General features: G+C 31.8%; 2 protein-coding genes and 1 long non-coding RNA gene across 4 annotated transcripts in view; 1 reads left to right on the forward strand and 2 right to left on the reverse strand.

The window, feature by feature from the left end:
• Positions 1 to 14919: 14919 nt before the first annotated feature.
• On the reverse strand, positions 14920 to 23245 carry LOC143072632 (uncharacterized). Its single transcript, XR_012977264.1, has 3 exons — positions 23086 to 23245; positions 19003 to 19054; positions 14920 to 17457 (listed from the first exon to the last, which is right to left on the reverse strand). It is a non-coding gene; the product is annotated as an uncharacterized LOC143072632 (long non-coding RNA).
• A 3562-nt stretch (positions 23246 to 26807) lies between these two features.
• On the forward strand, positions 26808 to 39022 carry LOC143072638 (mRNA export factor-like). 2 transcript variants are annotated; one of them, XM_076247683.1, is made up of 11 exons: positions 26808 to 26927; positions 30942 to 31034; positions 31589 to 31687; positions 32716 to 32808; positions 33406 to 33492; positions 34841 to 34927; positions 35487 to 35558; positions 36780 to 36887; positions 37359 to 37538; positions 37911 to 38105; positions 38795 to 39022. In XM_076247683.1, the coding sequence occupies exons 2-11, from the start codon at positions 30966 to 30968 to the stop codon at positions 38882 to 38884; spliced, it is 1080 nt and encodes a 359-aa protein (XP_076103798.1). In that variant the 5' UTR covers positions 26808 to 26927; positions 30942 to 30965; the 3' UTR covers positions 38885 to 39022. The 2 variants fall into 2 exon arrangements, with proteins under 2 accessions (XP_076103798.1, XP_076103806.1); XM_076247691.1 differs by lacking the exon at positions 26808 to 26927 and adding an exon at positions 26939 to 27045.
• Positions 39023 to 61623: 22601 nt separating this feature from the next.
• The window catches only part of LOC143072570 (E3 ubiquitin-protein ligase TRIM45-like), a 2205-nt gene continuing 1453 nt past the window's right edge, over positions 61624 to 62375 (reverse strand). Inside the window, exon 1 of the mRNA XM_076247580.1 lies at positions 61624 to 62375. This exon is cut by the window's right edge and continues 1453 nt beyond it. Coding sequence (XP_076103695.1) covers positions 61923 to 62375 — 453 coding nt within the window. The 3' untranslated portion in view covers positions 61624 to 61922.

Below are 62375 nucleotides of genomic sequence, written 5' to 3' on the forward strand. Positions count from 1 at the left end.
AAACTGCAAAATTTCCTTAAAATTACCAATTAAGTGGCAGCAACCCAACAATGGTTTGTTTGATTCGTCTGAAAATTTCAGGGCTGATAGATCTTGACCTAATGAACATTTTATCCCATGTCAGATTTGCTCTAAATGCTTTCGTTTTTGAGATATAAGCCAAAAACTGCATTTGACCCCTATGTTCTATTTAAAGTAAGGGCGGCCATGTTTTTTGACGGATCAAAAATCGAAGCACACACTTTGTGCAGGATAATCTAAGGAACTATCACGCTAAGTTTCATCCAAATCCATTCAGTTGTTTCAGAGGAGAAGATTTTTTAAAGTTAGCAAATATGATGAACAAATTGTGAAAAATTGTCATTAAAGGACATTTACCCCTTAAGGGGTCAATTGACAATTTTGGTCATATTAACCTATTTGTAGATCTTACTTTGCTTATCATTTTTGCTGTTTACAGTTTATCTTCATCTATAATAATATTCAAGATAATGACCAAAAACTGCAAAATTTCCTTAAAATTACCAATTAAGTGGCAGCAACCCAACAATGGTTTGTTTGATTCATCTGAAAATTTCTGGGCTGATAGATCTTGACCTAGTGAACATTTTTACCCCTGTCAGATTTGCTCTAAATGCTTCCGTTTTTGAGATATAAGCCAAAGACTGCATTTGACCCCTATGTTCTATTTTAAGTAACGGCGGCCATGTTTTTTGACGGATCAAAAATCGAAGCACACACTTTGTGCAGGATAATCTAAGGAACAATCATTTTAAGTTTCATTCAAATCCATTCAGTAGTTTCAGAGGAGAAGATGTTTGAAAAATTGTTAACGACGACAGACGACGACGACGACGTCGACGACGGACGCCAAGTGATGAGAAAAGCTCACATGGCCTTTTAGGCCAGGTGAGCTAAAAAAACAGATTGTATGTGCCGAAAGCAATTAACATTTACAGTTACGATATAAAGAAAGACAACTTTTTTTTCGTAAAATAAATGACGACCTTTATAGTGGAAGAGAAAGTCGACTTAATATATTACAATTTTTTTTTCTTTGCAGCAAAAGCGACTCTTCTCAGTTCAGCAACTAGCTTGTCGTACCGATTGTGGTGCTAATATTCCATTTTTCTATACAGGATATAGATGAAAATCTAGCAATAGATAAGTATTGTCTTTTTGTTATTTTCTATAAACTGTGAGAATAAATATTGCTCGATTATTGTCTTTTCTGTTCACCTGGTATCAGTGCAAAAAATATATAATAAGTATTGAAATGGCAGCTGGTGATATGACTTTATGGCACTATACGATATTATGTTCAAGTATTCTCCTGTAGATATGTGGATGATCTATCAGCTTGTGAATTAAGAGACGAACAACTCTTTAAGCTTTGGACAACATGTATGTTATTTCTGGCGAACGGACAGTCACTGACCAGGAGATCATTAAATTTAAAATAATTAAAATCTCATGTTAACACTACATTTCACTTTATTATTTCACAACAAAGGTATGTACACGAAAATATGTAGAAGCATATGATACGTTAAACCAAACTTTTTTTGTAAATCTAAAAAGTAAAATAAATAATTAAATAAAAATTAACATTACAGGTTTACATTTTGGCAAATTTGACCTGTTTATCTGTTTAAAAATAATGCTTTCCTCGAATTATTAAAAAAAGTTTGTAGTTTTTGGATATTGAAAAAATCTTCAACAGATATTTTCTCAAAATTTTTTTTCTTGTAAAATATATTGCCTTAATTTTAATTTCAAGAAATGAATACTATCTCAAGTTAATAAAGTTCTTTTTTTCTAATTTACAAGATCTAATAAAAAATCTACTAACACTAAATACGGTAACCAAGGATTTTCTGGATTGCATTTAGTCTGACTGTTGAGATTTTTAAATAATAACGCCTTAAATCATTTTCGACCTAGTATGAGTACTGAAAAACTCCAAAACACTGCAAAATATAACAAATGATAAAAATAAACTTATAACAAAACTGGAAAAACAACCTGTTACAACACAACAGTAAGACTATATTTGTGAAGGCAAATGACTGTAATTTCAGACATGTATACATCTTTCAAATTACACTTACAAACAAAAAGTATATAATGATACTGGTATTTGTGTACTAATTTCTTCAAAAATCAGAAATCGGATGACCTACTCTTTTTTTACGTTCCAAAATATGATGTTACCACTGGGGTATACATCAATAAATAAAAATTAAAAAAAAATTAAATATCCAAAAATTAAACTCTTGTATAACTATACATATATACGGATGTACCCCTAATAGGGAATACAAAGTATGTTTTCATTATTGCCAAAAATGTCCAAAAATGTTTGGGATATATGTTTCAAAAATTTCCATAATTTACATTGAATTGCTTAAACTATCAGCATTTAATGATAAACAGATATTGATAAATATGTATGTCATATTAAACAAGAATAAGAAACTAAAATACACTATAAAAGTTTCTGTCTTTAGAAGTCAATCATTGAGAGTATAAAAAAATCAAATTATTAAGCCACAACCATGATAATGCCTTTTCACTAACAAGAAATGTACACAGGCCTTAGCCCTTTATATACCCCTGTATTGGCGAGTGATCCGGTGAAAGCACCAGATTATCATCAATTCCATAAAAAATTATCTGAGATATAGTTTACATCATACCAAATCACAACAAAATATGAAAACGCGCGCTGTTCTTTTCACGTGCACCCATTCAGGCCATGACGAGAACAAAATTTGACAAAGTGCCAAGATTTACATATAAATGATTACATTTGAAATGACATGAATTTAACGATTTCAAAGAACAATGTGTTCATAAGCCACTATAATATCGAACAGTTTCCCTTTTCCTTGAAGGGATTATCTCCGGGTCTAGGAAATCCTTTAATTAGAACGTCTGTTTCTGAGTGCTGTTCACAGTATTTCATAATTTCTTCAATACATTCGGATACTCGTACCCTCTGAATGGCTGCTTCTTGCCTCAACTGTTCTACTAACTTCCGTTGTTGCTGGAGACCTTCTTGAAACTTGTTCATTTTGGTTGTCCTAAAACGATAAATTGAACGTTTATTTTCGGTGACCTTATATAAAAATCAAAGCCTTAAAGGCTGTAAAAGCAATTGCTGTCATGTTAATGTTTGGGGACTTTTATTTTTCATCCACATATATATAATAATTAAACCTGACATGAGTGTTGTCTAGTTAGAAGTAAGAAGGTTTTAACTTTATATAAATAAAAGACTTTAGCAGAAAGTCATTTTTAATATGTTTTATATTTCACAAGGAGACAACACGTTTACCAGGCTAAAGTTGGGGTCAAATATACATGTGCTGAAACATATAACTCAAAAAGAAATCATCATGGATTATCCCCTGGCAGTGTTTGTAACTGGGCAATAATTTCCTTTATTGATTTAATTTTAACAATTTTCATTATTAATTTATATTTAACCATTAACACAAATGATTAAGTTAAAACATTTCAACTTTCCAGACGCAAATGTTAAAAAACGGGAAAGAAATAAAATATCTTACAAGACATAAACATGTAAAGAATAAATATATATTTCAGCTTAATAAAAATATTTTCATAATGGTACTTTGTCATCATTTTTAAAACTAAGTTCCAAACATTATTGCTCAGTTGATATACATGTATGTCCTTCTGATGCGGTACGAGCACAGGCACTTGTTTCTATCCAAAATAGTTTTATATGGATAGCCGACCTTCCTATGGATAGAAACAAGTGCATGTGGGTACGAGATAATTATAATTCCCATGCAATCCCGAAAAGGGGGGGGGGGGGGTTCATCACAGACAAACATGACATTAAATCGTTATCACTGATGTATTGTTTAGGGCCAGTTGAAGGACGCCTCCGGGTGCGGGAATTTTTCGCTGCATTGAAGACCTGTTGGTGACCTTCTGCTGTTGTATGTTTTTCTATGGTCGGGTTGTTGTCTCTTTGACACATTCCCCATTTCCATTCTCAATTTTATTATACGAACAAGAACAAACAGCTCTACGTTGCTTTGACATTTATCAATTTTCAGGAAACATTGCGAAAAATGATCTTCAATATTTCGAAAACATGCGAAATAAAATTGCTAACACGGTGGACCGTCGAGTGTCAACAAACGTAGTAGACTTGTTCACTGAAAAGACGAGGATAATGGTTTCATCTGACATTTATTATGCATTCCCAGTTTTGATAATGTTATTTAAAAAGACGTACTTTTTTTCAATCTATGTAACTAGAAAATTCCAAATTGAAATATCTCTTCATCTGGACCGACTTGGCATCTACTACGCTTGGACGGGTCCATTTCATTAGTAAGGTGATCGATAAATATTACGGAGTTTGACAGAAAAGGAAAACGAACTTATTGTTATGTGTTTTCAACAAGGGTTTCGTTCCGCTAAATTATTTGCGCAAACAAAGTTTGTCTATTTTTAGATTACAGGTAATCATTTGACACTACGCATTAACCTGTGTAGTGATATTGATTTTACGATAAATGTATGAATGAACAAGAGCACCTGACCTCTTAAAGAAACACAAATTAAACATATAAAACCGTATTTAATAGGAGATAATTCAGTTAAATTTTCAATACTAAATCAACAACTGAAATTAATCCATATTTTGTTGAAACATCGTACGAACGGCGGAAAACGGAATCGCAGTTATAAAAATGTACTTTTTTTCACTCGGACTTCTATGTTATTTGATAGTCAAACGGTTGACCCTTTAAATACAAAAATACATCTACAAGAACATATTCTGAAACTTCTTAAATCCACTAACGTTTTTTTTAAAGTTTCAAGCTATGTATTGCATTAGAAAACATACATAGGTGTTAAAGAATGACAGACCAGGAGCCTGTTTAACAAAATACTATGGCTTGATATGGGCGGAGTCTCTGATCTGGGTCACAAAGATGGCCATACGCGATAGCATAAAAGCAATTGCTTTAAAAAAACCCATTAAAATTGGATACATTATACATGCATGCATGCAAAGAAACATAAACTATCATGCGTGGAATAAAACCCCTGAAAACATACTCGTAAAGATCATAATCTTTAGTTAATAAAGCTGTAATCGTACACCGACTCAGCTTTTTTACAACATAATCAACATTTGAGAATGAAGTTTGAGCTGAATCAAACAAATGCATGCCCTACCTTACCTAATGTATTTATTCAGAGTGGACCTGTTTCCGTGTGTAGTTATGACATATAACACTTTAGTTTGTTTCATAGTAAGTTGAACCATGGTTCGGTTTCTAAACTCATACGTGTAAGCCGAAAACTAACTGAACGACATTGCCGAAAAAGAAAAAGAACAAAAGAAGAACAGTATACAAAACACGGCACAGAAAACAAAAATTACTGAACAACACAAACCACACAAAACAAAACCGGGGTATCTGATGTGATCCGGATTTGTAGTAGGAGTTCAATTCATAAAAAATACTCAAATGATTATCTTTTATTAATCAAAAGACGAATTTGATCCAGTCATATGCTTCAATATATGAAAAGAATTAATGCCGTATGCATGCAACCCATTACTTCGCGTCTTCATCTTCAAGATATGCAAGTTTCATTCTAATCAAGCAAAAAAATGTCAGACACACAGAGTATGGTCCTTCGGTGCATCAAAAAGGAAATAAGGGCAATTCGCATTAGGCACCGATAACAAAGCGAGAAAAAAAATGACACCTATAGAGGTCAGTATATTCCCTGAGAAAGTACAATGGATAATTGATGGGTTTACATTGGTAACCACAACGATTAAAGTAATTTCGATACTACAAATGGTATATTTCATACTATGATGCTTGAAATTCGATGCACGGGTTGGACTAAGAAAACTACATTCAAAATTGATACATATAGATATAGCATTTAGCGTATCCGCGCTAACAAGTTTCTATCAAAAAATTTGTGTTTACGTTTCAGTGGTGTCTCTTCTTGAAGTGAATGTGAATAAATAATTTGCCCAGGGAACTATTTCTTGATTTGATCGGAAACTTAGAGAAGCAGAGAATGTGTCCTTTTTTATATTGATATATATGTATACTTATATAGAACTTGTTAAGATATTCAAAGCCCATAAGACATGCATGGTAAATTCAAAGAAATCAATTTGTTGTTTCCAATTTTACGCCTATTTTTTATTTAAATAATATTGAATAAATGATTGCTTCGACTTACCTCTACAGAAACTCAGGAGAAATGTTTGAAGAAAGTAGACGTTTGGTGTGGAAATATAATTACTTTTTATCCATACTTATTAATCCATAATTGGACGGACATAGTGGTTACTATATATATATATATGACCCCGTTATTGCTGACGGTGCAATAAAATGAACAAGCAATTATCAATTGAAGTCGGACAACATATATAAACCCACAGTGCAATATATCAAATCTCTGAACTTTCTCTACAAACCTTATATATAGAGAGAGAACAATAAGCAAACATGACCCTCAATAAAACTATAGATATAATTAGGTTATCCAGAAGGATAGCGATTTCTGCTCCTCTGACACTCGTCGTCCAGTTGCTCACGGTAAAAGTCCGATAGAAAGGAAACAGACAAGGACTCAGATAAAAACTTAATGCTGTCAGAGAAAACCATCTTATTCACTGCGTGACTTCATTAGCATTAGATGACAACACCAGTTCTAAAATCCCGACTTAAATAGACGTAATATTAATTCAGTCACGGAATCCTGGAATCGACTACTGGTCATGAAACAAGCGTAGCCTCATAATATTTTAATGCGCTCAAAATGGCCTGAAGGTGCAGCCTTCTATATAGAAAGTAAACAAATACAAACATACAGAATTTGAAGCTATATTCAAAACGTTAAAGGATTCCAAGTATCTATATTTACTTATTTATTGTTAGTTAGCACCTTCTATCTTGTTCTCGAAAAGATAGTAAAACAAGAATGTGTCCATAGTACACGGATGCCCCACTCGCACTTTCATTTTCCATGTTCAGTGGACCGTGAAATTGGGGTCAAAACTTTAATTTGGAATTAAAATTAGAAAGATCATATCATAGGGAACATGTGTACTAAGTTTCAAGTTGATGTGACTTCAACTTCATCAAAAACTACCTTGACCAAAAACGTTAACCTGAAGCGGGACGAACGAAAAGTAAAAGTGGCACCACCACAATTTAAACTTCATCTGTGGTTTGTGGTAATAAGCATTGTGAATAAGTTTTATAATAGTATGTTGAGGTAAACTAAAGTTAGAGAACGGAAACAAAAATTTAGCTGTTTTTCCATTTGTAAAGGGACATAAATCTAGAACTTTTAAAGTGGCACCACCACAATTCAAACTTGATTTATGGTTTGTGGTAATAAGCATTGTGAATAAGTTTCATAACATATTGATCGAGGCAAACTAAACGAAACCAATTTTGGGACTTGCGTCCGGACGTACAGGGTTAAGACTTAGTGCACCTCCGCCACGGCGGGGGCATAAAAACACAATTTAAGTGAAATAACTCGTGTAATGAATCATCTAACAAAAATTAAGTTTGATGTAAAGAAGAAATAAGGAGATATTTACATTTGAGCATTTATTGCATCAGATGTTATCAATCTTCTATTTTTTTAAGTAGGACAATACATTCATTTTACTCGTATGTCCAATTTCCAGCCATGACCATGTTTGTTGACTGACTAGGGAAACCTCAAGTTTATACAAAGTTGTAGTTACGACCTAACATAAGAACCATTCATCAATAGTATGGTTTTAAATTTGATAAATAGTTTCACAGGAGATCTTTGAACAGATATATCATGTTAAGGAGGGGTATTTGCGAAAAATACCAGTCGAGAGAATGTTAAATTTCACGAGCCGTAAGGCGAGGGAAATTCATTCTCAAGACTGGTATTTTCCGCAAATACCCCTCAATAACATGATATATCTGTTTAATTACACCGAATGTTAATGTACTAAAACGCATTGATGATCGTGACGTTACAAGCGTCCAGTCGGATAGAGTATTTTTGGGAAAAACCACGGCAGAGAGGGTAAAAAAGGCATATCCTTTTAGCAAATACCCCGGCGGCGTTAAAAATGAACGATATTCATTTGATAACAGTAAATTGGTGAAAAATACACTGGCTATTAACCAATCAAAACCCCGGATTCTTACATAAGGTGTAATTATGAAATAAATGTCCCGATGGCCGCAGAATTCATAACACATCTTCTTATTTCTATATTTAGACTTACTTCCGATCCTATACATGCTGTCGATACTTATAGTTTGTCATTCCACAATGCCTGTTATTTTCATACTGTTTTTAGATAAACTCAGTGGACATGTGTACTGGGTGATATTTTATTCTGAGAAACATTAATCTATTAGATTGTAATTGACTTTGAACTTCCTTTTAGTAATTGCATATATGTCTTTGGTAACTGCGTGTACTTTTAGATCTATACTTTGTGTCTTCAGTTAATTCGTTAGATGTTTTGTGTCGATCAGATGAGTCGATCTTTTTTTTTAAATTAATTTTCAAATTTTATTCTTATGTTTTTTTTGTTGTTACGCCACTGTTCCAACGGTAAGGACAGGGATGAGCGCTCGCAAACATTTTAACCGTGTCACATTCTGTTTGTGTCTAATCCAGGTAAATATCATAAAATTAAGTGGTTGTTGTTTGTTGAAGTTCCTCTAATTTCATTGATGGACACCCTATATTTTGAGTGCATTTGTTTCTAACCCGAAATTTTGTCATCGACTATTTTGCGCGTACATCGTTTATGTGAACGATGTCAACGTTGACCAAAAACTGTAAGAAACAAATGGATTAAACGACTACGCGCGTAATCGTTTACATCGTTTAGGTTAGAAACAAATGCGCTCTTTATCTTTTATATTGTTGCCGTACGAGAACATGTCATAGCACTTAAAATTATCTAATATACGAATGAAAATTGACCAATTATGAAATTAAGATTATATACCTCAAATTTTGATATCTAGATTCAGATATATACTTAAGTCTTATGTACAAGGGGAATTAACTGTTATTGGTCTAATATTATTATCCAGCATTTATATCCTTTCCTGTATCAACGTTCGATAATCTCGTTAAAAAACTTCATATTTGAGTAACAGATATTTTGCAGATATTATTTTATTCTTTTAGGTTGAATATTGTCCAAATTATTGCTTATTTCCCACTTTTGATGACTTTACATGTAGACCACCTTTGAGCAAAATACGCAAAAGTCTTCTTTTTTCGAACAAAATCCTATTGATTATCAGTTGAAGAGTTGTTCGTAAAGTTTAAGGCTGTGTTTGGCAGAATTTGGGAAATATAATTTGCACATAAAACCTGCTTAAACGACGGTTCGTTAATGACCTTTTACTTGGAAAAATGCACCTTATATTACAAACAGGCATCTGATCAGGCAGGCGTATTATCTATCAGTTTCCCCTAGCGGTAGGTGATCGCTCTACATGTGTGTATAGCTCCAAGGTTCTGCGGGAAGACAGTGGCGGATCCAGAACTTTTCCTAAGGGGAGGGCCACTGACTGACCTAAGGGGGGCCCGCTCCAGTCATGCTTCAATGATTCCCTATATAATCAACCAAATTTTTCCCGAAAAAAGGGGGGGGCCCGGGCCCCCCTGCCCCCCCCCCCCTGGATCCGCCTGTGGAAGACATGTTAATTTAGTCTCAGCAAACATAAGTCTTTGTTTGCTCTGTATCTAAAATCAAAAGCACATACTTGTAACTCCAGAAAAGTTTGTAACTTATGAACCCGGCATTACTAATTGTCGGACCAATGGGTTGTCGAAAAAATGGGCTGTCGGTATTATGGCGTGTAACAACTGAATACAAGGTACGAAATGAACCTAGTTCGCGAATTTCGTTACTTTTCTATTCCCCGGTCATCTATGAGTATCCCAATAGAGAACAGACATCAGTCAGTCAAAAATAGTGTATAGTCGCTTGCCTATTGATCAAGATCGTATATGTTGAATTCCTGATGATGAAACGCGGAAGATAAGATGACAACCAATATGTCAGATAGATATATAACATAACCAATCTCCTTTATACAAAATGCAATACTGGTTTACTGGCGATCTGCAATATCTCGTATATATATATTCTCAAATATAGTATATCAGAAACTTCAGTGTCCTAAACCATGTAAACATATAGTGCCATAGGGGAAACAACACCAATATTTTATTTAAGACCGAGTAGAAAGACTTAATAATATAGTGTCACTAGTATACTAGTATATAAGTGACAATCTGATTTTTAATCAGCAATAAATTTGCAATTGCATGCTTTCATATATCCTATGGCCCATTTCAATTAAATAAAAAAATCCTGATGACTTTTAGATATTCAGAGGGGGTTCTTTAAACAATAGTTTTTTACAATCAAGGTGAAATGTACATACAAGTGTATGTAAGGTTGTCAATATTAGATTATTAAATTTAGCAATCTGCTAAAAACATTTTATCAGTTAGTTTGAGAAGAAATCTAACTGCAATTTGGTAAACTGTTTTGCCATTGTTATTGTGATACCACAAAGGTTACTGGATAAGCACAGTAACATGGGTTAGGTTAGCACCTTTTTATTTACAGTAATCATATACATGGATAGAAATGGGAAATTAAATAACCTTTTCCTAATATTAAATAAATTTAAGGATTCAGCTTCTACTACTTAGATTTACTGATAGTCCCTAAAGCTTACTTCCAAATACTAGTATTCAGCAGTCACTGACATGATTTATTTGAAACCATTTTCACAGCTATCAACTATTTTATTTCAAATGCATTTTCTCTGTCATATAATTAACCCTGTCTTATCACGTAAAATATCATAGGCTTGTTCATCTTAGTTGATGTTCTTGTCAAAGAAATTTGTGACGTCTAAATTGAAAATGATGTCCTCCTGTTTTAGAAATAGCAATGAACAGCATACTAGTATGTTACTTACCCAAGATGAAATGGAACACTTATCAATACAAATTCTTTTAGAATAATAAACTGTTATCACAGAGATATGTCTCGCCTTTTTGTAATTTTGATTATGCAAATGTTGAAACCAAAACAGCAATACTTTAACATCTTACACAAGTTATGAAAATATTCAAAGTCAATGAACCATGACTGAGTTACATGGCTAAACAATCTCCATGTAAATGAGATGTGCCAATGCTTATACAACTGCATACCAAATACCATCATGACCATTGACTTATCATAAGTTGTTCCCAAATCTAAATACAAACATTAACTAGTAAACTACAGAAAATTTTCAAAGTCAATAAGAGGGGGTGGGGCTATATAACCTCCATGAAAACGATACTTGCATTACTTGCAAATGCCAATAAATTTGCATACCAAATATCATTGACTTAACATTAGCAGTTCATCTTTAACTGATCTAATCACAAACTAATACATGTAAACTAAGATAAGTTTCAAAGTCATTAGACTGTGACTGATGGGTGAAGCCAAATATTCTCCATGAAATGTGCCAATGCTTATACAACTGAATACCAATTAACATTGGCCTACCACTAATGGTTCCCCTTGAATTGACTTAATCACAATATACATGATAACTCAGAAAAAATTTCAAAGTCAATAGACCATGACTAAGGGGGCGGAGCCAAATTATCTCCATGGAAATGAGGTATGCCGATGCTTACACAACTGCATACCAAATATCAGTGACCTAACACTTGTGGTTTCCCATAAACTGACCTAATCACAAATTAAGACATGTAAAATAAGCAAAAGTTTTGAAGTCAATAGACCATGACTGAGGGAGCAGGGCCATATAATCTCCATGGAAATAAGATGTGCCAATGCTTATACAACTGCATACCAAATATGATTGACCTACCACTTGTGGATCACCATAAACTAGACCTAATCACAAACTAATACATTGTTGCTGTCGCCCCCGGAAACAGCACACCTTTGTCTCGCTTTTTGACTCCGTCAAGGCGAGACAAAAATGGCTACACTTGAATCCTGTGTCTTGTCAAAAAGCAGAAAACAGAAACAACAGGTATGAAGTGTTTTATCTACAAAGCATTGGTCATTATACTTGACATGCTTGAAGGATTGACATTTTTGACGTTATACACTCTAAAACCTGAAAAGAAAAGGACTTAAATTTATACATCCATCATTATCAAAAATCACGAAACTGACAAGAAAAAATCTCCACCTTAACTAAGACTTATATCCCTCATTGGTAGGAAAGTTGGCAACAACCATATCAAGTATCATTAACTAATATTCAGGAGTTTAAAATAAAAAATTCTTATTCTGACACAAATTAAACCAGGTGCTCCGCAGGGCGCAGCTTTATACGACCGCAGAGGTCGAACCCTGAACAGTTGGGGCAAGTATGGACAAAACATTCAAGCGTGATACAGCTCTGAATTTGGATTGTGATCAAATTTTTGACATTACATGTTTTTTTTTACACAAAACAAATGTCAAGATTTTACAAATCAATTAAAGATTTCTTCTTCAAACTTTTTAAATCTATAATTAAATAGTTGACACAGCATAGGTTTCTGACACAGAATGAATGTGGTCTAATGAACTTAAAGTTTTTTTTTGCCTTTGAGCAATTCACTATGCTGTTGAATATTAATCCTCTCAAAAAAATGTTTGAAGAAATTTTCTTTTTATTTATGAAATCTGAAATGAGAAAAATTTAACCCCCCCCTTTTTTTTTCACATCCCCATTTCCCCTTTTTCCAAAACTGATATCAATTCAAATTTCTAATGGAGTTTGCAACAATAACTACTCTTTTAAATACATCATAAAATATTAAAATGTAAAATAAAGTGCTTGTTATCACTGAATGGTAAAGATTGGTTGGTAGTAAAAGTGAATATACATTGTTTATTGTATAAAACAATAAAAAAAACTTCATCAACAACATTTTATATTGGCAAATTTCCAATGAAGTTATTTACATAAAGTTATTGGCAAATAAAAATAGAAAATGACATCATAGTCATGTCTGGCAAATGTCCAACATACATTATCTAAAAACATTTTAGATAAGATAAGGAAAAAAAGCTTCATCAGCAACATTTTATATTGGCAAATTTCCAATGAAGTTATTTACATAAAGTTATTGGCAAATAAAAATAGAAAATGACATCATAGTCATGTCTGGCATATTTCCAACATATATTATCAACTACTATTCTATACAAAGAAAGATAACTCCAATTGAAAATTAATTGCTATTGCACAATATTGTGCAATTAGATATTTCTTGCTATTGTGCAATACTGTGCAATTGAAAATTTCTTGCTATTGCACAATACTTGATATGGAATCCAGATTTGGACCAACTTGAAAACTGGGCCCATAATCAAAAATCAAAGTACATATTTAGATAAAGCATATCAAATAAGCCCAAGAATTTAATTTTTGTTAAAATCAAACTTAGTTTAATTTTGGACCCTTTGGACCTTAATGTAGACCAATTTGAAAACTGGACCAAAAATTAAGAATCTACATACAGTTAGATTTGGCATATCAAAGAACCCATTTATTCAATTTTTGATGAAATCAAACAAAGTTTAATTTTGGACCCCCATTTGGACCAACTTGAAAACTAGGCCAATAATTAAAAATCTAAGTACATTTTTAGATTCAGTATATCAAAGAACCCCAAGGATTCAATTTTTGTTAAAATCAAACTAAGTTTAATTTTGGACCCTTTGGACCTTAATGTAGACCAATTTGAAAACGGGACCAAAAATTAAGAATCTACATACATAGTTAGATTCGGCATATCAAAGAACCCCAATTATTCAATTTTTGATGAAATCACACAAAGTTCAATTTTGGACCCTTTGGGCCCCTTATTCCTAAACTGTTAGGACCAAAACTCCCAAAATCAAACCCAACCTTCCTTTTATGGTCATAAACCTTGTGTTTAAATTTCATAGATTTCTATTCACTTAAACTAAAGTTATAGTGCGAAAACCAAGAAAATGCTTATTTGGGCCCTTTTTGGCCCCTAATTCCTAAAATGTTGGGACCAAAACTCCCAAAATCAATCCCAACCTTCCTTTTGTGGTCATAAACCTTGTGTTAAAATTTCATTGATTTCTATTCACTTTAACTAAAGTTAGAGTGCGAAAACTAAAAGTATTCGGACGACGACGACGCAGACGACGACGCCAACGTGATAGCAATATACGACCAAAAAATTAAAATTTTTGCGGTCGTGTAAAAATGTTGAGTACTGTTTAGTTCTGTGACTATCAAAAAAATGCTATTCCTATCTTCTTTGTTGTTCAGTAGTTAGCATGCCAAGTGCCTTACCTAATTCTAGATATTCAAAAGTTCTAAGTCAGGAACAACATCTAATATATTAGGAGAAATTGTCAGGTTACTGGATCTTACAGAAATTGTATTCAAACCAGTGCCACAAGATGTCTTGAACCTACTGTGGGTTGTGGTATTTTTCTGTGTGAAAGCTCACTGTGACAACGATTGAGGCATTATTCCTCAGTGTATAGTTTTGTCAAAAGCATGAGAGGAGGTTGTGTCATTTTCTAGGCATAATTTCTTATTCACAGTATTCGGAAATTCCTTTCATATATCAACACACTATGGCCATGGTTGTGCACATCAGATGTTTACTGGGTAACAATCAAACCCTTTAACACAGTGTTCAAAGTATTTGGAAATATCAAGACAGAAATAATTACTGCTATATATACATCCCTTAACTTCATTCCAGGGGAGGGGAGTGTGAAATACCTGATATTCTTATTGTGTTGTAAGCATCAGTTAACTCAACAATCCAGAAAATATACACTCTCTTTATTCAACTCTTATATACAAATATTGTGCATAATTCCCTTATAAATCGTGGAAGACAATTAATAACACTGACATATAAATTTAAGTATCTTAAAGGTGTGAACCTTCAATATGGAGGATAATGAGCAGAATATTGACGATCGGAACATAAATAATAATGCAGGTTAATTACACACATATTACAAGATTACTATTGTGCTATGGAGTCAATATCATTGATTTTATTCTGACAATATATCTGAAAACAACAATCATATGGTATCTTAGTCTTCCAACTCATAACACAGCCAGGTATAAAAAATATTGTTATTTAACAGCACCAATATTTTATTCAAGATAGAAAGACATTAATATTACATTGTCAATAGTATACTTAGCTTGACAATCTGATTTTGGATCAGCAATAAATTTTAATTGCTTGGTTTCAAATATCCCTATGGGCCATTTCAATTTACTACAAAATCTTGATGACTTTCAGATATGAAGTAATATTTATTTAAAATTAAAATTTAAAATGTAATCTCCCCCTCACACCATGATGACATTACATGTTATAAACTAAACATATATTTAACATTGTCAGTTTCAATTTTCTAAACACTTACAACTGACTGAATTGAGATCTTACTGCATCATACATTTGAGTATCTGTTTTGTAACAGAATTAAAACAACCTTAAAACTATCTGCAATCGTTACAAATTAACTTTGAAATAACTCAGATTCTACTGGTTTGAATTTACTTATTTCAAGTTTATATTTTCCCTGAATTTTATCTTTTGTTTTGGTTTTCTTTCAACCTTCCATGGTTTAAATCAGCATTACCCATTTTTTATTGAACAACCGAAGAATATGATCTTTATGCTGATGCAGACAAATATGTAACTGTATTATACAAATAATAGGCTACTACATTTAAAGTTGACTATATAAAATGAACAGAAACATTCTTAAAACAAAAAACAAATATTCTGCAATAAATTAAAATATAACAATTTTTCATGCTAGGAAGATACAAAACAAAATTTGCATGTAAAGACACCTTAATATTTCTTTAGAGATGTAACCATATCCTTCAAAACTAATTTCAAAATAGAATAAGGTTTAAACAATCTGTATATTAAAATCTTAAAGCATGAAATTGATATCTCATTGTTTAACTTTATTTATAAGATACATTTAAGTACTCAAGAACATTTAGTTCTCATTTTTTTCAATTACCTAATTGCAAATTAAATCAATATGTCTGGGTAGTTATGCAGTTGTATGTGATTTCTTTACATGCAAATATACACTGGTATTGTAAATTTCAATTGTAATATACTTGTATCTAAGATGGAATATGTGTTCATTTTCAATTTTAGCAAGATGGCTTTTAATCTTATGGTTTGGAGACTTTTCAACTTTCTTGCAATACAATTGTCATAGATATTTTTCAAACTACATCAAATTATAAATTCTTGTCAAAATCATAAGACTTTTCGTGAAAAGTTTCCACAAATTCTTATTTTTAATTAGTATATATTTTTTGGGGAGGGTATACTTACATTTTTAGGAAAACATCAATTAATAAAACACTTTGACAAAATTGCTCTTCAAGGTATATTCTTCAAATGAAATCATCAATACTGGTGTGGTTGCTTGACAAAATTGTTGAATACTTTGCAGACATCTTATTGATAATGTTTTATTTCAAATCCCAGAAGTATTAAAGAATCATAGAAGTGCATTATGAAATTCTCGATATCATTTCAGGAACACATATTTCATCTTATAGATATTACTGGTGATCATCTGTGGGAAAGATATGTAAAATTAAATCATACAATTACAACAAGCATGAACATGCAGACTAAATCCATGTAGACTCTAACTTTAAATTGAAAAGTTAATGAAACATAACTTTAGAAGTTTAAGACTGAACATGTTGAAACACATGTTTAAAAGTAACTTTTTATGTATTCACTATAGTTTGAATTTTTTGGCCTTGTGACTATAGCTATATATAAGTTTTTAACTGTCAGAAATTACAAAAATTTCACAATTTTTATTTCAATTAACTGTAGTTTTTTTTATTAATCTGAATGCCTTTTTGATATGACAATGATAACTGTATTGACAGTATGGTGAATAAATATAAAAGCTATTTAGTACATTATAAAAAGTAACTGTGAAATATTATAAAGGGCAGGTAAAACCCTATCAGATCTTCCATAACAACAAAATTCATGATGTCTATACCATGTGCACCATTTAAATGTTGATAGATTTGTCAATTCATTAACATTATAATATTGTACACGTTTTCTTGTCCTTGAAAGGATTATCTTTAACAGGATGAATCAATGGGTCATCTGCCATTCTTTGATTACAAAACTGTATCATTTCCGGTAAAGTTTTTGTCATTCTGACTCTATCAATTTTGAGGTGGTATGTCATTTGTTCCCGTTGATTTTTCAGCTTGATAATTTGATCATTCTTTGATTGGAAAGGCATGGTGTTAGGAGTCACAGTACCAAAACCTGTACAGGAGGAAAAACAACATCAAATATCATGCAAACAGAAAAATTACAACACAAAAAAATAGTAAACTTCAGTAAATTTGGTTTTCATCTTTGTCTTTTAAGAAATCAATTTAAATTCACACGAAACCTCCAGTGATCATAAATTAATATTTTCATTTTCATGTATTTCATATCCAACTGTTTACAGAGGTCAGATTTAACTTTATGTTATCAATGAAGCAAAACTGTAACCAAATGCAGAACCCATAAAAAGTTTTTTGGAAGATAATTTTCAACACCAGAATTTACTGAAGTTTTAAAATTGGGAAAAAACAAAATAATTAAAGAAATATATATCTAATAACCAAGAAAATCATTGTTTCATGGCAGCATGCTCGATTCAAATGGAGGAAGTTGCTGGTTTTATCCTCAGAAGGGTAAAATATTGTAATATGGGGCATAAAAAAGAGCTAATTTTGTCTTCCAGAACTTACTCTAGTGCAATCTACATTTAATAATTGAAGCCGTACAAACAGGACTTTATTGCCATAAGCAGCAATTAACATACATGAAGACTATAGATAGTAAGCTTTTGAAACAAGATTCATACTGGCTCTGGGCATGCTTTACTGCATGCAATTGATTGAGGTAATACATATACTGGAGTATACAATGTAACTGATCTGATATTTGCATTCACAGGTGCCAAGAACATTTAAACTAAAATTTTCCTTGTACAATGAGAGTTGCAAAAATTCAAACTATTAGCAAACATGGAGTAATTCTGTACATGCCAGATGTAAAATTCAACTCAAACTTATCAAGCTGTAGACCAAATATTAAATCTTTCCCTATCCATATAGAGCAGCCAAGAAATACAAATATGTGCTTAAGAGTATCATGTAAGGAGTATTATGTATGCCAGTACATGTAAATGGAGTTTTACTGTTTGACCTTTATATCGTGGGGTACAGAAATGATTTAACTTCATATATTTAATTCAAGTTTTGCAGCACATTTAATGAAATCTTTGCAAAACTTATGTCTTTCAACATCAACATTTCTATGTAAGTATATATATATAAGGTAATAGAAATTAAAACCTTTTCATTACAAACCATGCTATTTGTGTTCATCATTCTATCATGCATGCGTCATATTTAATAAATGAAATAACCAAAACTTTCTAAAAACACTATTTCATAGCAATAAAAATTATTTGTTGTATATCATACATTTTGTACACATGCTCTCTTTTATTGAACTTGCTCCTTTTTCACTCTTAACATAATTAATAAACTTTGATCTCCCTTAGCCTGTCATACCTCTTTTATTAAAATATTCTGATCATCATTTCATGCATACATGTCATACCCGTAGTCAGGGGGTTCGAGGGGTTTGAAAACAAATAAGCACTGTTAGTCAACGTTCTGTTCAAATTGTGACTGTTGAAGTTGAGTTAGTGGGTCCAAATAACCCCCCCTTGGAAATTCCTGGCTACGGGCCTGCATGTATTCATGTACAATGTATTGAAAGTACTACACAAAATGGTGAAGAACTTACCGGTACCTAGACTATCTAGATGTTACCACACAGTTTGGACTAGATCCTCTACCTGAAATGTAAATCTAACTAATTAGTGGTTGACTTGAATTGAATAAGTTTTCCTGTAAAGGATGTATTAATATTATGTATATGTTCTCCTTTGGATATAAAGTGTGCATGGTAAAGTGTAAATTGATATGATATTAACTAATTCTTTGGATACAAGAATTTAGGGAGGTTTAAGTGTTGGCTGAACTGGCTAGATGACAGCTTTGTGTCTGTCACTGTTAATGAAGGATCTACTATAGCTAATGTTATCCAAGTATATTAAAGGGACATCCTAGAGGCCTATAATTGTATATGGACAACTTACAATTTAACTTACAATGTATAACAGTAAAAGATATTAACAGTTAACAATGGTTAAAGAACTGGTCTTGTTTAACAAACAACAAAGTTTCTTCTTATAACATTATTTTTTTTTATTAATAACAGTACATGTATTTTAAATCATACATTGGACATGTTGGACATTGAGATCAAAAATTGAACAACATGAACAAGCTTCTTACGTAATAACCATACAATGGTTTACCATAGAACTGGATATATACAACGCCATAGGAAAGAAACAACTCATACAGTCAGCTAGATCCATGCATATGGACCTGACACTAAAATAATTCACAGTAATGGTGGTAAATAGTTGTGAATTGTCTCCCCTTTGTCCCAATTATTGTTGTGGAGTGCATGACTGTTGGGATGATAAACATTCTTAACATTTGCTTTTTCAAAATTGAACCAGATGCTCTGCAGGGCGCAGCTTTATACGACCGCAGAGGTTGAACCCTGAATGGTTGTGGCAAGTATGGTCACAACATTCAAGCTGGATTCAGCTCTAAATTTGGATTGTGATTAAATAGTTGACACAGCATAGGTTTCTGACACATAATGAATGTGGTCTAATGAACTTAAATTTTTTTTTGCCTTTGAGCAATTCACTATGCTGTTGAATATTAATCCTCTCAAAAAAATGTTTGAAGAAATTTTCTTTTTATTTATGAAATCTGAAATGAAAAAAATTGAACCCCCCCATCCCCCCCCCAATTTTTTTTTCACATCCCCCTTTCCCTTATTTCAAAACTGATCTCAATTCAAATTTCTAATGGAGTTTGCAACAATAACTACTCATTTAAATACATATTAAAATGTAAAAAAAGTGCTTGTTATCACTGAATGGTAAAGATTGTTTTAATTTAACAGTTGGTAGTAAAAGTGAATATACATTGTATATTGTATACAGCAATGATTTAAGGTGATTCAACTACTATTCTGGACAAAGAAAGATAACTCCAATTGAAAATATGAAAATTTCTTGCTATTGCACAATATTGTGCAATTAGATATTTCTTGCTATTGTGCAATACTGTGCAATTGAAAATATTTGCTATTGCACAATACTGTGCAATTGAAGATTTCTTGCTATTGCGCAATACTGTGCAATTGAAAATTTCTTGCTATTGCACAATACTGTGCAATTGAAGATTTCTTGCTATTGCTGAATACTGTCCAATTGAAAATTTCTTGCTATTGCACAATACTTAATATAATAATTTTGGATCCTGATTTGGACCAACTTGAAAATTAGGCCCATAATCAAAAATCTAAGAACATGTTTAGATTCAGCATATCAAAGAAGCCCAAGAATTCAATTTTTGTTAAAATCAAACTTAGTTTAATTTTGGACCCTTTGGACTTTAATGTAGACCAATTTGAAAACGGGACCAAAAATTAAGAATCTACATACACAGTTAGATTTGGCATATCAAAGAACCCCAATTATTCAATTTTTGATGCAATCAAACAAAGTTTAATTTTGGACCCCGATTTGGACCAACTTGAAAACTGGGCCAATAATCAAAAATCTAAGTACATTTTTAGATTCAGCATATCAAAGAACCCCAAGGATTCAATTTTTGTTAAAATCAAACTAAGTTTAATTTTGGACCCTTTGGACCTACATGTAAATGTAGACCAATTTTAAAACGGGACCAAAAAATTAAGAATCTACATACACAGTTAGATTGAGCATATCAAGGAACCCCAATTATTCAATTTTTGATGAAATCAAACAAAGTTTAATGTTGGACCCTTTGGGCCCCTTATTCCTAAACTGTTGGGACCAAAACTTTCAAAATCAATCCCAACCTTCCTTTTATGGTCATAAACCTTGTGTTTAAATTTCATAGATTTCTATTTACTTATACTAAAGTTATGGTGCGAAAACCAAGAAAAATGCTTATTTGGGCCCCTTTTTGGCCCCTATTTCCTAAACTGTTTGGACCTCAACTCCCAAAATCAATCCCAATCTTCCTTTTGTGGTCATAAACCTTGTGTTTAAATTTCATTGATTTCTATTTACTTATACTAAAGTTATTGTGCGAAAACCAAGAATAATGCTTATTTGGGCCCTTTTTTGGCCCCTAATTCCTAAACTGTTGAAACCAAAACTCCCAAAATCAATCCCAACCTTCCTTTTGTGGTCATAAACCTTGTGTCAAAATTTCATTGATTTCTATTTACTTAAACTAAAGTTATAGTGCGAAAACCAAGAAAATGCTTATTTGGGCCCTTTTTGGCCCCTAATTCCTAAAATGTTGGGACCAAAACTTCCAAAATCAATCCCAACCTTCCTTTTGTGGTAATAAACCTTGTGTTAAAATTTCATAGATTTCTATTCACATTTACTAAAGTTAGAGTGCGAAAACTAAAAGTATTCGGACGACGACAACAACATCATACCAATATACAACCAAAAAATTTTCAATTTTTGCGGTCGTATAAAAATTTGAGGGAAATTTGTTGTTTTTACCACATTAGATTAGATTAATAAAATTCTTATCTTATCTTATCTTATAGGACTACTCTAGGATATACATTGTCAACATTATTATTCGCTAATGTAAAAGAAACTTGAGAAAACATTACACAAAATGCATTAAACTTTGAAATTGTGATTTCCAAATGGGATCAGATATATCCATGAACAAATGATTTTTCCTAAATACCTTGTTATCACTTTAAGTAGCAATTATATACTCCTGTAGTGTTTTGTATTTATATATTATTTCCATTTCTGGTCATGAGTGCAACAATATTTGTTGGTCTTAACTCTTGTGTCATTTACTTTAGAGGTAGATTGTATTTGAAACATTTACTACTCCCAAGAATATTTCAATTCAAATTTGTGAATTTGGAACTCATTTTACTTTTGATGAAATGGCATGCACATATTTAAGATTCATTTAAGAAAATGGTAAAACTTCTTTCAAAGATCCATAATTGCATTTGGAATTTATTATGTTTTTAAAGCCTTGAAATTGTCAATTTTTCTAAGTTTTAATAGGATTGTGACATTTTAGTCCAGTGGAAGCTATATTTACAGTACATATTGTGGAAGGTAAAAATGTGCATTAAAAAAAAATAACACTAGAAAGTATTCCTTATTTGTTATTTGGAAAGATATGTTTGAGGGATAGTTTCACTTTGGGGAATTATTCCCACTAAGACAGATTGCCACCTTAAAATAGCTAGTGATAAACCCAATTTGCCAAATTTGACAAAAATATAAATATTAACATCATGTGGAACATGTTTACACTATGAAATTAATGTGTGACATTTCCAAATATTATGACAATGTTGTTTATGTCATATATACCTGTCAGACAATGTCAGCTGAGGCTTGACTTAGATCTCAGTTCAAATATCAGATTACATATTTATTCATTATTTAAACTACAATTTTTGATATGTCTACCTCTTAGTCTTATAAGATGATTCAGGTGCATATTTGACTACCAGTCTATATTTAAAGCCCCACCCAGATGTTCATGTAATATCATGTATAAATGGTTGAAGGCATTAGTCTTTCACCTCTATGCAATAAAGTGCATATTTTGAGATTGTTAAAATTGTTGTTAACGCAGAAACTTTTGCTACAAATTCAGCAGTTGAATCATCATTATTTTTGACAGTTGTGTGCATAAATTTGTAAATATTCTATATTGACAACGGATATAAGCATGCTATTATAATCACCTTTACACCCTATTAATACCGAAATCTCTCACTTTTTGAGTCTGCTATACCAGGTAAAACAAACATTAAATCATATATAGCTAGAATGAATTTCGGTCGCCGACAGGTGCTTGCTTTCTTTTCCAAACCAAGTCAAAATGGCGACGTATTGATTTCGATAACCTATAGTCTGTTTCAAATTTAAGACTGGTTCCGATCTTTATTAATTTAATACAGTGCCCAATTTAGAAAGCTATTTTTTGGAGGGGGTCAACAATATTTTCCATTTCAAAATATTGACGAATGGTATCAAGTTCACAATAAAACGTTTGGTAAATGGAGGTCTCACTAATTATCGATAAGAAGAATCAAGAAGCGACATGAAGATAACAGTACATAACATCAAATGAGTAGACGTTATATACTAAGGGGACGACCATTTGATTTTCTTTGGGGGGGGGGGGGGGTGGGCAGGAGGATTTGAAAATAATTAACTCAGCCTTGATAATCACAAAAATAAATGGTTTTTTCTGTGGTAGTTTGAAAATAAATTACCTGACTTGCAATGTTTCGAAAATAAATAACTCAGCAGGTCTTATCGAAAGTATGAGATGAATATGAGTATGAAAGTACCGTCAAACGAAAAAAAAAATACATTGTGTATTCGTTGACTTTGAAAAAGCCTTTGACTTTGTTCAAAGAAACTCACTTTTGTATAAGCTTGTTTTAAATAAGATAACTGGTAAATTTCTCAGAATTGTAGAAAATTTGTATAAAGATGTGAAATCAAGAGTTGTACATAATAATCATGAAGCATCGGACATGTTTGTTAGTGATATTGGAGTTTGCCAAGGGGAAAATCTTTCTCCTATATTATTTTCTTTATACTTAAATGATCTTCATGAATTTTTAGAAAATAGTGATTTAAAAGGTAGACATTCAATTACATCTGATATAGAAGATGAACTGGATATTTATTTTAAGATATTTGTCTTATTGTATGCTGACGACTCGATTTTACTCGCCGAGACAAGCACAGATTTGCAATTACTTCTAAATAGTTTTTCTCAATATTGTGAAAACTGGAAACTTAAAATTGATGTTAACAAGACAACGGTAATGATATTTTCAAAAGGTAGACCACAGAATAATTTGAAATTTTATTTTAATAACGAAGAGATAGAAATTGTTAAGAACTATAAATACCTTGGTGTTATATTCTCTAGAAATGCATCTTTTTTTGCAACTAGAAAATATCTTAGAGATAAAGCTATTAGAGCTGAGTATTGCGTTATTCAGAAGTGTAGATCAAACCATCTATCTATAGAATGCCAGCTCGATATGTTTGACAAAGCTGTTTTACCTATACTAGCTCTTATATGGGGCCGAAATCTGGGGATACGAAAATCTTGACTCAATGTTATATAAGTTGATATATATTAATTATGATAAGTATGGAATTGAAAACAAATGGTTGTTATTTGTCAAAAGTATTTTTGATAATTGTGGTATGTCAAACATTTGGCAAAATCAAGATTGTATCTAAAAAAAAAAAAAATGGATTGTATTAAGTATTGAACAAAAGTTAAAAGACCAGTTTAGACAAGAATGGTTTGCAAATGTAAATCAATCCTCAAAAGGTCTATGTTATAAATTATTCAAAACAGAACTTAAATTTGAAAATTATATTTCAGTTTTATCGTTAAAAATGCACTGAAACTATGTGAATTTAGATGTGGTAATCACCGTTTGGAAGTGGAGACAGGGAGGTGGCAAAATGTTCAAAGACCCGAGAGGCTATGTCACCTTTGTGAATCTGCTGACATCGGCGATGAATTCCATTATGTTATGTCTTGTCCTTTTTCCAAAAAAGAACGATATAAATATTTACCACACTTTTGTTGTACAAATGTTAATATTATTAAATTTAAAAATGTATTCACTACAGTCAATATTGTCTTACTAGAAAAATTGTGTAGATTTATAAACTATATATCAGTGAAAGTCTGTCCTCCTGGTTAAACTACATTTATTTATGTATATTTCACACATGCAAAATATGTTGTATTGTATATATTATCATCTCTGTAACTATGTTATTTAGTTAATGAGAATAAAGATCTATCTATCTATCTAGATGGCATCAGATTCTTCATAAATTCATCTTATTTCCCAAAAAAATCAGGAAACACTTCCCAATTTTTTTAACAATTAAATTATAGTTTATTTAAATAGACTTGAAATGTCTGAAAATTGGTTTCATTTAACTTGAGGTATATTGTCTCAGGAAACCTTACCTCACTTTTATTTTAACAGGGCCGTAATAACATTTAGGAAAATGTCTCATGTAGGAAATTTCAAAACCAAACGGTTGCCTCCATATCAAATTGCGTTCACGTCCAGTGCATTGCAACAAGCAAGTTTTGTTTTCCCTCAGACGTAGCCCTGATTTTTCGGGATCAATGTTTCTTATTTATTTGTCTTTTGTCAATTGATTGCCCATCTATATTCTCACGTTTAGTGTTGCATTCCTTTGTGTAATCTAGTAATTTTGTTATGAACTTGATCATGAGTTTAAAAAAAACAGCAACCACAGACTTAACTATGTGAATTCCATTTTGGCTTTATCATGCACATTGGTCTTTTGATGTTGTTCCTAGAAACTGAAGTCTTACACCGAATTTATTCATTTTGATTTGAGACCAAAATATTGTCAAAAAAATATTAAAACAAAACTTGCATTTTCAAATTATGAAAGGGTCTTCGGAACACCCCGAAAAGCATGATTTTACATCATTTGTTCTTTAGCTTCTTGGGCCTTCAGTGGCTCCAAAACCCTTCAAACAATTTTTGCCTCGCTCAGCTGCAAAGAAACAGGAGTTACATCCAAACTTTAATACTATGAATGCAGTTGGGAATATAAAAGATTCATTTTTGCAGAGGAGGAGGATTCATTCTGATTAAATGGTACATAATGACTTGACTATACATGTATTATTTATAATAAACAAATCATTTAAAAATTGGATGTTTTCGAATATCATCAATATAGTTGTGAAAATGAATAATCAGTCCCTTGCTTTAATGAAAATGAAAAATCTTGCTTCAATAGTGCAGAAATGAATAATCTGTCCTCTTAGTTTACAAAAATAAATAACCGATAAAAAACAAATCCTCCTGCCCCCCCCCCCCCCCAACCCCCTAGAAATGGTCGTCCCCTTTGTGTCAGTGTTCATACCTGTATACAGTCACAAATATAACAGCCCAGTTTTTCCGTAAGAGTAATATATAACTAAGATTTTAACTAGTTTTAAATAAATAGGCCACGTATGCACCAGTTATTAATCATCTTTATTCAGATATAAATAGATTTGGTGAATTTACTGTCTTCTGATTGGTTAAAATACTTAGCTTTATTTTCAATGTTATCAATTTTTATGGCGACACACCCACTCTAACGTTGTGTATTCATACGCAAACATCTGTGTACGTTGTTATTCGTATTAATGTATATCTTTGAGTCTTATTTTTGATAGAAATTTATTTATAATGAATGGCAATAATTTATTTTGAATTTATTGAACCATAAAATTAATTTTTGACTCTTCACATTTAACATAATCCGCTTCGCGGATTATTCAATGTGAAGAGTCAAAAATTAATTTTATGGTTCAATAAATTCAAAACAAATAACAGCCATTCATTAAGGAAAACTAGAAAACTTAAAGAAGAAGCGAGGAGGCGCAGTATGCAATTTGGTCTAGATACAATGCCTAATTGATCGGAATTGGTTTCAGATACCGTATTGTTTCAGCAAGTATAGTACTTCCGGTAAAAAATGACTTCCTGTGAGGAAAAAATTGGTACGAAATTTTGAACAGATCGACCAAAATTCAAAGAAAACATTAGTGTCTTTTCGTTTTGTCATAAAACTCAATTGCATTGCTATGGTGGTCAAGTGATTTCAATGACATACATTCCGTAAACAAACCCTTTTACCTTTATTTCTCAAACTGTGTCTCAACTTTCATTTTCATTGCACCATAACTTCAACTCAAGCACATGTGAAAGTAAACAAAAAATAGTGTTAAATGGAAAATTTTAAAGCCAAGATAATATAATTATATTAGTGAATTTCTTCCTTGATATATTTTTATATCTGGTCATCTTAAAAACAGACAGACTGAATATGAAACGTCTAACAATCGCATAATTTCTAAAAATAACACGATACTGATAGCAAAGTAACTCATATGTAAATGTGAGGCATTTACAAGCACAAACCATTGGCAACAAATACATCTCTATTTTTACTGAGTCAAACTCATAATCATGAAGAGCGTTTCAAAAGTAGTTTGCCTCTTATTGTCACTTTCAGACCCTCCGAAACATTTTCTCTATTCCATGTACTCGTGTAAGCAATCACCTGTCTAGAGCAGTTAGCAGTCTGCTTACTTTCAAAGAAATTGTCATTTCACTTTTAACATAACAACGGTCATTTGAATATTTTTAACTGCTAAAAATAATCATGATTTTGTCTGGGTGCAGATTTTCTTGGTGTTGGTTGTTTTCAGCTGTTTTATGCCGGTACCTCGAATGACCGAATAACACTTGTAATTTTAATATAAGCACATATTGGTGACTTTTAAACATTGATTATTAAATAATAGTATATTATCGATGAATTTTATAACTGATAAATGATTTACAGAAAGAAGATAAGTTTGAAAAAAACTTTTTAAATTTAGCGTGTACATCCCATATGATGACCACGAAAATCACAATGGCCGCCATGTTCGATTTACACGCTAAATTTAAAATGATCTTTATGAACTTATCTGCTTTCTGTAAATCATTTTAAGTTATGAAATAAATCATGTACATCGATAATATATTATTATTTAATAATCAATGTTTAAAAGTTACCAATATGTGCTAATATTAAAAGTTAAAATGTTATTCGGTCATTACAAGTGTTATTCAGATAATAACAGTGTTATTCGGTCATTCGTGTTACCCGTTTTATGCTCTTTGGTCAATTTGTTGTCTCTTTGACACATTTCCCATTTCCATTCTCAATTTTATGTCAATATTGTAGTCATCTTAGCAGCAAGTGGTGTCAAAATTGTAATTTTTTTGGATCCTCATTTCAAGGGTTACCTCTCTTGAGCATGTGGAGCTGTCGCTTTTAATTCTTCTTAAGAGTAACTGCTTAATACAGGTCTGACTATTCAAAAATGCATATATGTCAGTGTTCTTCCCATGCCCATCAACCCCAAGGGACCCATAGTTCCATAACTTTGGAATGTTGTCCTATCAGTCTTCACAAGTTCCTATGTTCCTTTTCAGTGGAGCTATAATTTTTGGCAAAAGAAATTGCTTATCAGTGAAATTGTATCAGACTAGTTGAATCTTATCTGTGTACATGTAGTATAAATTTCCAGATGAAATTTAACCACTACCATGATTGTTTACAGCACACAATCAATTTACATTTTGGAAATTATTTGTATGTACATTGTACATGTAAATGTACCATGTGTACTTGAAAATATTTTGGTACTTTGTGATGTGTTGTACATGTGGATTTTATAGGTTAATTGTGGCCAGTAATACATCAAAATAAAACTAACTCTTAGTTTCCATTGTCCTTTTATGTCTACTGGTCAATTGATAATCAGATGAACATCATAACATTTTGCATGTAGTACCACAAACATAACACAAAACTTTCCTTACAGCTGCAATCTGGTCAGATATATAACATTCATTTTTTATCTCACCTAGCCCTAAGGGCCAAGTGAGCTTTTCTCATCACTTGACGTCATTCGTCCGTCGTCGACCATCGTCGTCGTCCGTCGTCGTTAACTTTTACAAAAGTCTTCTCCTCTGAAACTACTTGGCCACAATCATCATTGGAGTATCTTATTTAAAAAATGTGTCCAGCGACCAGGCCAACCAACCAAGATGGCCACCATGGCTAAAAATAGAACATAGGGGTAAAATGTAGATTTTGGCTTATTACTCTGAAACCAAAGCATTTAGAGCAAATCTGACTGGGATAAAATTGTTTATCAAGTTAAGATTTATCTGCCCTGAAATTTTCAGATGAATCGGACAACGGGTTGTTGGGTTGCTGCCCCTGAATTGGTAATTTAAGGAATTTTTGCCGTTTTTGGTTATTATCTTGAATACTGTTATAGATAGAGATAAACTGTAAACAGCAATAATGTTCAGCAAAGTAAGATCTACAAATAAATCAAATGACCAAAATGGTCACTTGACCCCTTAAGGAGCTATTGCCCTTTTTTCGTAATTTTTTTGTAATCTTTTACAAAAATCTTCTCTGAAACTACTGGGCCAAATCTAACCAAACTTGGCCACAATTATCATTGGATTATCTAGTTTAAAAAATGTGTCTGGTGACCTGGCCAACCAACCAAGATGGCCACCACGGGTAAAAATAGAACATAGGGGGTAAAATGTAGATTTTAGCTTATAACTCTGAAACCAAAGCATTTAGAGCAAGTCTGACAAAGTTAAATTGTTTATCAAGTAAAGATCTATCTGCCCTGAAATTTTCAGATGAATTGGGCTACAGGTTGTTGGGTTGCTGCCCCCCAATTGGTAATTTTTAAAGAAATATTGCCGTTTTTGGTTATTATCTTGAATACTACATGTATGATAGAGATAAACTGTAAACAGCAATAATGTTCAGCAAAGTAAGATCTACAAATAAGTCAACATGACCAAAATGTTGAACCTTAAGGATAAATGGCCCTTTATAGTCACTTTTAACAATTTTCATTAATTTGGTAAATTTTTGTAAATTTTTTCAAAATATTTTCCTCTGTAACTAAAGGTCCAAGTTTATTATAGATAGAGAAAATTGTAAGTAGCAAGAATGTTCAGTAAAATAAGATCTACAAACACATCACCATCATCAAAACACAATTTTGTCATGAATCCATCTGTGTCCTTTGTTTAATACATGTATGCACATAGACCAAGGTGAGCGACACAGGCTCTTTAGGTAGCACAATACAAAGATTTTTATACCTCAAATTCCCCTCTCTTAAACTGCTGTAACTTTCTTAATAATGCATGGATATTTATAAAAGTGGTATGTATGCCCCTAGTTTTTATTTCGAAGATTGTTCACCAAAAATTGAATTTAGATTTATTCAGTTATATTTTCTAGTTTTAACAGAAATTCATATTAACACATACTTAAATGAGTTGTTACAAAATTGTGGTAGCATACATCTTTTTAAGTTTTTAGAGAACTTGTCATTTCACAAATAGTTCCATTTGAGTAATTCTCCCTCATAATACTGATTTTCTAGTGTAAAATTTTATTTGTTTGTATGTGCAATTATGCATTACAGAATACACTATACTTGGAAGAGCACATACTCAAGAAAATGCAGTCTTAAATATACTTGTATCCTTCTTCCATGTCTACCCTACTAAAAAGTACTAATTGTCAGAATTAAGAAATTTTTATATGTATGGTAGCCATATAACATGTATAAAACTTAGATCCGACAGTTCTTTTGTTTATAACATAACAAAAACAACTGTCCACATAAACATGATAAGTTAGACAATACATATAATGACAAGCTATAAAACTCTTCAAAATTTACATTTTATGGGGCAACTACGATTGTAGAAAATTAAAAAAAAACATTTTTATCAGTGTTATTCAGGGAAAATTACCAGGACGCAACTAAAAAAGGAATGTAAATGTACATAATGGTATAAATGGTGGTGAGACAATTTGTTTGGGACAATATTATGCTATAAGCAATTAACTTTCCAATCAAAGGATTTTAACAGACAACTATATAAAAATAAAATTTTAATAATTTTAGTGTAATCAGATAATTTAAAGAAAGATGTTTGGTTCAACCTCAGCATTCAGCACCACAGCAAGTACCAACACTAATGCAATGAAAGATGTGGAGGTATGGTTATACATATATACAAAGGCATCAAATGAAGTTACAAAACACACTTACTAATCATCTTTATCATTCCATTGAATTATGTGCTGGAAAATAGTGGAAAAGAACATACTGTGTTTACACTAATTATGCTTATAATCACTTAAAGGTCTTACCAGAAACATAAAAAACCTCAGAGGGAGTATAGATGTACACAAATACAAAGTTGTTTGTATTCACAGGAATCATCAATGAAAGAATATAGTACACTGTAGTAGGGATGGATTTTGCAAATCAAATATTTTGGAAATCCAAGTTTTTTTGAAACCACGAAATTTGGTAACCTGGGCGTCACAATATGAAGTTTTTGTTGAGTGGGTGCAGCAAACTAGTGAAAACAGGCTTCATATTGTGTAGAACAATACAATATCAATATTCAGACAATCTGACAATGGATACACTTCAAGACCTAACTTCCTAAGCTACATAAATGTTTACATATGATATTGGACTTTGCCTATAAAGTTTTTGTTATTATGGCATTGAACAATTTTCTTTGATTATCTTGTTGACAGGTTCAGAGTCCTCCAGATGACAGTGTGAGCTGTATCAAGTTCTCTCCAACATCAACAGGTACATCCAGTTTTCTCATTGCTGGGAGTTGGGATAATAATGTAAGTTTATTGATTCACATGATTCTATTGCAGGCTCTAAATGATGGACATTATTGTACTTATAATACAGGTTACATATAATCGTATTATTGTGTACATACATGTAGAGGCTTTGTCATACTCATAATCAAAGTTCCTTTGTCAACATGATTTAGTTCTTTATTGTTCCCTGCACAATGCATGACGGGGGACAAAGAAAGGCAAGGCTACCGTCTGTCTGTGTCTATGTCTGTTCTTATCAACACTCATGTATTCTATTTATGCCAGTTTTTACAAAATTTATATCATACGAGGTTTATTATCAGCAATGTCTAGGACGAGTTAAAAAAATCAGTTACGATCAATTATTTTTAAAAGATTTATGCCCCTTTGAAACTTTAATTATTTTTGGAAAATTGAATTGTTAGCATTCTCATGTGTACAATTCTTGTCAGAGTTTTCTAAAACTTTAATCATAGGTTTACCTCAGGGATATCTTTGGAAAGTTTCAAAATCAGTGTCATTCAAAAAAAAATTAAGAGTTATGTCCCTTGGAAATATTAACTATATGGAAAATTATGTACAATTCTTGCTAGATTTTAATGAAATTTATATTAAAGGATTATATCATCAATGAATTTGATTAGTTTCATTATTTTTTAAAGAGTTACACTCCTTGTAAATATTGATAATTCTGAAAATTGCATTATCAGCGCTCTCATAAATATAATTCTTGCTAGAATGTCTTTCGATAATAAGTTCTAATCAAATATTTGTTTGAGGTTGCTCTATTCATATTGTTGTTTAATCTCAATTATGAAAACCCAATCCAGACCCTTTTATATAACCTATATAATGTTCCACTCTAGAAATTTCAAGTGTGAGCCTTATTGATTAATTCAAAGTCCCATTTTATTTGCATTTAGTTTAATAGTCGTATAAGAAAATTTCTAAGTTTGCTATATTTATATTATGTGTGCTCTGTACATGTAGAACCCTTAATTACGTAATGTATCTTACATATAAAGCATCTTCTCATGATACTTCAGGTCAGATGTTGGGAAGTAACACAACAAGGACAGACAATACCTAAAGCTCAACAGACACATACAGGTCCTGTCTTAGACTGTGACTGGAGTGAGGTAAGTAGACAAATGATTTGAGACTCAGGGATCTATGAACTAGAACACCTGTTGTGTGATTAACTTAACACATGAGTTTTTGGATTGCTGAAATAAACTGTAAAGTTTTTTGGCAAAAATCAAACCATGAATTGCTACAAAATTCACATTTTCCATTAAATGCAATCTTTCAATAAATTTAAGTTCTGTGAATCAGGCTTCTTCATTTTATTAGTACAAAATGGCATGTCTATCATCCAGTTTCTTTTAACTGTTTGATATTAGTGCACTTTGAAATATTGATAGACACTTGCCTTGATAAAGAATGCTACACCTTTAAGTAAGGGTGAAAATGGAACAAGTTTCAGTACTTTAACAATTATACACAATCCATCCTATCAGACACCTATTCAGCAATTTAAATTTCTAAATATCACTTCTGAGTACAAACAATGTGTTAATATCTCAATTTTCTTTTCTTTTTTTAATTCTTTGATTGATATGATTTTGCATTTGTGTCATTTTAAAACTATAAACTTTAAAAATCCTATATCATTAAAAGACTTTTAGAATTCATTTTGTTGTAAGTTGTTAACACTTATGTTATATATTTTACAGGATGGAACAAAAGTGTTTACTGCATCTGTTGATAAAACAGTCAAAATGTGGGACTTAAACAGTAACCAGGCTGTACAAGTAGCACAGGTAATTGATTTCTATATATATATCTATCACATTATGTTCATACTGTGTAACCTGCCTAATCTGACAACTGAGTATTCCAACATCATGCTTTAACTGACACATTTTCATGGTCCCAAAATATGCCTTTCTTTGCAGAAAAAACCTGAGAATTCCCAACATCTTGCTCAATCTGATATTTTTTCAGGTCCCCCAGTGTGTTGGATAACACAGATTACACTGTATTATGATATACAAATGTATCATTGCCAAATGCCTGTGTGTCTAGCTCAAAACATCTCACACACACTAACTAAAGTATACCCAACTTTTATGTCCTTTGGGCTCTAGTGGAGAGTTGTTGCATAGTCAATCATACTATATCGTATCTTTGAAATAATGGGATTTACTCAGAATTTCCAAATGAATAAAAATGGCTGTTAGTTTTAATCTTTGAAAAAGTAGCTTTTTTTAAAAAGTGTTGCCGTCATCAACTTTAGTTACCATGATGTTCCAGTGTTGTGTGACTTCAATTATCAAAAACTAGGCAGTTTTTACCTGTCTCAATATAATTCAAGTTTACTTTCACAAATCCTTAGCCAATTATTACACACTATTTTGTTCTTTTAATAACTCAGTATTCATTGAACTCTCACTGATTTGTGGACAAGCACATCACACATTCCTCACACACATTCCACACACACCTGTTTACTTGAGGTAAAATGTAGGCTACTGTAAGTGGTTAGATGATTTAACCAAGTTCATATGACTTAGTTATAGTATAATGTCATAAATATCAAATCAAAAATTTAAAGAGCAAACACAAATGTGACATAGTTATTGTGAGTAATCAGAAACTTATATGTACATATATGTATGCCAGTAGCATGTTTATTTATTGATCATTCTGGGTACACATTATAAATTGCACTGTGTGTCATATGAAATTAAGGAAATGTGGTATGAAGATTACCAATGAGAAAATCTCGACCTGTGTTCAAATGATGAAGATTTCAGCAATTATATCTATGTTACTTTACAGCCTTCAACAATGAGGAGAAAAAACTCAAACTGTATAGTCAGCTATAAAAGGTGCAGACATGAAAAATATGAAACAATTCAAATGAGAAAACAAACTAAATAATACACTAGAATTTATTAAAAAAACAAACAAATATGACAGGCACTATAAACCAGTGGCAATGTAGAACATGTTTGTGAACATTACAGCATCCCATATCCTAGGATGTTTCACGTAGTACTTACAGTATGTCGAGATTTTTAGGGATCAAAGGCACTATTGAAAAAAATACTTATCAACTCACTAGAATTGATTTATACGTGCGAACAATAACAATATTTTTTTCAGCATGATGCACCTATAAAGACAGTCCATTGGATAAAGGCACCAAATTACTCCTGTATAATGACTGGTGGATGGGACAAATTACTTAAAGTAAGAAAATATATTTATGACAATTCAAGACAATACCATAACCACGGACAAATCTGGTTCAGAAACATGCACTGAATACTTTGATACAAAATCTATTAAATAAAGTTCTAATCAATTAGTAAAAGGAATGAAAAATAAGGAAACTTATTCGATGTGCAAATTCTTATCTGATGTACACACTAGAGAAAGATGTATAAATATATGTATGATGGTAATTAGTTAAAGTACCTGAAATGCTATTCATTTTTGGGATGATACATGTAAAAACAGTTTTGAACATATTATCTTGCATTGGGCCAAATTTGTTATACATCTTGCAAGTTAGGAATCTGTCTGTCCATGTGCTTTGTAAGCACCACTTGTAAGGAAAATATGCTTAAAATCAAAGGCATGGAATACCAAAAAAAATACGAACATTAAAGCATAAGCATATGAAGCATAATAACAGATTGTAAAAACACAAACCCAATAGTTGTGAAATTTTCTATTCATCATTCAAATATTAAAGCTCAATTAAATCTTGTGTTTGTATTAACTTTAACATATTTTGTTTGTGTAGTTTTGGGACACAAGATCACCTACACCCATGGACACAATACAGTTACCTGAGAGATGTTACTGCGCTGATGTTGTAAGTTACACGAATTATTTAAGAAATTATATTTGCAATTTACAGAAAGTAAGAAAGTATTGTATCTTATCTAGATTATCAAGAATAAAATGAACACATCTACTATCTGTATTACCTTCAAAAATTCTGTCATGAAGTAGATTACATCAAATTATTTTTATGCTCTGATTTTCCAGTTTAATGTTATCACTTGATCAGCATGAATTCAGGATCATGATAAATGTAAATGGTCTTCAATCCAAGACATATCCTTTTACCAAGAAAACCTAAAGTATAACAAGTTCTGATGTCAAGATTTTTATTGGTTCATAAATGTTATTGTACATTTTTTTTTAATTTGACTCAAAGGGGATGTAGTGAATACATCAATAAAATAGCAAACAAACGAAAAAAACCTGAGATTTCATCCTCCCCAGGCCAAGGGTTTCGATCCACCCCCCTTCTCTCCCTTCTCTCCACCCTCAACAGATTAAGATAGAATTTCAGGGCACAAGGTAATGATATTCATTGGTTGCAGTCGAAACTTTCTGCATCGAATCAAAAAGTTCCTATAAAATGATCACATGTAAAAGTAGAAAAATTATGTAAACTATTGCCACGTGCTTATTGTGCAACAAGTCTTTACATCCCCAAAGTGACAATTTGGATGTTTTTAATCAACTAATAGAAGTTTCTGTGTATGTTTCTTGCACAAATGCATGAATGTCAACGTATATTTTTGTTTCCTGCTTCACCAAGTGTGTAGAGTCTAGACGCTACCATGTTTTTACCTCTAAATTGAAGAGTTCAAGTGCTACCATTGGTCAAGAATAATGTATTCGGAATGGGCGTGACTTTAATCTACCGATAGATGGCACAACATTGTTATGTTGGCTTAATCTGCCAAGGGTGGAGAGGAGGGGAGTAGATTGTTACCCTTGGCTAGCAAAGATGTCTTGATTTATTCAATACATATTACCATAATCAAATTCTCCAAATGACTAAAAACATATGTCCATTTATCAAGATAAAAAGGTTCACTGTGTCTTAGGTTGTCAAAATTCACTTGTAACAATATTCATTTATAAGATATTAGCTGTATAAACTGTCTACTAGAAAATTAAACTGCAGCTTGCTAATTAGTTCTAGCTGACAGTGTTAGATGTTTTGATTTAAGTTGATGTAAGTTTTTAGCTGTTGGATTTTATCTATTTAAAAGCAAGTTTATTATAACTGTTTCAGCGTTATCCAATGGCTGTGGTAGGAACAGCTGGCAGAGAACTCATTATATACCAGTTAGAGAATAGACCACAAGAGTTCAGCAGAATAGAATCACCATTGAAATTTCAGGTCAGTAACTAAAAACTAATTTAGTGATCCAAAAAATCTATGAAGCCAATATCTTTAATTCACAATTTACTCCAAATTTTGTATATAATAATATTTTATGTATTGTAAAATCTGCATCATACATATTTATCATTTGTTTGACTCTGATTTTAACTGACTAAGACAGACAGTTTTCCAGCTTCTTCAACCACTAAAATCTGGCCGCTATGATTTAGCCAATGGTGCAAAGGGGTGTTCAACACCTACAATCAATCAAGCAATCTTATATCATTCACACTACAAAAAAGATACATAATTTAACTCTCATATGGGAAAAAAATCTTTTCTAAAAAATAATAGATTTTGAGTTAAAAATTTTATTAGTACACACATTTAATTTAATTAGTTTTTGGTGTAAATTTTTTATGATTTGACGCTTAATGCAATCAGCCCTAACATAATTCAGAACAACTTAAATACTTTCTATTTCAGCATAGATGCATCAGTATATTCCTTGACAAGAAGATCAACTCACCGACAGGTTTTGCATTAGGAAGTATAGAAGGGAGAGTAGCAATACACTATGTCAACCCAACCAATCCTAAGGATAACTTTACGTTCAAATGTCACAGATCAAATGGAGCCACCAATGGCATGCAGGATATATATGCTGTAGGTTCAAAATTATAACTTTGAACATCAGAGTTAATGAAAGTAGCACTTTATAGATTCATGCCGTCTAAAACACTAATAGGATTTACCTTTATCAGTAATGCTCAAGGCTAAAAATTTGAAAGCCAAGGATTACAAATTAATTATCAAAAATTCATGAGAGAAACAGATTCTATTTCAGAATCTTATTTGATTATATATCTCACTACTTAAATTTGAAATATTTTATTATCACCAATTCCTAAATTAGAAAAAAAAATCATGTTTCTTTAATGGATTATTATTGTATCATTCTCGTTGTTGAGATCTATGAACATGACATGTATTCACTTTTTGAAATAGACTTAAATTTATATCATTGATTTCATTTAGGTAAATGACATATCATTCCACCCTATTCATGGTACCTTAGCAACAGTTGGTTCTGATTGTAAGTTTAGTTTCTGGGACAAAGATGCCAGAACTAAACTGAAGACATCAGAACTGTTTGATCAGCCAATAACAGCATGTAATTTCAACTCACAAGGAACTGTATTTGCATATGCAACTAGTTATGATTGGTCAAAGGTTTGTACAAATAAAATTTATTTATGTAAGAAAAATATTCTGTTCATATGTTTATTGTTCATTACTGTTTTATGAATTTAAAGTTCAACGAAATATTCTTATATGGGGAATCAATTAGTTATCAATGATGGAAGTATTCGTTCATTTTGGAATATTTTGCCAGCCATTTTAATGTTATACATGAACATTTCAGGATTGTTACTTGTGTCTTAAATAGGACCACTTCACGTTTAAATTTGTCAAAAGTTTGATCATGATCCTCTGATTTTGTGGCTTGAAATTCTGATCTGATATGCATTATTCACATGTTAAAAAAGTGACAGACTCTTAACAGAACAGTGAAAACAATAAGTTAAGTTTTGACTAGGGATTTGCCAAAAAATATAATTTATGATTTAGAAATTTACAGATGCCACATAATTTCTGTATGGAATGTTGTCACCTTTGAAATGGTATGACTTTGACTTCAGTTGACAGTATTGCCTTACTTACTGCATATGAGGTTTATAAGTCACCATGAAATATCAATTCATTCATGTTGGACCTTTGTGGCTATTTCATCATCGATCATCACAATTTGAAATACATTCAGGGTGTCTTTAGCTAAGGGAACTGCATTAAATAAAATATTTTACATTGCAGTTTTTGTTTTCGCATACTCACATTAACATTAAGCTATTCAATTTCAGGGCCATGAAGGATTTGATCCACAGAAGAAACCACACATTTTCTTACGATCCTGTTTTGATGAACTGAAACCTAGTATGAAGAAGTCATAAACATAACTGGTTATATCCAAGAAAATCGTTGGGTGTGGAAGTCAGAACTTTATGTTTAATACAAGACATGCCAGATTGAGTCATATTTGTTTATTATACATCTATAATGACTTGTCAGTGATAAAATGTTGTATTGTTTGAGTGATTGTCTTTCAAGTCTTGTTTTTCATAAGAACTGTACTAAAGATAGAAAAAGTCATTCAAAGAGGTTTTTGGACTAAACATAGATAGCACACGTATTTTGCTCTTGTTCGTTTTCTCATAGAATGAACTTAAGTATATTTCCTGGAAATATCCCTACAAAATGTTTATCATTAGTCATTAATTGTGAAATATTAAAAATGCCTCCACTAAAAGTTATAAAACTTCAATGCTTATTAACACCCAACACAGATGTAGTTCTAATTTTGATTGGGTGGTGCCACTTTAAATGGTCTCGAGTAAAGTTCTTTTGCAAATGGAAAAATTGCTTAATTTGCTGTTTCAGCACTCTATTTCTAGTTTGCCTCAACTAAATGTTATGAAACTTTTACACAATGCTTAATAATTCCAAGCACTGATTAAGTTCAAATTCTGATTGCTTCACTATAGTCATTCATAAGTTGTGTTCCTTTTTTAAATTGAAAAATTTAAATTGATAATAGATTTCTTTGGACATGATGCAGAATACCTTAACTGAAAAATTCTTATTGTGTTAATTTTGCATCATTGTCATTACATAGTTAATTTTAAACATAATATAGTTTTTGATAGACTCTCTTACAAAAATAATGATTTATAGTTATACAAATCTACTAAACATGCATTTAGTCACTTCCATTAATTAATTTTAAGAATTTGTAAAAAGTATTTGGTCAATCATTTTAAGATTTTTTCATGAATTGATGTTGAAAAATACAATAATAGCAAAATTTTACATTTGAATGAAAATGTATATTGTTGACAATATGATTGTTTTTTAAAAGAGATTATGTTGTCAAATTCATTTTGAAACAGCTTTGCTGATGATGCACTGATAAATAGCAATATAACATCTGTATCTTGAATAAATGGTTAAGTCCATATATTGTTGTATTGTTTTGTAGTTTTTGCCATTAAGGAGGCTCGAGTGTACCAAAAAATCAGCAAAAATTGAAACGTTTGTTTTTTTTATTACAAATTTTATATATTACACTATTAGTTGTTATTAAATGATATGGTTCAAAAATCAAATCCCAAAAAAATTAATTCGTTTTGGCCCCAGATGAGTTTTAAAATGTTTATATCATTGAAAAAGCTCCAAATTGTCTGCCTTTGGTGAAAAAATGCCATTTTTTTGCATAAAAATTGAAATAACTTTTTTAACTCATCGATGACCTATATTTTTCATTATATTTTTCAAATGAACTGTACTTGAACTTATAGTATTGTAAAATTTAAGCATTTTCTGTAATTTAATTCTTTTTTTTTTCTCAATTTTTCCTTTTTTTCTCCAATAGTTCAAATAGAAAAAAATTACCTTAACCGAAATGCATGCTTATTTCAAAGGCAGATTGTGAGATTAAATGAACAGTGACCCTATATTTTTACTAAATTTTTCTTTTAAGGTGGTACCTAACACTTTCACTAAAATTAATTTGGCTTGTTTAATTTAAATAAAATTTTGACAAAGTATTTACTTTGACCCTTTAACAAAAATATAAAAATTTCAAAAATTTTGAACCAACCGTTTTGTAAGAAAAAATACACTGGCTATATAGCAGTTTGACAAGCACCAATTTTGATCATTAAAGGGAAAATTCACGATTTTTTACTTATGGTTTAAATATGTTCATTATGACATAATGTATATATTCACAAAGTTTTATCGCTATATGTGCAGTAATAAAGGAGAAATTCAATAATTAATGAAAAAATATCAACTACTTCCTGTAGGTCGTGACGTTTTCTCCTGATTTTTGCATGCCGGGATTTAAAATACAATCATTAAAAGTCTTGGTTTTTAATCATATTTTAACGTAATCGTAAGCGCGCCGATGACTTATGCTTTATCTAATAACCATCCGATAATAAGAAGATAAAAGGCACAGACGTTCAATTGTACTCATTCGTGAGATAAATTATCTATGTTAAACGTATATATTCGAATTATTTTTGTAGACAACACAAAAAGTTATAAATTTATTTTTAATAAATGCATTTTCGGACTGATAAGGTGAACAAATTAAAGTACAATAATCTGTAAAGACAATATGTTGGTGTACTATTATTGACCTTTTACTATCTCTGCTATGGCTAGGTTTATACGATGTGTGTATTCACGGTTCTGTGGCAATACTCGTAGATGGCTTGTTGAAAGGTAAATTGTTATTTGCACTTCGGTATTTAACCACGCCTCTAGGGCACACCTTGCCAGGTGTGACTGTCTATTCGGATCAGTGGTAGCATTTAATACACACATTAAAAATACATATTGAAGTTGGTGACAAATAAAAATTGGTCGCCGTGGAATTATTTAATTATATTTGGTGCTATTATTTATTTGAATTCAAATAAGTTAATTTACTAAGAAATACACAATTTTCGGTTAAAGACGGAAAACTTAATTCATATGTCAGAATGAAATGATATACAAGTCTTGTCCTTGATTTATGTCTCATAAAAAAGGGGACTTAGAAATTAGAAATAGCTTTACTAAATCATTTTTATTTGTCTTTATTAGGCGAAAAAATGTACGAGAACACTTACATTTAGACTTTTGAAAGCCATGTATTAATCAATATATGAAATTATCTGAAGATAACTCTACCGAAGCGGAATATAATATGTACGAATAAAGAAAAAAATATTTTTTTGTAATGGAATCGAAAAATTACGAATAGATATTCTTTTCAAGTGTGATAAACGTCAACCAAATTTATTCATAACGGGGAACGTCCTTATTAAAATCTGAGACAACTATAATAATCGTCGTCTCCCAACGTATATATATACTTAAATAACTATTTGATCAACAATGTTTAAAATTAAAAGACAACGAATTTAATGTTATCTTTCCCTATTTTTGAATGTTATTATAAGTCTGTTCAACTTGCAAGAATACCCCTAAAGCGGACAAATATCCGACAAGCAGTTTATTCTTTAAATTGCTGTCATTGAATATCAAGAAAGAAAATAAATCCCAAAATTGATACTCAATAGTTTTCCTAGAAAATATTCACATTCCTTGGGGATTATTAGTGTACGTCCAGTTGCATATATTTTACATGAATGTTGGAACAATTGTGAAGATGACGAATTTCGTCCTTTATTCGAGAACAATTTAATTGATATATAAATCTGTGAGTTTACTATGTTCTTAACTTTTTTTCTTCTTCTTCTTTTGGTATACAATAGTCTATCGAATTCGTTGATTACATACTGTTGGCATACATGGACTAGTCTATTTACAAAACTTTTACCACAATTTACACAAAATGTATGTTTCTTTCTTATGTTCAATGTATACATGTATACATATTTTAAATTGCGCTACTGACTATAGTTCCGTAACTTTCTACCAGGCGTATGTATACACGAATCGTCGACAAGTGCGCACATTTTTTTAGATCAATAATTCTGGTATGTTCCAATCTGTCCTAAACTATTGACAACGAGTATATATTACATTTTCCAAAATTAACCCTTGGAAAAATATGTAAATAGATTTGTATTTCTTCAATTATTTTTTTTTGTATTTTTTTTTATAAATAATATTCTTTACACCAGAAATGTTATTTATAAACAAGCGTATGAGTTCAGTAATGACTAGTATATTATATCACTTTCGGACACGCAAGACAAAAATGTATATTATACATGCACCTGATAGTTCAAAATGGAAAGTTATAAGTAACGGTCGTGTACACTGATCAATACCTACAGAAGTGAAACGATGCATGAACTTGCAAGCCCGCCGGACAGGAAATCGATTGAATACCTGGACGTGTCACCCCTTCCAATACCTTTGGGAGCAATACCTTTAGCCATGCTGGTGATCAGATAAGGGAAGATCCGAATTTATTTAAATAAAGTTTATTACTTGAAAGAATTATGAACGAATTAGATTTTCGAAAACAATTTCCACGGAACACTTATTTATCATTTTATGATTTGAACTTTGACTTTTTAACTAATTACAATATTATCAGTTTAAAAATAACAGACTATATGGTTATTTAAAAAAATAAGACCATTTTCCGTATCAAGTTAGTCAGTCAGATAAAACAACCGTACGATTGACAAGATATCGACACGCAATTACGACTACATCGTTTACTGTAGTTTTGTTCCTTTGTGGTTTATTGACATATCGGGATTTTTCATCGGAGAAGGTGACAAGATGGCGGAGAGTAGAGAACTGATACTCAAAATTTAAAATCGATGGTGATCTCTTATTTAGCGGAATAAAACTTTAATATCTATAAATTTGAGCATTTTTATACAGAATGGACATAATATCATTTTTTTATTTTTTTGCGAAGTTTCCCTTTAAGAAGCTTAATATTCCCTTTACAACACAACGTAATTAAAACGTTTAGCGGACTTTACAGAGTTATCTCCCTGTAGTGTTAGGTACCACCTTAAGTATAGGATAAAGTTTATTTATAGAAAAAAATAGAGAAATCCTATATTTAAAAAAAAAGATTTTGACCCGCGAGTCCCCTTGACCCGCGAGTCCCCTTAAGTGGTTGTGATGCAAGTTAATGTTATCTGCTCTTTTGGTCCGGTTGTTGTCTCTTTGACAGATTCCCCATTTCCATTCTCAATTTTATGATTATTTATTCATTGTTTTGAATTACTCTCCAAGTTATTCTTTTATATCTAGGTTCAGAATCTTGAATTTTGAGCAAAACTGTGATAAATCATAGAGAGATTGTATTATTTCAGCGTCTTGGATAATGAAGATAAATACAAATGTTGGAGTCCTTGTCCTAGATTTTTTGTTTTGGAAAAATGAAATCTTGCTTGGGTCCTGTTTGGCTGTTAAAAGCACAGAAGTTTAAAGGGGCTCAAGTATTGTTAAAAATTACGAATTTTATATAAAAAAAACCAACTTTTACTGCTTTTTAAAACTCTATAAGTTGGCGTGTCTTTGGTGTCCTTCCTTGTTTTTGATGAGGCAAGATCATAACAGTCGTATTGGATTGGTTTAGTATGACATCTATTTTACTGAACTAGTACACATTTTTATAAAGGGGACATCTGAGGCCCACCTCTGGGTGCTGAATTTTCTCTCTGCATTGAAAACCCATTAGTGGCCTTCTACTGTTATCTTCTCTTTGGTCGGGTTGTTGACTCTTTGACATATTCCCCATTTCCATTCTCAATTTTATACTGGATATACGGTTTGAGACTTGGCTTCAATGACTCAATCAAATGATTTTGAGAGACAAGTTAACACAAAGACAATCTGGCTTGTCTACAAAAATACAACATATATCTTCCAACTAGACAGCTTGCACAATTATTTAACATAACTTAGTCTGCCTTATGATCAAGTTAATGTAATTTTCAAATTGAGTACACACTCAAAATCGTAAAACGTGCTTCACCTGCTGTTAGCCATCTTGGATAACAAATAAGCTACAAAGAGACACTTGGTCAGCATCTCAAAACAAACATTCATACCATGTTTGGTTTAAATCCATTAAGGGGTTTTGTAGAGGAAGTCATTTGTATATATTTCCGAAAGGGGCCTTTATTAAACTAAGTCCCCTGTTGGTAGCCATCTTGATGGATGGATTAGCTACAAAGTAACAACACTTGGTCAGCACCTCTTTAAAAAAAATCGTGCAATGTTTAATTTTATTTCATTAAGTGGTTCTCTAAAAGAAAACATGTGTACTTATTTCCCATAGTATACTATGTTAAACTATGTCCTTGCTGGCGACCATCTTGATGATGGATTAGGTACAAAGAACAACACTTGACCTCATTAGAAACAATCGTGCCATGTTTGGTTTCACTCCATTCAGTGGTTCTCTAAAAGAAACCATTTGTATATATTTTCCATATGACCCTCTCTGGTGGGCATCTTGGATGATGAATCGGCAACTAAGTAGCCACTTGGTCAGCACATCATATGGAACAAAAAGATGATTTCAGCTTTCCAATTGTGAACTTTCCATTTCTAAGTAGCAACATTCCAGCAGCACCTGCATACGGGGTATATATTTCCCAATTGATACGATATTCCCGTGCTTGTATTTCCTATCATGATTTTCTTGATAGAGGGTTGCTGCATATAAGGAAGCTATTAAACCAAGAGTTCCAAATGGTGAAGTTGAAATTATGCCGGATTTGTTATAACATGAGCAACTCGACGGGTGCCACATGTCGAGCAGAATCTGCTTACCCTTCCGGATCACATGAGATCACCCCTAGTTTTTGGTGGGGTTTGTGTTGCTTAGTCTTTAGTTTTCTATGTTGTGTCATGTGTACTATTGTTTGTCTTTTTCATTTTTATACGCCCGTCAAAATTTTGACGGGACGTATTATGGTATACAAATGTCCGGTGTCCGTCCGTCCGTCCGTCTGTCTGTCTGTTTGTCCATCTGTCTGTCCGGCGTAAACATGTCGCACCATAACTTGAGAACGACTTATCCAAATTTCATGAAACTTAACATAGTTGTTTCTCATGATGGTCAAATGATCTGTATACTTTTTGGTGAAAATAAGATTAAAACTTTTTGAGTTACGGCACTTTGTTACCAAAACAGGGGTGTGTTTTTTTCATATGTCGCACCGTATCTCAAAAACGATTCTTGATTATGGCTTAAAACTTTAAACACTTCTTAGTTATATTAATCTTAAAATCTGTATACTTTTTGGTGATGATTCAAAATTTTATTTTTGAGTTATTGAGTATTTTGTAAAAAAGGGGGAGGGTTTTTTTACATGTCGCACCATATCTCAAAAACGATTTATGATTATTGTTTAAAACTTTACACATGTCTTTGTTATATTAATCTTAAGATCTGTATACTTTTTGGTGATGATTCAAAATTTCATTTTTGAGTTATTGAGTATTTTGTAAAAAAGGGGGAGGTTTTTTTTACATGTTGTGCAGTATCTCAAAAACAATTTATGATAATTGCTTAAAACTTTACACACTTCTTTGTTATATTAATCTAAAGATCTGTATACTTTTTGGTGATGATTCAAAACTTTATTTTGGAGTTATTGAGTATTTTGTTAAACAGGGGAGGGTTTTTTTACATGTCGCGCCGTATCTCATAAATAATTTATGATAATGGCTTAAAACTTTACACACTTCTTTGTTATATTAATCTAAAGATCTGTATACTTTTTGGTTTTGATTCAAAATTTTATTTTAGTGATATTTAGGTTTTTTTTTACAAAAAAACAGGGTTTCACATGTCCCGCCGTGTCTCAAAAACAATATATGGTTATTGCTTAAAACTTTCTAAGAAACTATTTATGATTATTGCATCAAACTTCCACACAAGACGTCGGGCGTATCATGCGCTCATGGCGCAGCTGTTTATTAGCCATGGCGTTGTCAGTTTATTTTCGATTTATGAGTTTGACTGTCCCTCTGGTATCTCTCGTCCCTCTTTCATGCCATGTATCGGTTCTTTTAAAGAAGATATTTGTATGCATTGTCCATAAGGTCCTTTGTTAAACAAAGTCCTTCTCTGGCGCTTATCTTGATCCTCTTAAAGAAGCATTTGTATGTATTTCCCATAGGGTCAAAACCTTCAGACCAGGTGAGCTAAAAAGGAAGATGTGGTATGACTCAATGAGACAACTCTTCACAAGTGGCCATATGACAAAGAAAATAACAACTATAGGTCACCGTATAGCCTTAGTTGACTTGTAAAATGTAACAAGAAAGTTAATTCAATACAAAAGAAAACATGGTGACGACTAAAGGGCACTAAATATTTTATCAGGTTTGTTGTACCTTTGACATTTTAACACATTTTATTATCCTACAAAGTAACTGATTTGTATTGCAAGAAGTAAAAGGGCTGGGTATTTCTTAGTATAGTTACTGATAATGTAATAGTCCTACTAATTTGAAGAAGGTTTACAAAGGCAATGAAATATTAAGAATTTCTGAACATCAAATATGAATTTGCTATTTACCTTTTTAGCTCACCTAACCCAACATTATAGCCATCACTTTGCTCCATTTGTTGTCGTTTTGGTCGTTAACTTTTTCAAAGATCTTCTTTAAAACTAATGAACTAATTTCAATCAATCGTCGTTTTGGTCGTTAACTTTTTCAAAGATCTTCTAAAAAACTAATGACCTATAGTATTTCAATCAATCGTCGTTTTGGTCGTTAACTTTTTCAAAATCTTCTTCAACCAAACTTGGAATGAATGATCCTTATTGTAACTTTTATTAACAAGAGTGTGTCCCCAGTATACGGATGCCTCATTCGCACTATAATTATTTATGTTCAGTTGACCGTTAATTTGGGTAAAAACTCTAATTTGACATTAAAATTACAAAGATTATATGGTCCGTGTAACACTTATCAATTCAAAGTTTTAAAACGTTTTGAAATTTTAGAATTTTGGAATTTTGATCAAAGTTTTAAAATATCAAAATTTCAAATTGTGTAAAAGTTTTGAAATTTTGAAATTTTAACCAAATTATTAAAATATTAAAATTCTAAATATCGTTTTTAAATTTGATAGTTTAGAAATTTGATCAAACTTTTAAAATACTAAACCTAACGTGGAATTTTGATTATTTCACTTTTTGAATGTTTGGTTTTTTAATCTTTTGATTAAAATATCAAAAATAGAAAAGGGGCAAAAAGAGGGGTACCTGTAAACTGAGAAACGAAATAAAAGTGAAACGAAACGAAACAGAATGAAATGAAAACATGCTGATACATAAAAGTTAATGTATAGAATAAAACCACAGGTACGGACAGTTCTATGAGGTGAAAAATAGGATGACAAAATAAATATTTCTCAAAAAAAGATAATTCATTTTGAACCAAGACACACGGCTCTGATAATGGCCATTTTACATGATGATTTACCCAGCACCCATATTTTAGGAGTAACAGTAAAAACTGATTAACTCGCAGTAGGTCAAATAATATGGTTAGGCTGAGTATATATGTGTTTTCTGCTGGACTTTAAGCAATAAAATGGTTCAATACACGTTGTATTATCTCATTTGATTTCAACTTTTTCTTTTTTTCTCTACTATTTCTTACTTTCTGCAATCATGTCGGTAGATGAATAAATCTTTAATGATCATCTTTAACGTTTTAATCAGCAACAATTTCCTTCCTTTATTAATTATAAAAAAGAAGATGGGGTATGATTGCCAATGAGACAACTATCCACAAAAGGCCAACATGACACAGACATTAACAACTATAGGTCACCGTACGGCCTTCAACAATGAGCAAAGCCCATACCGCATAGTCAGCTATAAATTGTTGGCCTTAGATATTCAGCTTTGAGCGTTCCTGATCCAGAAAAGCGCTTCGGTCGTAACTTTTAACGTTTTGTTTTCATTTTTTTATCGTTTGCATGACGATCGTTTATTGCCTTGTATCAATAATTTCAGTTCTAAGTATTTGTACGGTAGGAAATCTGAATTCATGGTGTCCCAATGAACGTTGTGGTATCTGGAATGTGGGAGGTTTTCGATATCTTATTACGCCGAAATTAAGAGTAAAATCAATTATCGGTAGCCTGGAGTCAGGAAATTTTTATAAGGTTTCTACATAAACTCTTCATAGATAGTTACCCGGGTGTAAATTTTTTATTTGCGCCTGACGCGCGTTTCGTCTACAAAAGACTAATCAAAGACACTCGAATCAAATTAAGTTTAAAAAAAGCCAATAAAACCAAATTAAATTAAAAAGGTAAAAAATAAAAAAAAAAATAAGAAACGTTAACATACAACTTATCGTTCTGGTTTTGTAAAAGCTGAACACATTCATCATATTTATCATAAACGTATACCATACACATTATTTCCAGGCTTCACATTAATGTAAAAGTTGCCGCTGTACATTATGCCCCCATCTATCCACTTGTAGGCGTCGGCATTTTGAAAATTAAAAAAATATTTCGAATATTTTATATTAGCGATAAATGGTAATCTTATTTGGGAATCTGATATATAAATATTGTCACTAAGGTGACACTTTTTTTTTTTATTTTATTTTACTTGGATACATTCCCGAGTAGCTTCAATAATGGTACATAAAAATATTTTGAACCCCAGTTTGATAGGGGAAAAATCTGTGCAAGCAGAGGACAAAATAAATATCATCTGAATCCAGATTCCCCCCGTACCTTAAAGTGTTAAATTTTGAACCAAATAATTTGATCAATAGCGATAAAAAAAACCTTCATAAATGAAATTTTAAGAGCTTAGCGCGATTTTTTTACTTCAATAAAACAACTTTTGAAGTTAAATGGGAGCTCCCTTAGATAACGTTTGGACTGATGCTTGTAAAAAGTATATGCATTTATCATATACGTAGCTCCATTGGGGGCTCTAAATCAACCTCTGTTTTTTTTTAAAATGGCACATAAAAGGAAAAGGGATTTTTTTTGGTATCAAGAGATATCATTTTTCCGTATTTGTTATTTATGCATTTTTAAGTTATCGAACGATAATCAACTTGAATCAAAGTAAAAGAACACAGGTACGTCCAATCAGAATGGGACGTGTAAAGAGAGTGCCACGCTGTCAGCTGCATGATGGATTTTTCCATTTTTGGCCATACACCAATGTTGCTCTCGAAAAACCAGTACATTGTAAAATTCTGAATTTCAAGTAAAGCATTCACCTACAGAACACTGAAAACTGAATATTTGAAAGTGAAGTATATATAAGAACCGAATCAATAATTGAAGAGGTGTTTCGCTAAAATGAAGTTAATCTGATGTACAATGGTTGTCTTCTGTTGATGTAGTTCATACGTGTTTCTCGTTTTGATATAGATAAGACCGTTGGTTTTCCCGTTTGAATGATTAACACTAGTAATTTTTGGGGCACTTTATAGCTTGCTGTTCGGTGTGAGCCAACGCTCCGTGTTGAAGGCCTTACCTTAACCTATAATGGTTTACTTATATAAATTGTTATTTGGATTTCGAGTGTCTCATTGGCACGCATACCACATCTTCCTTTATCCATTAAACATACCAAAATACATCTATAAGGGCTACTTTGCCCGAGCCTGCTGAATCCTGAGTTTCTTTGAAATTTGTATGTAAAGAACCTATTTGGAATTATCGATTTTTGGTTGTCAGTGACAAATATTTCATGAATGATAGCAATAAATACACCAGGGAGGATTTGTGTTTGTTATTCATTTGATGAAGACATTATCTTTCAATTAGTTTAATTGAGGTCTGGAGCTGGCTTTATATATATATGGCAGTCCTTTGTTAATTTATTAACATTGTCATTTTGATTACTTTCTTATGTTTCCTATTCTGACATAGGACTTGGATTTCTTGGTGTGTTTAATTAACTGTGTGAATGTTAGTTCATTCTACATTTTCTAGAGGTAGAGGGGGGGGGGGGGGGGTTGTGATCTCACGAAACATGTGCATTTGTGGGCCTGCATCTGTCCCAATTCAGGAGCCTCTGGCCTTTTTGAAATAGGTGTCGTGTGTATATGTTTTCCTCTTTTCGCCCCTTTTCTATTTTTGATATTTTAATCAAAAATTTAAAATATCAAACTTTCAAAAAGTGAAATAATCAAAATTGCACGTTAGGTTTAGTATTTTAAAAGTTTGATCAAATTTTTAAACTATCAAATTTAAAAACGATATTTAGAATTTTGATATTTTAATTATTTGGTTAAACTTTCTAAATTTCAAAACTTTTACGCAATTTGAAATTTTGATATTTTAAAACTTTGATCAAAATTCCAAAAATCTAAAATTTCAAAACGTTTTAAAACTTTGAATTGATAAGTGTTACACGGACCTTATATCATAGGGAACATGTGTAATAATGAACTAAGTTTCAAGTTGATTGGACTTCAACTTCATGAAATACTACCTTGATCAAAAACTTTAACCTAAAGAGGGACAGACGGACGAACGAACAGAGGTACGAACGGACGGACGAAAGAATTGACTCACAGATGAGAAATATAATGCCCCTCTACTATCGTAGGTGGGACATTAAAAGAAATTGTTTGCTGTTCCAGTCAGTCAACAAACATTCCGTCCATGGCTAAAATTGAACACGAGGGTAAAAGGCATTGTTTGGCTTATACTCATATCATAACAGTAAAAGCAAAACTGACATGGGGTAAACATTATCAGCAGATCAATTTAATACTGGTGAGGAAACTTTAAGACACATTTGACAATCCAATATTGAGTTGTTGGCCCTGACATAATATTCTTATAGCAATTTCTCAGTTTTTGTTTTTTATGCCCCATCTACGATAGCAGAGGGGCATTATGTTTTCTGGTCTGTGCGTCCGTTCATCCGTCCGTCCGTCCTTCCGTTCGTTCTTCCGTCTGTCCCGCTTCAGGTTAAAGTTTTTGGTCAAGGTAGTTGTTTGATAAAGTTGAAGTCCAATCAACTTCAAACTTAGTATACATGTTCCCTATGATATGATCTTTTTAATTTTAATGCCAAATTAGAGGGTTTACCCCAATTCCACGGTCCACTGAACATAGAAAATGATAGTGCGAGTGGGGCATTCGTGTACTGGGGACATTTTCTTGTTATCTTCAAATTAAAAGCTAAAAAGAAGTCAACATGATCAAAATCGTCAATTGATTTCTTATAGGAGTTATTGCCCATGACAAATATTTTATAGTTTTTGCTGAAGCTATGCTAGTTACATAACTGAAAATTTAAACAGTCATAATTTTCAGCAATGTCAGACCTATAAATAAGTTTGCTTGATTGAAAATGTCATTGAGGTATTCTCAATGAAAGATGAATCTTATCATTTTTTCAGTTTTTATTTTTTGCAGAAACTAAGTATGATGGATAGTAAGAAAAACCTTTGAAATGCATTTCATACATTAAACAACAAAATAGTCATTGATGGACAATCTTCACAAAAAGATATTCATGTGAGAGAATCAGGCTTTTAGAATACTCCTGTTTGCTTTTCTTCCACTTAAATATATGCAAAAAATTAGCTGTGCCTTAACTAATGAAAAGAAAATTCATACTGGTAATGCTGCTTCATTATGTGTGAAACTTTTATGTGAAGTTTCAGGTATCTTGGTTGCAAACTGATGTAGAGTTGAGAACAAAAAAAACTGATACCATCTTTTGTAAGTTTTAAAACTTTATCATACTTAATCATCCTATCGACACAAAAACTATAGATATATTGGTTCCCAATTCCAACATGCATATACCGGTATAGATCCACATCGAAATCCTCTTTCAATTTTTCTCCGTTTCAAAGAGCTACAGATCATATCACATGGACAAATATTACAAAAGGTCTTCAGAGAAAGGTATATTATATTCTATTCTTATTACTCTTTCCCTAACGGAAACTGAAGTCATGTAACTGGGATAGATTTTGCGCCATAAAGCAATGGAGTGCTGAAGATGAATAATTCTTGAATGCCGCTGGTACAACAGGAATTTCTTTTCTAAACCAGAGTACATTTATTGTCTTTTAACTATTGTGGAACAATGCTTATCTTTTTTTCCTAAAGCCCAAGCGTTTACAGTCATTTATCAACCACTATTTAGCTTCTTAATTCGTTCGCTGGGAAACAAAGTATATAGACTTTAATGAAATAAGAAGATAAGGTAAGACAACATTCCACCCGACCGAGTGCCAAGATACAGAAAACGTTAACGTTTGAAGCAACTATCAAATTGTGTATATGTTCTCAGTTTGTTGCCTTGTTTGGCATTTGTTTTATTATCATTATTGATTTGCTTTGGTCACGTCTCATTGAATTTGATTATTAGTCTATTATTAATTTTATTTATAAGTATAAGAGAAGTAATTTTATAATTATTAATTTTGATGGACAAGTCCAACTAATGATTCTTTATTATCCAGGAACTTGGAGCAGGATGTCCTCTAAGCTGATGATACAACACTTTTTCTTTACATTAATTTAAAGATTTATTTCCCGAAGTCCCATCCAATATGTAACAAAAATTGGTCATAGTTTATTTATTTCGATGTGAAATTCCAGTTGTCTTTCCTTATTAATTGTGCTTCTATATGTATACAAGTTTCTCCATAGTTGGAGCACCATTTATTACTAAAAACACCCCTAAAATTGGTATAGTCTTGATTTTCACCCCTTCACGTATAATGGACCGTTCCATATGGTAGTATATAAGCCAGCTCAAGACAGAGAAACTTTGTCAGTTATATGTGGACCGTTGAAGTGTTAACATCAGGATTAAATATTCCAACTGGTAAGTAGAGTGAAATAAGTGATTCCAAAGGATATATAAATAGTGTTCGGATTTATATGTGGATGTTGCAATAGTGATTGTGATACAATGTATAAAGTGAATCTGATATATATAAGTGAATTGTATTAATGAGAATACAAGGTGTATACTTGCTGGTGTTGCAAGTTGTACTATGTGGAAGTGTGAATACTTCATAGATTTGTATTAGTGAGAATACAAGGTGTTTACTTGCTGGTGTTGCAAGTTGTAATATTGTGGAAGTGTATTCGTGAAAGTGCACTGTGTTAAACCTTACCAGTTGGATAATATTCATTGTGTGGGAACTCAAAAGGATAATTAGTGCGTGAGTTCAGCTGTGTTTATATATATATTCCTTGTGAATTAACATTGTGCAAGCTAGTGTAATTGTGTCATTGTGTTATTGTGGTTAGTTACAGACTAACAAGGTGATACTACGTATGTGTGGACGTTGTAAATAGAAGTTGTATATATGTGATTTTGTGTTCATACGTTTTATGTGATACTTACTTGTTGATGCATGTTGCAAAGTAATCTGTTGGTGACATGGTGTAATAAAGGGCTGTATGCATGTTGCATAGTTATATATTAGTGACATTGTGAATAAATCGGTCTGATACATGTTGCATAGTGATTGCATAGTGACATTGTGTAAATATATTTTGTTATGATACAGTGTGTATATATATTGTGAATGAGAAACTTCGCCTTGAATTCTGATTTATGTGCATTGTGCTGTGTATATATTTTTCGTTGTAAATCCTTTTATGGATGTGTTGATTGTTTGAATAGGACAACTGGTTGTGGTGAAAAATTGAGTTGAGCACTTGAAATCCTGATTTATTCAGATACGGATCCATTGATCGCACGGTTACACGTTACAAATTTGGTGGCAGCGGTGGGATTTCATGTGTTGGTTTCTTTAAATTCGTATTTGATTGAACTAGTTGTAATATTTCAAAATATATTTGTGTGTTGCGTTTGTAGTCAAAGTATAGTACATTTTTAAGTAAAAAGGAACATTAAGTCAGTTGATATTGAAATGGCAAATAATATGTTTGATTTGGAAATTGGTCTTTTTAAAAGTGAAATTGGAAAATTCGTATATTGCCTCAGACACAGTTTTATGCATTCAGCCTCTAATTCTTTACGAAAGGAAAATGATTCAGGAATTACAGATGGTGTTGAATTAATAAGAGATACTGTAGTGTTTGGAAGAAAGTAGTCATGAGCGTTTTTGGGTTAAGAATCACTGTGAAGAGTAGACGATTGGATGTATCATATGTGTATATAGACAGTTTTGTAGTGTATATAGTGTACATATAGTTAAATATGAGTCCGTCGGATGGGGACGTTAAATCCGAGGCCCCATGTACAGGAACATGTCACGCCCTGTGCATGTAAAAGACCCCTCCTGCAGATTTCGTTAAGAGTAGGCTCCTTGGGGCCGCTGCAGAGGCAAAATTTGTTAGGGACCTCTTAAATTTTCTTTGGCAGTGACGCTCAAAATTACAGACGTTAATGAGGAAAAGGTTTATGTTGGAAACAGATATTTTGAAGTGGGAAGTTTTAAAAAGTTTTATTCGAACAAAAGGAGAAATATACTGTGAATAGTGTTTGTTCATAAGAAGAAGGTTCAATATGTTTGATATGGCTGACAGGAATTAGGACATATGTAGACTTTGTTTCTACGGGTTGTGCCTTGTGATGTCATCAGTTAAGACCTGATGGACAAAAGGGTAGCCTGACGTTGTGGTCAGAAGATATGTCCAATGGAAATAGTGACTGCACTATGGTAAGAGTTTGGGTATGAAAAATGACCAATTTGATAGATGTTTTATCAGCATGTCAGATGTATTCAAGGAGTCATGCGAGGACGCATGATTTTTGAGGCGTGGGTAGTGTAACACAAATTGGTCATAGTTTATTTATTTCGATGTGAAATTCCAGTTGTCTTTCCTTATTAATTGTGCTTCTATATGTATACAAGTTTCTCCATAGTTGGAGCACCACCTATTACTAAAAACACCCCTAAAATTGGTATAGTCTTGATTTTCACCCCTTCACGTATAATGGACCGTTCCATATGGTAGTATATAAGCCAGCTCAAGACAGAGAAACTTTGTCAGTTATATGTGGACCGTTGAAGTGTTAACATCAGGATTAAATATTCCAACTGGTAAGTAGAGTGAAATAAGTGATTCCAAAGGATATATAAATAGTGTTCGGATTTATATGTGGATGTTGCAATAGTGATTGTGATACAATGTATAAAGTGAATCTGATATATATAAGTGAATTGTATTAATGAGAATACAAGGTGTATACTTGCTGGTGTTGCAAGTTGTACTATGTGGAAGTGTGAATACTTCATAGATTTGTATTAGTGAGAATACAAGGTGTTTACTTGCTGGTGTTGCAAGTTGTAATATTGTGGAAGTGTATTCGTGAAAGTGCACTGTGTTAAACCTTACCAGTTGGATAATATTCATTGTGTGGGAACTCAAAAGGATAATTAGTGCGTGAGTTCAGCTGTGTTTATATATATATTCCTTGTGAATTAACATTGTGCAAGCTAGTGTAATTGTGTCATTGTGTTATTGTGGTTAGTTACAGACTAACAAGGTGATACTACGTATGTGTGGACGTTGTAAATAGAAGTTGTATATATGTGATTTTGTGTTCATACGTTTTATGTGATACTTACTTGTTGATGCATGTTGCAAAGTAATCTGTTGGTGACATGGTGTAATAAAGGGCTGTATGCATGTTGCATAGTTATATATTAGTGACATTGTGAATAAATCGGTCTGATACATGTTGCATAGTGATTGCATAGTGACATTGTGTAAATATATTTTGTTATGATACAGTGTGTATATATATTGTGAATGAGAAACTTCGCCTTGAATTCTGATTTATGTGCATTGTGCTGTGTATATATTTTTCGTTGTAAATCCTTTTATGGATGTGTTGATTGTTTGAATAGGACAACTGGTTGTGGTGAAAAATTGAGTTGAGCACTTGAAATCCTGATTTATTCAGATACGGATCCATTGATCGCACGGTTACACGTTACAAATATATAGCTTATTGTAGGATAAGGTCCAAGTAATAGCTTTTAACCAATGATATTCATAATTAGAAATTCATTGGATAAACTGCTTTGTATATGAAAATCAAGATTGAATTCATTGTAGATCGTCTTTTGTGCACTTGGTTTGATACTCGTGTCTTTAAAAAAAAAAACTGTTAACATACATTACAAAAAAAAAATCATTTTAATGGTATGAACAAATTTTCATAGTTTTTCTAATTGTTGAAATATTCAAAATACTCATGCACAAAAGAATCTATTACTTTAAGAAATCATTACACAGTATTAAATATTACAATGGAGGTTAATCATAACAGGAAAAAACTTTTTCATCAAGTTTCGAAGAAAAAGATCGTTTTCAGATAAAAGATATCTTTTACACGTGTTGCAGTCAGTTACTATAATATGTTCGTAACTATCAACAGTTCAACATCGAAATATTGCATTGAATTGCGTAAACTTGTCTAGAATTATTCCATGATATTTTTTGAATCAGTGATTTTTACTTTGTTTTTAACACATTTTTGTTCAACACTCATGTATTTATTTTGTATGTTTCTGTATTAAGTGTGTTATGGTGTATCGTTTTTTGTCCAAATAATTATAAAATTGCTTTTCAATACCATAATTGTCACATTCACGAATATGACTGTTATACCGAGTGTGAATTTGCATTGCTTTACGACGTACATTTCGGTATTTTGTACATCCAACATTAATGTATTTATTTTTGTAGTTTTTGTTATGGTTTCGGTTGGATAATCTGTTATGTCTTATCGTTTGTATTCCAAACAGTTCTACAAAATTGCCTTTCAATAACATAATTGTCATGAGTATTGTGACAATAATTGTATAAAATTTAGAATTGCATGTTAGTTACCAAAGCACTTCACTGTTTTTGATATCATATGGTGTTTGTCGTTGACGGAGTGACTGTGTTCGTTGTTGTTCTGCGGTTTGCATGTTGTGTCATTATATAATTTGTTTGTGCATTTTCTGTGCTGATTGTTCTAACGTGTTTTTTTGTTGTGTTTCTTTCAATAAGTGTTGTCATTTTAGCGATTTAGTTGTTAACATTGTCATAACGCGGGAGGTTTGGGTAGCCATTAAACCAGGTTAAACCCACTATGTTTCCTTAAAATGTCCTGTACCAAGTCAGGAATTTGGCAGTTGTTTTCAAATAGTTCGTTTCTATATATGTTGGCGTTTGTTTTTTCTCTTATAGTTGATGTGTTTCCCTAGGTTTTAGTTTGTAACCCAGATGTGTTTTCTCTTAATCGATTTATGAAAAATTGGTATACAACTATTGCCTTTATTTATACACAAGTAAATTCCCATTTTGCACGAAACAAACAACCAATCCATTTTGAAGTGGATATTTGAACACTTCTTGACATTTCGTGTTAACTCTCTTCAATGCAGAATGTCCAGTCAAGAACCAGAATTCATCTGCAGACTTGCTAAGCATTCTGCTGCTGTTGGTTGGTGGTGCAAAAGTAGACCACAGAGTCCCATTTCGAATATGGAGACTGATTGAATTCTCCAAGAGTATCTAACTGTGCTGACCACTTGCAGTTATTCGAAAACTTAACACCTAAATGTTTAAAACGTGGAAACAGTGCATGATATTGCCCGTTTCTCAGATACGGTAGGTCAACTATATGTGGTGTTTGGTGTAAAGCCTTACGGATAAATATATGTCTGACAGGATTTATATGACTTTGACCTCTTTGTAATAGATCTTAAAATTTTAATTTAATGAAATACTTGTAGAAAAACCTCCATGTTTAACGCTTTCAACATAAAAGCAATGGTCAGTAAAGCAGGGGAGACATTTCAGCGTATACAATCTTTTTTTTTCTCTAAAAGAATGTAATTCTACAGTTCAACGCTTTAACAACCCTATAAAATTTCAAAAAAGAATCACTCAATTCTTATATTTATATTTGTTTGCTTCAATCATAAAACCAGGAAATTACCATTTATATCAAGCTTTAAAGTGATCTGTGAATTGTAGTGACTTTGTCATGCATGGAAATACCAAGCAATCATAAATGTAGCATTTTATTGAGAAATGACTCGCGGTTATTGTCAGCTAAGTAATAGTTTTACGAAACATGCATGTAATGTATATATAACTTAATACTACTAAACGTTTATTTAAATATGCGCCCAATGACAGTGTATTGAATACACACTGTTTCCACGTATCTTAAACATTTTGGGTGCTATTTTTTCCAATAACTACAAATGGTCAGTACATATAGATAATATTTGCTATAGTGTCACTAAACAGATTTCTGTTTTCAAGGATATTGAAATATATTCTTTACAGAATTTTTTTTTGATAAGATATATCTCTCGCATACATATACATCCACTTTAGAATATGCAGGCGAGCTATGGAATGGATGCTGTGTTAGAGATTCTGAAAAAAATTGAGGCAGTCGGAATTATAACTGGGCTGCAAGCAAGAGGTTCCTACTTTTTGACACTGGATGGGGAAATTTAAGTTCTAGAAGAAATAGACGTTAATTATGTTTATTTCATAAAATACATCGGAATAATGTTCCAGAATATCTTATGAATCTCAGATTATACAGATAATGGTTATAAAACTAGAAACTGTTCTCACTATAGAGTATCTAGCTATTTTATTTTTTTACCTTTTTTTAGGTCTTTCCACTTTTCCGTGGAAAGACCTATTGGTTTTCTTCTGATTATTTTTTTTTCTTCCTCCTAATTTTTTTCCTTCGCTGTTTTTTTGTTTCTCAAGATGTCGCTTAGATATTTGGAATGTGATATCGAATAGTTTATACCCTTTTGAAACTGACACCGCTTAACCAAATACATTCCCATATAAGAGTTATCTCCCCGAACACTGTTTTTCTTGTGATCTTTAAGGCTTTGCAACCGTATAAGAAACCGACAAATTTATTTTATCAAATGGCTCATTATATCCTCAGGATGTTCTGTTTTATTTTGACCAAAGCCGTATATAGATTCCATATGAGAGTTTCCCCCCCCCTTTTATGTTTGATATAAGTAATATTCATTTCTAACTGGTAAACCATAAGTAATAGAGACCTAGGGTCTTTAGATTTGAGGTCCTTAGTCCAAAAAAAATGAAAACAAGGTCATTTTCTAAATTTTGATTTTGGCTTATTTTCACTTATTTCCAATAACCGTAAGAGATATCGATAAATCATCTTTACTAAATTGTTAGCAGTGACATGTTGTAACACTTAAATATTTTAATTGCAAGGGTACATTGACTGTAAATGGGAGTTTTCTCCCCTTTTATATTTAGAATTATGCGTTAAGTGATATAACTCATTATCCTTACATATCATGAACCTAGGGTCTCTTGACTTGAGGTCCTTAGTTTATGACCTTGAAATTGAGGTCAAGGTCATAGGCAAATTGGACATTCTAGATTTTGACCTTTGCTTGAAATTCATATTTATACATCATAAAGCCATAGGAATTGACATTCAAACTGAATTTCAATGTTTTCATATCAAATTATATTGTTAGTGGTGGAAAGACCTTCAATTGTTCTTTGAACAATTGGTTTTTAATTTAATTTGTAATCTTTTGTCTCTCCCTGAATTCGTGCGTTGAATGTATTACCGGTAGATGCATTCAATCTTCTCTAAATTTCAAAAATGGCGAAACGTTATTTAATTTTTGGTATCTAAAAATTACCTTATTGGAAATAGGATGGAAAATATTTGCATACAAAATTAAGACACAGATGTTGTCCTTTAAATGCTGATTTATACAGTGTAAATTTAGTAAATGACCCAAGTTGTGATTGTGGGTGTCCATTAGAAGATTAGATTCAATTTTCTTAAGTCCACTCTACATAAATTTAAAAATCAGCTATACGATAATATCTTATTAGTTGCTTTTTCAATAGATCATATTTTATTTGGAACAGACGAAATTGTTGTTGAACAAATCACAATCCTTTTCAGAAATATACGTATTCGAGCGTCACTGATAAATCTTTTGTAGACGAAACGCGTGTCTGGCGTAAATACAAAATGTAATCCTGGTATCTATGTTGAGTTTATTTATATACGCCATACAAAACGATTCTTTGCTATTGATGTATCTTAATGCATACTCGTATCAAACTGTTACTGTTTGAACTTGATATATTTATTGTATATATTTTTATCGACGCCTAGGAGTCGATATTAAGAATTGAACGATGGACAGTCAGTGCGTGAATTTTTCTTGCTACCGAGACGTGAATAATCAAAGTTTATTGATTGGTTAGGACAATCCAGACCTAGTAAATGTCCTTCAATCCCGTAGAGTATCGGATTTGTCCTCTCTATTTTAGCAATCAGATTTTGCCTGGTCATTAATCATGCATATTCATGATATTGGTACACAGGTAACTTTTATCTATAAATAGTCGAATCTTCTGGAGTTTCTTAAACAGCAACGTTAAACGATATATACTACTTCATAACGTGTGACCTCACGTGTGTGGTAAAATTTGTTGATTGATGCACTTGGCTATTCTAGTAAATGAATAAATCTACAAAGCGAGAGCACTTTCCATTTTCATCAGCTAAGAGTCGACTTAGCCCTTTTTGAAAGGCTAATGCTTGTTCATATTGTACTGAATTTTATAAATATTTTTAAAAGTTTTTTAAATTTGTAAATGGTACAATAGTACTTGTTAGGAGAGGATTATGTTGAGTTGTTATAACCTACATCCAATCCTATTGTATATTTAGACAATAAAAGATGTTTAAACTAAACCACATATTGACCTTTGAACAATTATTATATTCACAAAAGTTTAAAGGAGGTAATATTAAAGTTTTATATGTGTAAATTAAGATCGTGTTCATTGATCGTTTTTTTGTTAAATTGCATATGCCGTATGCATTCCTGGTTTTGTGCAGTAGTTTCGGTACTTATGCATTTATAAAAAAAACTATGTTTACATATATTACAAAACAAAATCAAAATTAATCCATCACAAAGAATGCATAATCAATCTTCAACTTTTAGATACAGATGTTGTGTTACCATTATTATGATTTTGCCATATCTAATTGAATTTTATCATTATTTTATTATTAATTTTTTTTTTATCTTACATGATCATTAAAGTTGTCAAGATTTGGAAAAATAATCGATGAACAAATCAAACAAATGATTCTTATTTATTCAGAAACTTGGAGCATGGTGTCCTTTTAGCTTATTATACAACACTGTTTTTTAAATTATTTTTAAGATTTAATTTCTGGAGTCTCATCCAATATTTAACTAAATAAAGTCCACTTATGAGCTTTTAACCAATGATATGCCTAGAAAAATTATTGGAGGTAAGATAAAACGCTGTAAAGGTGAAAATTCAAATCGAATTCATTGTAGAACGTCTTTTTTTTAAACCGTGCCCACTTTATCTTGTTTGTTCTGATTTTTTTTTATACAGTTGGTGTTTACAAAAGCAATGATAATATGATTCACAAAAACACAATCATTTTAATGGTATGAATAGATTTTCATAGTTTGTCTATTGTCAAACACCCACAAAAATCCACATTTATCAATAGCGATAGGATTAGTTTCATTTAAATTTCCATTTATTTGAAACGGCAAGTTTCGCAGAAAAACACCATTTTCTGATAAAATATCAATTACACTATAATTGTAGCAGTCCGCTACTAAAATATGTCCGTAATTATCAACAGTTAAACCTCGGAATTTTGCATTGGATCGTGTAAATGTGTCCAGAATTATTCCATGCTTATCGGTAATTACAATTGTACTATTGTGCAATGTCATAACAAGATTTGAATTTTTATTTTCTAATATCATATCTGTACTAGTAAAAATGTGGGTGATCTTCAGTCTATTTTGTTGATCCGTGATTTCAAATTTGTTTTGAACACCTTCTAGTTCGGATACTTCACAAAATACCTTTTCCTCTTGATT

Source organism: Mytilus galloprovincialis, chromosome 1, assembly GCF_965363235.1.
Source record: "Mytilus galloprovincialis chromosome 1, xbMytGall1.hap1.1, whole genome shotgun sequence".
Taxonomy (NCBI): Eukaryota; Metazoa; Mollusca; class Bivalvia; order Mytilida; family Mytilidae; genus Mytilus; species Mytilus galloprovincialis.

Bases quoted from the DNA above. Each gene is read 5' to 3' on its own strand.
- LOC143072638 (XM_076247683.1), top strand. From the start codon at position 30,966: ATGTTTGGTTCAACCTCAGCATTCAGCACCACAGCAAGTACCAACACT. The intron at 31,035-31,588 runs GTATGGTTATAC...TCTTGTTGACAG, and splicing joins ATGCAATGAAAGATGTGGAG to GTTCAGAGTCCTCCAGATGA. The intron at 38,106-38,794 runs GTTTGTACAAAT...ATTCAATTTCAG, and splicing joins CTAGTTATGATTGGTCAAAG to GGCCATGAAGGATTTGATCC.